Here is a 72,089-nt window from a genome sequence, read left to right on the forward strand (position 1 = left end):
GGCACAGAATATCTCCTTTTCTGGCCAAATTGAAAAGGTGTCTTTGAAACACACCCAGCAAGTACCTACAATTACATTTCACAATGGCAGGGGTAGGTGGGCATTTTCCAAAAAATAATAAAACTCAGTTGGGCCCCTAGGGGACATTAATGGAACAGATACCAACAACAACACAAGAACTTCAAAAGACTGGCTATCTCAATTAAACAGAATGGCCCACAACAATATATGTTAACAGCATGAATCTTATTTTTTAATTATTATTATTATTCCAGTGTATCAGAATAGACTCAGCATCTGCCAGTATATTGTTGTCCGAGGAGCTCTTCTGCCAATTCATAAATTTCCTTCTTTCTTCCTTAAAATATCTTATTCTTTTAATCACATTAAATAGTGAACATACTGTTAAAAAATCCACATGGCAGAAAACAGCACCCCATCTCTATTTGGCTGATATGTTGGTTTTTTATTTTACTTCAAATTATCTATTATCTGTTGGTTGCAATAAATGCAGGTTTAATTACGCCGAGATGCTAATTGAATTATAAATCTTAACAATCTTGTAACAGTAGCAGAAATAATCTCTGATTTATTCTTGGCAAGCAAAATTAATCCACACGCAGAGAAGCAGAGGAAAGCCTGAGGCAACATTTAAATCCTACTGAAAACCCTATTTTGAGAGAGGTAAGGTGGCTAAAGTCACATACAGGCCTTGTGTCAGCCTTCCAAATTATATTCTCCTCTTTTCTCCTTTTTGTAAATCGGGTCCTCCCTTAAAGAAGGCACATGTTGCGGTGAGACCTGGCAACCAAACCCTGTGTTGTGGGTGGGTACATTTGGATAACCACAACACACGATTGGTAGGTCCCTTGATGCAGCGTTTGATCAGGCCAATGGGACGCAGGCTAAACGGAGCAAGGGACCTATATATACTTATGCACGTGACCCACAGCTTCTTCTTTCAGTGTGTGCATCAGAACACCCGCTCACCTCTCCCTATATTTAGGGCTTGTGCGCTTGACCTTGCTATACCGTCGTGTGTCGTCTGTTGTTGGGACAGGGGCACGGCAGGAAATTTCCCCACTTGGCTGATTGGCTGGTGCCAGTTGGGTTTCGCCTGCCGCGTAGCAAATCGTCACAACTTGTAAGGTTGCGGATAGGCTCTGGTTCAGGTGGTAGGGATGGGAGAACATTCTCACCATCCCTATGTGAAGGGTATTCTGTTAAAGGAATTCAAGTACTCGATGGTTTGGTCAACCCCTGTGAGGGGGTTGTGCCTGTGCCTGAGTCCAGGGGGACATTTGGGTGGCGGAGATAGCCTGTTCCCGGCTTTCTGCTTATCCACGTGTTCACCCGAGGCTGACCTATGCTGGTGCCCTGGGTCAGCACTACCTGCAACGGTGCAGGGAGCTAGTTGACCCAGAGCCTAGGCAACAATTCACTTGCTGTAATCAATAAAGTTGTGGCCTAAATTCTGCCAAAAACCAAACCAAAATTTGAGTCTTGTCTGTTTTATTTAAGGGGGAGGTTTAAAGGTTTAAACACACAAATGCTGTAGATGTATCATGTCTTCAGTGGCCTTCGTTCTAAAGACACCCAACCTGCAGTTAGCTGGTGGCATCTCTGAAGTCTTCCCTGTCTGGAGACTGTGGGCCATGTAACAGTACATTTCCAATTCTTGCTAAGTTCCTGTCAATGCTTTTCTTCACCCTTTCCTATCACCAGCTATCTCAGCTGCCTTTATGAATGTTTTGAGTTGAGTCTCTTTTTCTATATCTGGTCATTGTATGAGCCAGCAACAAATTGGTTTCTCAAGGCATCATTTAGCACCTGCCCAAATAGATAGTGCTATAGCACCTTCCAGAGCGCAGCCACAAACTGTAAAATTGATTCTCTCCTTCCCGGGTGGTGCCGATAACATCCTGTGATCAGAGGGAGAAATAGGAGAAACATCATCTTCCATGATTGCTGCGATGTGTGAATGTGTAGCATTGCTAGGCAACACTGGAGCCGGTAAAACAGGAAAGATCTCGTATGCCGTAGATTTCAACACACTCAGCAAGGTTGCAACCTACAAAGTGATGAAAAAGTCCAAGGTATAAGTACCCAGGTTGAATCCTGATGATGATGGCTACCACATTCATGGAGGATGAAGCTGCCCATGGTTACTAACCCTTGATATGCTCTACCTCCAATGTCAGAAATGGTACATCTCTGAACACCAGTTGCTTGCAGTCACAGGTGGGGCAACAGTATGCGAAATGAGAGTTTATGATTTACTTACGAGACCACTGCAAGCAAGTTAAAATGTTGGCAGGACTTTAACCATACTTGTAAAGTATGGATAATTTAAAGGTAAAGGGTAATGGGACCCCTGACCATTAGGTCCAGTTATGGCCGACTCTGGGATTGCGGTGCTCCTCTCACTTTATTGGCCGAGGGAGCTGGCATACAGCTTCTGGGTCATGTGGCCAGCATGACTAAGCCGCTTCTGGCGAACCAGAGCAGCACACGGAAACATCGTTTACCTTCCCGCTGGAGCGGTGCCTATTTATCTACTTGCATTTTGATGAGCTCACCCTGTCATTGCGGGTATTCGAACCGCCAACCTTCTGATCGGCAAGTCCTAGGGTCTGTGCTTTAAAAATTAGGATATGCAGTTGTAAATATTATCATTAGGACCCATGGAAGGGGTGGGGGTGGGGAGTCAGGAGATTCAGAGTCATCTTGATATTCGGACTTTGAATTGCTGTTTGTCATTTGTTTATATTATTTAAAATCAAATAAAAATATTTTAAAAAAACAGGGTTCGAAATTAGGCAGGAGCCAAGCGCATTTTGCACCTGGTTTTCGACCACTTGCGACCAAGTGGAGATGTCTGGGTGCTAGGACGGTGCCTGACATCTCCACCATCTGGGGATCATTGTATCTGGACTGTTTTCATACACTAATAATCCATCCTGTAGAAATCTATCAGTTATAGTTTATCTGCGCAATTGGAATGAATTTCTGGAACCAAAATGCTTTTTCTGTGCAACCTGAGCAGGAGCAGTCACCCTTAAGCAAAAGAGGTCGGAATAGGCCAATCTATATGTGGATTGTCCCTGGATCAAGTAGCTTTTCTTTAAGTTCTCAAAGCTCTTAACCTAGCTCAAGGTTGTCATCTGAACTAGCCAGATGTTTAACTGAGAAGAAGAAGAAGAAGAAGAAGAAGAAGAAGAGGAGGAGGAGGAGGAGGAGGAGGAGGAGGAGGAGTCTGGACTTGATACCCCGCCTTTCACTCCCCTTAAGGAGTCTCAAAGCAGCTAACAATCTCCTTTCCCTTCCTCCCCCACAACAAACACTCTGTGAGGTGAGTGGGGCTGAGAGACTTCAGAGAAGTGTGACTAACCCAAGGTCACCCAGCAGCTGCATGTGGAGGAGCGGGGAAGCGAACCCGGTTCACCAGATTACGAGTCCACCGCTCTTAACCACTACACCACGCTGAATCAATCACAGTTAGCCCATCATCTGAAAAATAAGACCTTAGTGTCATGAAATTCTACTCAATATTGATCCAGAGTAGATTCCAATGTATAGTTAGCAGAACTTAAGCATGTTGCAGGATTCCCCCCCCCCCCAAAAAAAAACCAGACCAGAGGCAATTAATATTTCATCCAGCAGAGTTTTACTGCTCTGCTCCTGAAGGCAAATGAGCATAATGGTCACAAATCCCATACATTCAGGATTGGCACTGCCCATAAGAAATCCAGTTGCCACAGACTTAACTTAAACTTACAATAACTTATAGTAAGTCTGAACACTAAGCATACAGAACACATCACCAGAAGGAAGGGAGATAGAAAGAGAAAGTGAAACCCACGCTCCTTCTGGCCCTATTTTTATAGTCAGCATAACCTTGACAGAAAGAGATAAGATAACCAGTTTAAACCAGATGTAGTCAGCTTCTCTGAAGGAATAACCCAAACATCATGAACCTTCTGCTTATTTCTTTCACACAGAGAAGCTTCCAGTACCCTCTTGAATTAAGTAGACTAGGAAGGATCTATACACATCAGATCAATACTTTCTGCACTAAGAAAGGCAGACTGACAGTTAGCCCATCATCTGAAAAATAAGACTTTAGAGCCATCTTGCCCAGAAATGGCAACTAGACATTTTGTTTTGGCAACTCCAACCTTGGTTTAAGGAGCCATTTGACATCTAGCTCATATATATGAGTTTCTAACACTGTTTAGGGACAAATATTGTTCTCCTCTAGTCCTGATTGTGGGCTGCTCTTTTGTTGATAGTTCTCACGAGTGGAGCTCAGCCTGCACTGGAGGGAAGAGGGAAGCAATTTGGGCAGACTCCTACTTTGCCCATTAGATATTTCACCCCCTCAAAAATTTGCGGAGACGAGGGGCTATATGGAGCAGAATGGAGGCTACAGGGCAGAGGAGAACTGGCCGATAATCTCTTTCCTACCACAGGAGCCACTCCAAGATCCAAGTCCTTTCTGCACACTTCCATGTTTCCCCGAAAAGTTGCCATTTGTGTTTTGTGGGGATGGAGTTGTTTTCTTTATTCAGTTTCTGTAACCATCCTCATTAATTATGACAAAGTGCAGACTGTTCCTTGGCCTAGATTTGCTCAAGTCAAAAATGCTCCTTGTGTTTGCTGGAGTTTGCAGCCAGGAACTGCTTCGGTTATCAGTTTCCACCTGGTTTCCTAACTGCCTGCAGCGGCCTTATAATTGTCCTTCAAGTCTCTCCCATTTTGACTCTTTTGGGTGCCTCTGTAGCCAAATGCTCTCTGAGCATCGGTGGGAGAGAAAAACGCTCATTGCCAGATGGATCGTATGCAATTTCATGAGCTGAGAAGCCAGCCACAGAGAAACTCGCACCAACAGTCAGCCATGCTAATTCCCCCCCCCCCCCCACTTTCCCTTTTTTAAAACAGAGCTCTGGGTGCCAAACTAGAAGCAGGAATAACCCTTGTGATATTTAAAGGGGCAGTGCGTCACAAGAGACATCTTGTGAGGCTTCTATGGGACAAAACATGCCTAGCAGATGTCAGAGGGGAATTTCTAGCATCCAAAGAAGAATTATATGAAGTTTAATTCTTATAGCTTATATTAATGTTTGTGGAAGATAGATCCAGCAGATTCAGAAAGAAAATAAGAAGAAGGCGTCGAGGTGCAAATCTGGCTAATGGAAATTGACATTAAAAACAAGAGCACAGCTTTCTAAAGGAAGAGCTGTCTTTTTGCCGGCTTTTATCTAACCCAGTTTCTGCTCTTCAGAAGGGATGAAGCAGTCAGCATTTCCAGAGCTTACCAAGTAAATTCCTAGCGCCATGCCCAGTAGCACTGTTATAATTATGGGTTAATTCCTAATAAACCACACATTCCAGCAAGCACTTAAAAGCATATTGTATCCTATCACATACATGAAATTACTATTGGCAACAACAAGAGAAATGTGAAATATGTCCCATGGTTCTTAATGTGGGTTGGCCCCTCCTGCTTTTTAAATGAAAAACATAAGCTTTGTACCATCACTTCAGGCTAGTTCTTGTGACATTTTCAAATGCACGTTGAGAGAGGGGAAAATATCAGTAACACTTTACAGCAAGAGAGTATCCTGTTTACTGGCACATGATGGAAGGCTCTCTAATGTCAGAGAGGGATGTTCTTGCGAGCCAGTTGAAATGGCATATCATTAAGGCTGTCTGATCTGGCACAACACGCACAGTGTGCAAAATCTGAAGGAAGGTTGCGTTTTTCAAGGGGCATACCTCCTACGCTTGATTTTGGAAGAGGTACAAAGTCAATAAAGTTGTTTTTGTACTCTTAGGAAAGGAAAATCATGTTAAAATAGCGTTGAGGGTCTGCATGAAATTAGAAACAAATTTCAGCTGTGGTCCACTCTGCTGTATTTATAATCCCGTTTGTCGGAATAGCCAGGAGCACCCAAAACACTGGAGAAATGGATGCTCACGTCCCTCCTTGTTCTGTCAATATTTTTCAGCTTAGTTGTTTCCCTTTCCTTTCTTTGTCTTCAGCTTTGGGAAGGGCAGATACATTAGTTCAACTTGTGTGAATTCTACTCTAGGTCATCCAGTGTATCTGTTGGATAAAAGCACATCCTGCTTTTTCATGTTTAGGCTCCTTTTGCACTGCCAAAATGGGCCACATGTTGATGCAGTATGGAAATAATCTGGAGTCATTTGAGGAGGGCAGAAGTAGCATTTCCCCTCACCCTATGTTTTGGTGGTGTTATTCATATCTCGGCTTCTCCTGGTTTAAAACCAATTAAATGTGCCCTATGTTCTAGGTCAGGGTGAGGAACCTCAAGTCAATGCAGCCATCCAGGTCTCTCTAGGGGGGCCTCAGGTGGCTCCCTAGACCACAGCCATGACTGGTCCTTCACCACACCTCCTCCAGATCTTTTCTGCCTCGCTGAAATGTCTTCTTGGACTGCAATCATGCCTCTCACGTACATGTGTTGTTGTTTAGTCGTTTAGTCATGTCCGACTCTTCGTGACCCCATGGACCAGAGCACGCCAGGCACTCCTGTCTTCCACTACCTCCCACAGTTTGGTCAAACTCATGTTGGTATCTTTGAGAACACTGTCCAACCATCTCGTCCTCTGTCGTCCCCTTCTCCTTGTGCCCTCAATCTTTCCCAGCAGTCTCCCAGGGAGTCTTCTCTTCTCATGAGGTGGCCAAAGTATTGGAGCCTCAGCTTCAGGATCTGTCCTTCCAGTGAGCACTTGGGCTGATTTCCTTAAGAATGGATAGGTTTGATCTTCTTGCAGTCCATGGGACTCTCAAGAGTCTCTTCCAGCACCGTAATTCAAAAGCTTCAATTCTTCAGCGATCAGCCTTCTTTATGGTCCAGCTCTCACTTCCATACATCACTACTAGGAAAACCATAGCTTTAACTATACACACTTTTGTTGTCTCTGCTTTTTAAGGTGCTGTCCAGGTTTGTCATCACTTTTCTCCCAAGAAGCAGGCGTCTTCTAATTTCGTGACTGCTGTCACCATCTGCAGTGATCATGGAGCCCAAGAAAGTAAAATCTCTCACTGCCTCCATTTCTTCCCCTTCTATTTCCCAGGAGGTGATGGGACCAGTGGCCATGATCTTCATTTTTTTTATGTTGAGCTTCAGACCATATTTTGCGCTCTCCTCTTTCACCCTCATTAAAAGGTTCTTTAATTCCTCCTCACTTTCTGCCATCAAGGTTGTGTCATCTGCCTATCTGAGGTTGTTGATATTTCTTCTGGCAATCTTAATTCCGGCTTGGGATTCATCCAATCCAGCCTCTCACATGCCTGGATGCATGTGTTGAAACCTACAAACTTTGGAGTGGCTGGGCTGCATCCTACAACACAGAGATCAGAGCTACATCCATTGTCCCAGTCATCTAAGAAGGCTTCCTATGCAGGAATGTGGCCTTCAGGCTGAAAATGGTTCCCTACCCCTGTTCTGGGAACATCAGAAGAACTTATTGGCTCGCCTAGGCCAGCATCCTGTTCTCTCTTTTTTTAAAAATACTTTTTAGTCATTTTAAAGCATATTAATTATCATACATACCACAAAATTTCACATCTTATACAATCTTTTTGGACTTCCATCAGCACCTCTGATGATCCCCCATTTTTATCATTTCTTCTGCATTTCTTAAATTCACATTGCCTTTAATTGTCTTAACTAACACCTTCCTTTTTATCCAATTATGCAATAATTCAAATTATTCACCTCACAGAACTTCTTCTTGCAAACCTACAAATGTAATCTGATCATCACAATTACTTTTCAAATAGTCCGTAAATTTACACCAATCTTCTGTGAATCTCTGGTCCTGCCGGTTTTGAATTCGTCCTGGTTAAGTTGTCTAATTCTGCATAGTCCATCAATTTCTTCCTCCTATCTTCTTTCGTCGGTAATTATTCTTGCTTCCATTTTTGTGCCAAAAATATTCTTGCTGCCGTCATTGCATATTAAAACAGCTTACAATCTTTTCTATTTATATTATCTAGGCCAGCATCCTGTTCTCACAGTGGCCAACCAGATGCCTGTGGGAAACCTGCAAGCAGGACCTGAGCACAAGAGAAGCGGACACAAAGCAATGGATCCAAACTACAAGAAAGAAGATTTCACCTAAACATTAGGAAGAAATTCCTGACAGTAAGAGCTGTTCGACAGTGGAATTTGCTGCCAAGGAGTGTGGTGGAGTCTCCTTCTTTGGAGGTCTTTAAGCAGAGGCTTGACAACCATATGTCAGGAGTGCTCTGATGGTGTTTCCTGCTTGGCAGGGGTTTGGACTTGATGGCCCTTGTGGTCTCTTCCAACTCTATGATTCTATGATTCTATGATCTCCCCTCCCGTGGTTTCCAGCAACTGGTATTCAGAAGCATTACTGCCTCCAACTGTGGAAGCAGAGTACAACCATCGTGGCCAGAAGCCATTGATAGTCCTCTCCTCCATGACTTTGTCCAATCCTCTTTTAAAGCTATCTTTGTTGGTAGCCATCACTGCCTCCTGTGGGAGCAAGTTCCAAAGTTTGTGCACCATGTGGAAGAAGTATTTTCTTTCATCCATCCTGAATCTTCCAACCTTCAGCTGCCGCGGGAGGATAAAATCCCCCAAGCCTGACAGCACTCTGGCGTTGTCAGAGGGAAAGCATTCTTTTGAGGATTGCCACAGATTTTTTTGGGGGGGGGGCTCTCTTAGAAAATATTGGGGGCCCTGCCTTGCCCCCTCTAGATGGCACCCATGACTTAGGCCCATTTATTTCAATTGGTCTACTCTGAGTAGGGATGCGGGTGGCGCTGTGGGTTAAACTGCAGAGCCTAGGACTTGCCGATCAGAAGGTCGCGGTTCGAATCCCTGTGACAGGGTGAGCTCCCGTTGCTCAGTCCCTGCTCCTGCCAATCTAGCAGTTCGAAAGCATGAGAAAGTGCAAGTAGATAAATAGGTACCACTCTGGCGGGAAGGTAAATGGCATTTCTGTGCGCTGCTCTGGTTCACCAGAAGCGGCTTAGTCATGCTGGCCACATGACCTGGAAGCTGTACGCCGGCTTCCTCAGCCAATAAAGCGAGATGAGTGCCGCAGCCCCAGAGTCGGTCATGACTGGACCTAATGGACAGGGGTCCCTTTACCTTTACTCTGAGTAGGGCTTAGTTGGAGCCAAACCTATGTTTCTATGTTTCTAGCCTCCTCTGCAAGATTGTAAAAAGATGCTGGAAGCACAATTCCTAGGCTGCAAGAAGATCTGACTCAGCCTGGTTTTCTCTGAAAAACTGGTACTTTTTACTTGATACCAGGTAATACACACACCCAAGAGTTCATAGTACGCTGTGGAAGTCTGAGCTCCCTATGGTGACGCAGTGCTGAATTAGTAGCCTGGAAGCTGCCAGCTGGATGTGTCCTAGTTTACTTAATAGGCTTCTTTTAATAGGCTTCTGCACTACAGAGAGCAACACAGGATCACAGAAGCTTAGATGCAGCTGATAAATGCCAAGCATTTTGTGCTTAGGATTACAGAAAGAATAACACCGCACGCAGCCTCTCCCATAAAAGTAACTGATACGAAACTGGCGTTAACTTCCCTTGGGATGTGCCCAAGTAAGGAACGCGGCGAAAGGACATACTCCGCAACTGACTCACTGAAATAGTTAACATTCAAGCTTGCTCCGAAAATTGCTGCAGCTCAGCATTGTATTATATTCTCTATTGTTATTTTCCTGGCTCGCTGCGTGGTTGCTCCAAAATGCCATGGTTCTGAAAGCATGAGCAGAGACTCCCCAAGGAGCTAGCGAGGGACAGGAGGCGATGGGAAGCGAAAGCAGCAAAGAACAGAAATGAAGAGCAGGATGGTGGGACAGGGGTGAGAGAGACCTAGGACAAAAGACACACACACACACACACACACACACAGAGAGAGAGAGAGAGAGAGAGTTTACACGCACACATAGACGGGATGAACCAAACAAAACACATCTAGCTCTGGTTACTTTTTATCTGTTTGAGAAATAGTATGAATTTGACTTGAAGCAGACAGCACTTCGAAATAGCTGTGGTGCTTGATCATCCTTGGAAAGGTGATGGCATAAAGTTATAGCTTCCATAAAGAAACACCACGTCCTCCAGTCTTGACCCATGAAAATCAGCCAAATCACCTCATCACGCCTTAATTGCCCTGGAGTTTCAAGTTCTTGTTGACAGAAATCATCTCAAGAGAACAGCCCTGAGGCCAGAACTTCACATGCAGAAAAGAAAAGAAAAGAAAAGAGAAGAGAAGAGAAGAGAAGAAAAGAAAAGAAAAGAAAAGAAAAGAAAAGAGAAAAGAACTACCCTGGTCTGCCACAGTGGCATAGCATGGGGGGTGCAGGGGGGCTGGCTGCACCGGGCGCAACATCTGGGGGTTAGGGTTAGGGGCGCAAATCCACGGCTTAGGGGGCACAAATTACTTGCCTTGCCCCGGGTGCTGACAACCCACGCTACGCCATTGGTCTGCCAACAGAAAATCTGGAGCCCTGTGTTGTGTTCTCCTCTCTTTGGTAGCATTTAGTTATCTTATGTTCTGACGTGGTTATGATTTTAATTTCTCAAGAGCACCTAATGATAAGGAATTGGGCAAAGGCAACATGCATGGTAATAATGTCAGGAGGACAGAAGGGTAAATTAAAGTGGACTCTACAAAGCAGGAGATAGAGGTCTTCTCTATAAAATGTGGTTCCTTCCTCCTTGTGGTGGCAACTTCTCAGAGTTCATTGGGTAAACCAGCTTTTATGAAAACTCTTCAGGCTGCTTTACCAATATATGTGCACAGGCACACTAATTGGTTAGGTGAACTGCCTCTTGTGAAAAAAGATGCTGAGGCAATGTCAGGTGAGGTATGAAAACGCAGTCTGGCGCTTGGCCTGCAATGGCTGATTTGTGCGTTCAAATCACCAAGTTGACATTGCCACCATCAAGCGATGAACATGCATGCGTGAGCTCTGTAAAGAGAGGAATGTGAGGTGTCATCTCGGAAACATACATAAGCCTCAGATAAGCAGATGTTTGTCTAAACAAGAGTGGCATCTGCATATGGTTGAATGTGTATGACAACCCCTTCAGACTTTCACCAGTGTCCTCAGGTCTGAGAGGAGCCCGTGTCAAGGACTGTTAGTGGCAGGGCTTGCATGCAAACTTTTAACTCTTGCGTGTTCAAGAAAATGCCCAAAGAGAATAAGAGAGTTGAAGGAGAGAGAGCGTAGATTAGATTATTTTTTGTAGAGGTACCCAACATGGCACCTTCCAGCTGCTGAGGGCTACAGCTCCCATAATCTCTAAATATTGGCCAATGGAAGTTGCAATCCACAACATATGGAAGGCATTACCTCAGCTACCTCTGAGTTAAAGGTTTTGTGTTTTCTTTTACTAAGGAGAGTGTTCTTTGTGTTTCCAGGAGTTTCCAGTTGGATGCACCGTGCCCCAAATTAATATACAGTTGTACCTTGGATCTCAAACGCTTGGCTCCCAAACAAATCAGCTCCCGAACATTCGAAACCTGGAAGTGAGTGTTTGGGTTTTTGAATGTTCTTTTTGGAAGCTGAACATCTGACGGGGCTTCTGCGGCTTCCTGTGGAAGCTCCTGCAACCAATCAGAAGCCATGCTTTTGTTTCTGAAAGTTTTGGAAGTCGAACCTACCAGAATGGATTCCGTTTGACTTCCAAGGTACGACTGTAATAGAAAATGGAAGCTATTGGACTATATTGGGCTAGATGACTGTCCAACTCTACTATTCTATGACTCTATGAAGCACTTTGTGTGTGTGTGTGTGTGTGTGTGTGTGTGTGTGTGTGTGTGTGTGTGTGGTGTTCAAAACCCGCCTCCCCTTTCTGCATGTGAACTGGAGTTCCCATATATGCACCAATGGTGCTGGGCTGTGCACAGAAAAACAAAGCATGACATTTCCTTATGTCCCTGAGAATATTTCTGGAGAGTAATTTACTTTAATTTCCCAGTTTATAGTCCTGGGAAACAATTGGTGGGTTAGTGGGAGGAAAGGAGAAAGTGCCTTTTTCACTCGCAGTGTAGTCAAGCTGGAACTTATGATTGGTTGAAGAACAACTTGGCACCACAGTCTTCCTGTTGGCTGAGAAAGCCTGCAATAGACTCCAATTAAATTTTTGCCTTTCCTCCAATGGGACAAAGGTCCCCATATTGTTCTACAGAACAATATGAATGTCCTATAAGCCCAAGAGAGCAGTATTTCCCCTCTGATCTATTGTTTTCTGTGTTAGTCATCACAATTTCGCTGTAAATCAGGAATAGTAAAAGTTTTGGTTTTTTTAAAGGGCTGAAGACTTGGATTTTATGTTCTTTTATGAGTCACAAAAATGGCATTGTGGTTCGTTCATTGTGCTTTCAAAACATATTCTTCTTTTTGGCCCATCTTGTTTTCTTTTAACTTTGGAAAAGATCATTCTCTGTTTAACAAGACTAATCTTGTGGCACATGGACAAATGCCAAGATGCCAAGATGCCAAGAACGGGAAGACCAATCAAACCATCTAAGACCCTAAGAACATGTCCTGTCACATCTGGAAAGAACCACGATGGCCTTGGAGACACCCAAATCCCAAATCAGCCTTGATAAGCCAACAACAGTGTGCAGTTAAAGCAGCCGAGCCTGTCAGACCTCAGCCCAATGACTCTACTGCCATATTACCACTGCGCCTATGGTTGCTACTTAAAACAACAACACCTTCCTGTGTTTGGGGCAAAGGAAAACTGCTTCCAGTGTATGTCTGCTGAACTATGTGGGAAAGGTCTTCATCAGCTGCACCAGACCATTCATTTCGCTTTTAATTTATATACTGCTTTTCTGTATTACTATGCACAGGGAGGTTTACAGCGACAAAATATATGACAAAGAACACAATCTGATCCAGTACAAAAAGTCCTAATAAAACATAACTTTAAAATGGAACGGCTTACTGTATTGGCCTGAATATAAGCCACACCCCAATATAAGTCGCACTTTTAAAAGTCAAGGGGGGGGGGAGGAAAAAAAGACAATATCCAAGCTTCTTCCTGGGGGGAAGCCACGCCGCTTTGTCAGCGTAAGGACACGAATATAAGCTGCACTATAACTTTTCATGGTCGGAATTTGGGGGGAAAGTGTGGTTTATATTTGGGCCAATACGGTACATCAAATGAAGTAATATTCAATAATCCATTAGAGTATAATAGCACACAATAAAATTAACTCTCAAAACACCAGGAAATGATAATTAAACAGAAATTCACTCTTAACGATTGCAATAAATAATTACTAAACTATGATCAATATAAAGAACTGCAAGTTACGATGCATAAAATACCACAATATATACAAAATCAGGTAAAAGAATTAGACTGAGAAACAAAGACACACAATTTATAAAATGATTTTAAAATAATAATCATCTGTAAACTCCTCTTCTCCCTTCCCAGCTGTTTCTGGGGCACATCGCTCACAGGCAGGGGTTTGTTTGCCCCCCCCCCCCCCGATAAAAACAGTGAGTACAGTATTTGCCTGCATGTTACCTGAAGATATGTTGTTTGATGCATGAGCTGGATTGCACAGAATTTTTTAATCAGGAGCATTACAAGAGGAGGGTTTTTGAAGCACCAAGTATCCCAGCACCGAACCAAGTCCATAATTCAAGTCTCTCGACTGCAGACAAATGGATAGACCCCAAGCTGAGCAGAACAAATGATCTGGTCTACACAGCAGAGGGGAAATTTCTCAGGCTGAGCAATAGCTGACAGCCACTGGGTAGATTTGAAAATTCATAACAATTTTTCTGCAATGGCAAACGCTGCGGAAACAAAGGGAAAGTCTCTCTCTATCCCCCTCCCCCCCCCCAGCAAAAGTGCCATAGGTCTTTAAATCTGTCTGTGCTTCAACTTTGTCATGCACAACTGCCATGTATACATGCACCATCCATACTCCTTAACTCTTTTAAACCTCCACGGTCTCAGTGCAGTTGGCATGAGTCACCTGAAATGACAGTAGAAGATGCCAAGGAGATGTCAAGCTGATTGCAAAGGTCAGCAGCGATCCTATGGTTTCACCATAGCAGCAGCGGAACAGCTGTCAAGGCGCAGAGGTTATGCCTCCTTGAGAATTTTGAAATCCACTGACCTTCATGACCGCTTGGAGACACCCAACAATGGGATGGTTTCCCCATGTTTAGCTGCTTTTATGGTTGGGGGTTGCATCCCACAAAGTCATCCTGATGGCGCAAGGAGTCGGACTTCCCTTGGGCCTTACCAATCTGTTCTGGATCCACCCCAACCCTCAGGAGCAGATTTTGGAGGTGCACAGGTGTGTATATGGAGAAGGAGTCCCACTGCATAAACAGAAGTTCTTGCATTGGCAGGAAGACTTGGCGGGCGGAACCCTCTATTTTATTCTTATTGTAAATCACTTTGAGGCTTTTTTTGTGGGAAGTGATACATAAGTTCAACAAACATAACCTGGCCACTAGTTAGCTATCGTAAAAACAGAGCGCTGAATTGGGAGCAGCATCCTGATGGAGGCATAGGTACATTTGTACAAGGGAATCAGGTAGCGCTGTGGTCTAAACCATTGACCCTCTTGGGTTCGAATCTCCATGATGGAGTGAGCTCCTGTGGCTCTGTCCCAGCTCTTGCCAACCTAGCAGCTTGAAAGCACACCAGTGCAAATAGATAAATAGGTACCACTGCGGCGAGGAGGCAAACAGCGTTTCCGTGTGCTCTGGTTTCCATCACGGTGTCCCGTTGCAGCAGAAATGGTTTAGTCATGCTGGCTACATGACCCGGAAAGCTGTCTGTGGAAAAACACTGGCTTCCTTGGCCTGAAAGTGAGATGAGTGTCACAACCCCATAGTCGCCTTTGACTGGGCTTAACCACCCAGGGGTCCTTTACATTTACTTTTTACCTACAATCGCACAAGTGCAGTAGGGCTCCCTCTTTCCTAACTTACCTTTGCATTTCCTTTTTAAATGATGGTGGTCATGATGTTGCAGTATCTTTGCTACCACAGAATTAAGATGCATTTTTTTTTTATGTGGGGAAAATTACCCACGGCCAAACTTAATTGAGAGTATGCAGTCACTTCATCAGGTGTCCACGGGAAGCATGAGAAATTTGGACTTCCTTTATGGCAAGCCATTCTACCCATTTTATTTTATTTCATTTTTTTTTTACAAAGGTATTTCTTTAAATGAACTGTGCCTGATGTTGTGCTGGCTTGCATCAAGCTATGGTATGTCACATCTGCTACGCACAGTAGTTTATGTACTGAAAAACGATGAGGTGAAATGGAGGTCAGGAGGATACTGTAAATGTTATTCCTGCTGTGCATGGGAGTTTATTGCCTCTATGCATGCATTTATGGGGAAATCTTCAATTTATTTTACATTTGTGAATTCGCATAACGGGCTCGATCCTGAGAGGTGCTGAGCAACTCCAGCTGCCATAATCATCTTGCAGGATGGGGGCCCCAAACACGCACCAAGGAGTCAAATGCTAACAGCTTTGCCATTTGAACATTTTGTTCAGCGTCGCTTTTAACGAGACGCAAAACCCACCAAGCCCCTCGACCCAAATGCAGTCTCTTGGACTGTTTGTGGAAATGTTTTGCTGCCTTCCAAGTTCTGTGGCTTGGATCCATCCATGGTTGTAACTTTTAATTGCTTCTCCTGCCCTCACTGGAAGATAATACACGGAGGAAGAGAAATTCACGCATACAGGGAATCAGACCAAACATAAGAATAACCACCTGCACAGGAAAGGAAGCCTGAATGTTTTCTTTATTGACCAAGGTCCCATGGCTAAGGCTGTCTCCCCCAGCCAAGCTCCACTTATAGTTACCCTGGTAGGAATCCAGAGTAACTAAAATGTATAAACGAGAGGATAATTGCCCCATAAACTCCTTATGTCAATCATTTTGTTTTATTCATTTTTACATGAATAAACATCTCTCCCATCTGTCCAACAGTACGCAGTCTAATTATACAAAAAGCAAGATTTGGCAGACAGAGAGAGCGCGACAGACAAGAAAGACACAGAAAAGTAAATAGCTGAATAAATAATAGGATGGGCTAGAAATGAAATGGAAAGATATTTAACAGAGTGTTTGGTTCTGGAAGTTCAGCTTCCCCATACAGTCACGAAGACTTGGGCAACTGAATTTCACTATGAGAACTTGGGGCTCAGCTTTTCCCCACCTGCCTGCCTCCTCAGTTAGACCCAGCTCAGCACAACCCATCAGCTTCCCCTCCTAAGTGTTGTCCTTGTAGAATTCAGCAGGGAGTAGAAATGGGACAAAACTGGAATTAGTGGGATCTGCCTGCAATTGCCTCTGATTCCATCTCAGTTGGTTAAAGTGAAATGGTGGAAGATTCAATCCCTGTATGGAACAAGCTGCATATTTCTGCATTGCAAGGGGTGAGACGAGATGATCCTCAGGGTCTCTTCAAACTCAATGATTCTATGAACCGATGAATGTTGGGTTCCCTGGTTTCCCTCTATCAGCCACCACTGGGGAGATGAGAAGCTTCTTCATGTATTCAGTTTGAACATGCAGGGAAAGACCCACAGAACCCACTGGGCTAGTTCCCCTGATAATATTGATCCGCATTAGTCTGAAGGGGGCTGGCATACTATTTTTGCACATTCCTCTACAGCTGATATGCCTGCAGAGGGCTTATGACAATATATATTGTGTGTGTTGATGTGTTGTCCTGTTAAAGGTTTAAGATATGTCTGACTTGGTACAACTGAAACCACTGAAATTTATCGGTGAGGAGGCACTCCAGGCAGAGCTGGCCCTACTGTTGGACAAAATGAGGCTATTGCCTCAGGTGGCAATTGCCGCAGGGGGGACAGCAGCAGCAGCTCCCAGCTGATCCTCTGAACTCCCTAGCCCTTTCACTCTGTCGCCACATGGCCTCCCCTGGTCCCCCTAAACTGGCTTGCTACCTCAGGTGCACTGTGGGATGTTCTCCTCTACAGAGTGTTGGAATCAGATTCTGGATATGGAATGGGGAAGAGGGCATGGTATCTTCACCATCTTGTCTTGAGCTGACTCAGAGGTGCCAGCTTCTCAAGACGTTTGAGGGCCCTCCCAAGTGCAACATCTTTAAAAAATCATTTGGGGTGTATGTGTGTCAAAGTGTCTTGGCTCCCAGGAGCCGGCATCGATGCCCTGACTCTTGCAGTTATGCTCCAGAAGAGGACGGCCATTTGTAAGCATATCAGAATAAACCACACGGCTCCCATTATTCAAAATAATAATTGTATGTATATCATTGTATGCAATGAATTGGAAAAAAATGTTAAAAATAACATTTGTAATAAATAAATAAATCAGAAGCTTTTCTGTTAGGAATTACAGGTTCTGACATCCCAAAAGACCAGGAAAGACTGTTTATGTACGTGACAACTGCTGCAAGGATGCTACTAGCCCAAAGATGGAAAGAACCAACAGTCCCAACTAGGGAAGAATGGCAAGCCAAACTGCTGGACTATGCTGAAATGGCAAAACTGACCGGGAGACTCAGGAACCAAGACGATAATGACTTTAAAAAAGAATGGGGAAAATTCATAACTTACTTAGACCATTGTAAACAAATAAAAACATTAGCTGGACTTTAAAAATAACTTTTAAAGAAATGAGACAAGGATAATCTAGAGGGATAAAAAACTGTGGAGAATGTAATGATATGTAGCCTTAGAAAAATTATTTTAAGGACCCATGCAGGGGATGAGGGCAAGTAATGAGATTCAGAGAATCTCATATATGGATATGTTAAAGTTTTTTCTTTTACAGTGGAAGCTAAGGTTGTGAACGTGATCCGTGCAGGATGCACGTTTGCAACCCACAGCGTTCGCAACCCATGTCTGTGCGTCTGCGCACGTGCGGATTGTGATCCGGCGCTTCTGAACATGTGCAAAGTGCGATTTAGTGCTTCTGCACATGCGCGACCGCCAAAACCCAGAAGTAACCTGTTCCGGTACCTCCGGGTTTTGGTGATCCGTAACCCGAAAAAACACCTGAAGCATCTGCAACCCAAGGTATGACTGTACAGTACTTTAAATTTGTTATTGTAAAAACTAATAAAAAATATTCCCAACAACAACATAATTGTGTGCAATTATGTGCAAGATAGCAAACCCTTTTTTGGCCATGAAGCTCACTAGGTGAGCCAATCTTTCAACCTTCGCTGCCTCATAGGGTTACCACAGTGTCTCCATTTGTTCATGATGTTTGGACTTAGGTCCAAGGCCTCTGAAGCCCAGGGGCAAAGGGCATGTAACTGCCAAACATGCAGCAATGTGTGGGGCAGTAGCAACAAGCTAGCCACTCCAGAGGCTGCATTGGCTTCCAACCCTCAGAATGGCATTGGATTGGCTGACCTCACTGCCATTCTCCTCACTGGAGAAAGTTCAGCCAATTGAAATGGTGTTAGGCAACTGCTGGTATTGTGTGCTGGCAGGGTCCCTTACCCCATTGGCCAGACGGTCGCCTAGGCAGCTAGACTAAAAAGCAGGGTGGCAGCAGCCAGGTAAGATGGTCGGGCGCAAGGGAGATGAGTATTGGATGGGAAGATAGCAGGTCTGTCACCCAAGAAATCTAAAAAAAGGAAAAGGACTGGGGTAGCCATGGTGGTGTTGGACCACCCTCATCCCAGAGGTCCTCGAGAGCCCCTCAAATCCAACAGTGCTTTGAGAATAAATAAATGGTAGTAATCCTCTGCGTGTTTGCTCAGAACTAAGTCCAACTGACTTTAATCGGACCTACTCCCAAGTGCATAGGATTGCATGCCAAGGAAATGGATCAATCTCCAGCGATTTCAGCAAGGATCTTTGAAAATCTGCAGCTTATTCTGTATGCATTTCATGGGGAGCAGTGAATACTAAAATATTAGAATGTCAGCATCTCAGCTGGAACCTAATGATAATGTTTAAACTGCAAATTCTCGTCCAAATAAATGATTTATAATGGAGAATTGGGAGAGGTTCAGACGACAAGATGAAGCCCACGTGTGTGTGTGTGTATGTGTGTGACAGAGAGACCATTTTTCACCCTTTAGGCCATGAGTCTGAAGAGTTATGCGCCGAGGCAAAATCGTTTGATATCTCCATGCCACAATTCCCCAAACTTTAAAAATAGAATTAATGGGCTTTGGCTCCTAGGGACTGGACGTCTTAATGAATGGGTGGCTGTAAAGGACTTCATGGGGCTAGAAGCACTTTAAAGTGCAAGTGTTTTTATTATGACTGTCTGTCAGATTTCTTTTTCTAACAATGTCTCGAAGGTTTCTACAGCCTTATAGCACACTTGCTTCTTAATTTCACCCTAAGAGACTCTCGGGTTACGTTAATGCCCAGTAGCTTCTAAAGCACATTTATATCCAATGCGCTAATTTTTTCCCTTTAGGTTTTTTTTTTAAAAAAGCATATGTATTAACAGAGCTATACAACATTGGCTGGCTGCTACAAATTGCCTTCCCTGACACATCTCTCTTATATAGGAGATGCCACTCCTGGGCTTCCTGTAGAGAAAGCAATAGCTGGGCGAATGTTTTATTCATACGTAATATCTGGATTCTCCTTGGTTGTATTTTTAAGTGTCCACAGATCACGGAAAGGACATGATTCACAGGCCTCTCTTTCTCTTTTAAAAAAAAGAAAAAGAAAAAAGCAGGTGATTTATTATGGTTGTAAAAAGCCTTTTTGAGATGGCAATGCCTGAGGTAAGTTGTTTAAAAGGAAAGCCTATTTTTACACGAATCCTGGAGCCCTTGTATAAGGTTACTTCTGTTGATTTTCAAAATGATGGTGGTAAAATGGGGTGGGGGTGGAATCTTACTATCATAGACAGTGACTTTGTCAACTGCTATGATTCAGTTTAGTAGCACAGTACTTATTACCATTATTCATTACTATCAGTACTATTTTATTAGAAAAAGAGATGCCACAACCCACCATGAATTCTTCTCTAGTTCTCTTACAGTGGCATATGTGAATGGCCTATGTTCCAACTAAACTGACTGACTTTCATATAATAGAAATGGTGCCCACCTGAGAGTTGTCAGAACTGAGTTCCGGTAAGTTCTGGCTTTAAAAAAAAGCCCTAATTGTTATTATTAAATTTCTCCTGTGATTTATTTGAGGCTCATAGGGCAGTTTACAATATAAATTAATTCTTAAATCCTGTTAGAATGATGGAGGGTATAGGCACTTTGGACCCTGTTCACACAGCATCCAACTTTTTTGTACCTGAAATTGGGACAGGGTGAAATCCCCTAAAAGGATGTTACTTTTTTTTCTGTATGCCACAATAGCTGTGAGAATAATGTTAGTGAAGAATTGGAAGAAACAAGATTTACCAACTATCGAAGAATGGCAGATGAAGATGATGGACTCTATGGAACTTGCTGAACTGACCAGGAGACTCCGAGACCAGAGAGAAGAGATGGTGGAAGAAGACTGGAAGAAGTTTAAGGAATATTTGAAAAAATATGTTACTATTTAAACCTTAGAATAGCTTTGGAAGTGGATATAGGCTGTAGGGTTAGAAGTAGAAGATAGGGTATTTTAAAATAGTATTATTTGTAAGTGATAAAATGTGAAGTTATTTTAAGTGTGATTTAAAAAAAAAAGATGGTTAGAAATTAGGATATATGTAAACTGCTAATGATGAAGTAAAATGAAAATCAGATAGGTGGGACTTGGGGAAGCCCACTTAGCAATGTTTAAGAAAATAAGGATATGACAATAATTTGTTTGTATTGTTTGTGCTTTCTTATTTGTGTTATAAAATGAATAGATAAATAGGTACTGCTCCGGCGGGAAGGTAAATGGCATTTCGGTACGCTGCTCTGGTTCGCCAGAAGCGGCTTAGTCATGCTGGCCACATGACCTGGAGGCTGTACGCTGGCTCCATCAGCCAGTAAAGCGAGATGAGCGCTGCAACCCCAGAGTCATCCGCGACTGGACCCAATGGTCAGGGATCCCTTTACCTTTAATATTGTTCAAGGTGGCTTACAATGGTTTTAAAAAACAGGTCATCTAGATCTTCCCTTGTTGTTGCAATTACGGAGAGTCAAACCAAGCAAGCTGCCTTATTCTAAGTTAGACTATTTGTCCATCTGACCCCATACTGTCTACTGTGGTGGTGGATCTACAGGAAACGGTCATAACTTGACTACTTGAGTTCCAGAGATGGAAACTGGGATATTCTGCATGAAAAGTTATGGTCCTTACCTAAGCTTGCATGTCTGAGCTCGCCTTTAGACTCAATGTCTCTCACCAGCAGAGACTCTCCTGCCCTATTGGACCACTTCTCCATTTGCTGTTGGGGACACCTGGTGAGCTACAATGGGAAATAATAGTATATTTCAGTATAATGGGGAAAATTCTGACTCCAACAGACCATTATGGAAATACATTTCCACATATTTTTTTGGGAGAACTACCAAGATTCTTGGCTTTCCAGAATTTCACCCATCTATATTTTTTTTAATCTTCTGACCTTCAAGCTATATTTATAAGCAGATGAGATGTCCATTAATAAATATATCGTTGCTCATTTGAGGGGAACCAGGTTTTCTGCAGGGCTCAGTCACTTCATCTTCACCACTGTGTCCATTAGCATTCCAATTTGTTCAACTAATATATATCAACTGATGGAAGGAATTCTGAGAGACCACACCTGACATCCTGCACAATGAAATAACACAAATCACCTAAAGGTACCAGGTTTTTCACATCAGTTGGAGCCATAAATGACCAGGAATGGAATAACATGCACATTCTTCAATAGTCTGTTGAAGAGTTTCAGGATTTCGGATACCAGAAGTGCCTCTATTGCCACCTGCTGGGCTTTGTTGATTCATGAATAGTATCATTTGGTTCTTTTCCAAATACAGATTTGGGGTTATTGCTGTCCGGAATGTCTCTTGTACAAACAAACTGGCCAATGAACTCTATCCCCCACCCTTCGAGTGAAGAGGGCTGCTTCAGAAATAGGAACATTAGCTTTCGGTATTAATTTATAGAGCTAATCTATTGCAAGTATTTAAAACACATGCCAGCTCACACAGCTGAGAATTCCTTGTCTCAACTGACATTTTGTGTTGAACAATTCTTCTCTCAACTAATCAATCATCTCTTCCCCCCCCCCCATCCCCCAAGTTTTAAGTGATTTTATATGGGTCACACATGTGTACAGTATTATTAGTATAGTGTGCATGCACACACACACACACACCCTGGCCGAAAAAAATGAACAACAGTTGCGAAGAACGTTGGACAGTCCTGAATGAAACGTGCTATTTTCCTCCTGCTTTTGAAATGTTTTTCATTGACTTAGTGAGTATGCTTAGTATCGCCACCTCAGACATAGCTCTGAACGAGACACAATTTATGGAAGCATGATGAGATATAGATTTCAAGCTTGAAGGGGCGTGTGGAGCCTGGAAGTTTCGGATGAATTCATTCGATTATTTTAAGTGGTAGCAAATGGAAACATCTGCGAGGGGGCCGTTTTAATCCACTTCCAAACTGTGTTTCTGCTTTTAAGGATTCTGTTGTAAAATAAAGAAAAGCAAAAGGCCTTTGAGTAAAGAAGGGCATCATTTCAAATCCGAAACTCAAAAAGAGAGGTTTCGCTTGGTAGATACAGGGAATAGATTAATGAAGTACAATGTACATGGATCCCAACGCTTTTTGAAACACTGTAAGGATCAGCAAATGTAAGATGAAAGCAATATGAGGACATCCATTTAAAAACTGATACACACACATATGAGAAATAATATTTATTTATTATATCCATTGTCTCATAATATGAGCTCTTAAGGCAGCAATTAGCAATATGTCAACATAAACCAATATCCACCAAAAAATAGGGATGGAATGAGAAGAAATTTGGTTTGGATTGGATTTTTATCCAAACCTACCTAATTCACCCTTTCTGAAACAAAACACAAACTAAAACACAGCAAACCTCTGAAATTCACCCTTCTCCTTTTGTTTTTTTGATGCAGTTCTCCAGATGTGTAAACAAAAATGTGCACATTAGAGAAAAGGGTGCACAAAAAACATATACATTAATTAAGATAATATATATGCTGTTTTATATTAGGGGAAACTTGGAAAAATGTGTCTTATCAAGCACAATGACCGCTCTCCGCTTAAAACGGGGGGCGCCCTTTGCGTGGACGCGTGCAGCCCCTAGATCTGGAGCGGCTCCAACAGCATAGGCTTGGCTTTGCCTTCCCTCAGGTGGGATACCTGGAGGTCTCCGCCTACCTCAGTCAGTTGTCCAATCCCACCTGGGGGAAGCGTTGCCAAGGAGACCAGGCCAGGTAGGGGAGGGATTACCTGCCCACACAATAGAGGGAGGATCTTACCTGGGAATCCTCACTTGGCTCCAGCACAATGTGTATGTTAAGAGAAATAAAGCACAATGTGTATGTTAAGAGAAATTTGCACAAAAATGCTGGTGGATTTTTTGAAAAAGATACTGCGAACCAGCACAGAAATGAAGAGAACTGAAGACTGGAAAAATGAGAAACAGAGAATGGACAGATCCTTCCACCTCTGCTATCAAGCTGGAATGAGGATGGCAGTGATAGTGTCCCACAGCAAGGAAGGATCACTGCAGGGCATTCTGGGTAATTGTAATAGTGGTTGCCTGTCATCCCTCAGAGCACTAGGCAAGGAGACTCAGGAAAGCAAGGCCTGAAATAATGTGTGGTCAACAGCTGTTTAAGGATACTATCTGTTGAAGGAGCGTCTCCACCTCCATCGTTCAGCTGAGGTCCAGCTCCGAGGACCTTCTGGCTGTTCCCTCACTGTGAGAAGTGAAGTTACAGGGAACCAGGCAGAAGGTCTTCTCAGTAGTGGCGCCTGCCCTGCAGAACACCCTCCCATCAGATGTCAAAGAAATAAACAACTATCTGACATTTAGAAGTCATCTGAAGGGAATGGTTTTAATGACTGATGTTTTAATGTATTTATAATCTATTGTTGGAAGCCGCCCAGAGTGTCTGGGGAAACCCAGCCAGATGGGAGGGGTATAAATAATAAATTATTATTAGTAGTAGTAGTATTGATGCAGCAGCAAAGAAAGCTAACGCTATTTCAGGCTGCATCCACAGAAGTATAGGGTCCACATCACAGGAAGAAATAGTACCACTCTATTTTGCCTTGGTCGGACCACACCTGGAATACTGTGTCCAGTTCTGGGTGTCGCAATTTAAGAAGGATGTTGAAAAGCTGGAACGCATGCAGAGGAGGGCAACCAAGATGATCAAGGGTCTGGAAACCAAGCCTTATGAGGAACAGTTGAAGGAGCTGGGTACGTTTAGCCTGGAAAAGAGGAGACTGAGATATGATAGCCAACTTCAAACATCTCAAGTGCTGTCACATGAAAGCGGGAACAAGCTTCTGTTCTGGAGGGTTGGACTCAAGTTACAAGAAAGGAGATTCCGACTAAACATCAGGAAGAACTTTCTGACAGTAAGAGCTGTTCGACAGTGGAACGGTCTCCCTTGGGAGGTTGTGGGCTCTCCTTCCATGGAGGTTTTTAAGCAGAGGTTGGCTGGCCATCTGTCATGGATGCTTTAGCTGAGATTCCTGCATTGCAAGGGGTTGGACTAGATGATCCTTGGGGTCCCTTCCAACATTACAATTCAATGATACCAATCCTGCACATCTCATCTCCTTAAAACTCACCTTTACTGTGCAGCCTTAGGCTTAATCTCTCAGTCTTTGCCACCAGATGAAGCCTGGGTATGTGAAATGCATTTGCTCGAATGCTCACCCCCCCATAAATGCTCACCCCCCCATTCCCTTCCCTTCCTTGCTCTGTTGTCCCCCACTGCTGAAATTTAGACTGTAAAATCTCGAGGTAGGAAACCAGTGCGTTTTTGTGTTTCTTGCCCTTTGAAGTGCCATAAACATTTATGGCGTTCAGTAAGGCTTCAATCATATACACCGATATCAAAAGAATTAAAACGCATTAAACCCAGTGGGATTACTTTGAAGCAGGCATCTTCTAGGGTTGAACTGTCCATTTAGCCCTGGAAAGATCTGATTGTTGCTGTTAATCAATAAGGCTTCAAAGTCAGCTTCATAAAGGTGCTTCTCCATTGCTTCAGGTAATTCTTTTTTTTATAATAATATTTTATTAAGTTTAAGGAATAGTAACAAGCAGAAAAAGGAAAAAACACATACGCAAAAATATAAAGCTACAAAATACAAAGAATACAGACATTTAACTTATAGGGGAAAAAAGAAAAGCAGGGGGAAAAACACTAAAAAGAAAAAACAAAAATTCCTCTTTTTAATTTCTCATTTTTGATTCACTTATTTTCCTGACTTCCTCACGTCTCCCTTTTTTGTATCCCTTTTGAAAATTAATTCAGCAAATTCATATCCAATTAATTTATCTGTTATCAATCCAATCTTATTTTTAACCTTGTTGCTAGAACCCCTTCAGTTCATTTCAATGTCATCAACATTCAAAAATTTTGCAATGTTTCTGTAAATAAATTTTAAATTTCCTCCAATCTTCTTCCACCAACTCTTCTCCCTGGTCTTGGATTCTGCCAGTCATTTCCGCCTGCTTTAGGTAATTCTTTCCAGAAGGCCTCCCTCAAGCATGGTGGACTCTGGAATTTCACTCCCAATCACCCCAGATTCCAGCCACTTTTGAAATAGCTGTCAACTTTTTCCTTTTCTTGCGAGGAATCCTATTCAGAATAAGGGAATTTCCCTTTAAAAAGGGGAAACGTTGACAGCTATGATATTGTGATAATTCAAGTTGGCACAAATCCATGCGATAAAGAGACGACATTGTAAACCTCTGCATTATCTGGGTTTTTAAAAAAACAAATTATGAAAAACAAATAAAATCTCCCAGAAGATAAAATGAGTGCAAGGCAGAAAGATTACAAAGGCCAATCCATGACACATGGTGTGTTTACACATGTACATTAATGTCATTTTCCACTTCAGTGAGTAAAAGCAATTATACGGTGTTCACATTTTCTAGCTTGATGCGTTTTTCGCCATATGCTGCCCAATTTTGTCTTTCTGTTAAGAAATCAAGCAGGGAGTAAAGATGAAATCACATCTAAGTCAGATATGATCGATTCTGAAATATGTATGCCTTTTAAAAATTGCCAGAGGTTTACGTATTCTACTGTTTGTGTGACTCCATTCCTTACCTTGCTGCATTAGGATTTATGCTTGATTTTTTTTTTTTTATAAAAAAAAATATCTTTGGAGCTGGATCATGAATTTCTCATGCAATTTCCCTCAGCGGACAGGAATTTTGAGTAGCAACAGAGTAACAATCTGATTTATTACCCCATGAATTATATGGCTCCTAGTTTAAAAAGCTTTGATTAACATCAGTTGCTATTTGATCATGCTTATCAGCCATATTTAAATTTAAATTATTTTCTTAAAGAGCAATATACTGCTTTTCCCCATTATAGCAGGAATAGGGAACCAATGCCCTTCCAGATGTTGAGATTGCAGCTTCCATCATGGCCAATGATGAGGAATTGTGGGAGTTGTATTCTAATAACATCTGGAGGTCACCAGGCTCCCCATTCCTGCCTGTAACTAAGTTCTGACCTGTATACTAAAAATATGAGGAGATTAAAGCGACAATGTTATGCCCAAGTATCTGTGAGTAACCTCTGTTCAACTTAATGGGACTTACTTTTGAGCATACAGTCACAGGGCTGCATTATACACTGTGTTTTGGCATCTACAGCCATTTTACTAATTTCTGGCCAGAATCCAGAGATCCCTGTAGATGCCCATGAGATTCTGAACAACACCAAGCCTTACACCATTTCCTTTTCCAAAATGAAGCTCATTGGGCTGCTCCAGAGAGTTCTCTGAATGCGATGGACAACTTTTTAAATGCAAATTGATCGCAACAATGAATATACAGTGATTGCAGAAGAAGAAATGACATGGGTGGACTCAAATTATCACTGATTGTTTTCCTTTCCAACAAATAACAAAATTGCTGTGTGATTTTCAGTCTTTCACCTCTTAACTGAACATTATTGGTTAATTTGAACCTGTGCACAGTTCCTATAATGTCAGTCTGGGAAGCAAGAGATTCAGAGAGGCCTTTCTCTTCTGTATTTCTGCTCTGCGTTTTCATTTAGATTAGCTTTTTAGCCTTGATGAAAAGGTGTTTGGCATTAATCTTTGTATTCCCCCACCCCCAAATCAATAATTTGCTTTTCAAATAACAGCACTGATAAGGATAACAGCCCAGAGCAGAGAATATCTCCTAAGCACTATGTTGGATTCCTCTCTTTGTATCTTATGGTTTTAATACAGTACTTAGAAGCAAGTTGCCCAGATAATGTTTGCTATTGTTTGGCATATCAGTAATGAAGATTAACAACCTACTTTACACAGTTGTTATAAGAATAGAAATGTGCATGTGTGGGTGCCCCACATTTTTACATGTGGCTCGTTAAAAGATAAGTATAAAGATATTTAAAATTTTTACTGCTGAATGTCAACAACTGCAGTATTATTTCTAATGCACGGTTATCTTGGCAAATAGGAGGCACTCCCTGTGGAAGGAAATGGAAGGAGCCACCCTCCAACTACTAGGTTTGCACAGATGACAAAAAAAAAGACTGTTAGAAGATCAAGGACAAACCTTTCAGCTAGTGGAGGGAGTTGTATAATAGAGGTTCCACAAAGTCTTTGCGATTTCAACCTGCCTATGGAATTGCTAACAGTTCTGTCATAGATAAAAAGAGAGTCTAGCAAGCTCGACGGCTTTTTAAACAAAATGTTTTGCAAGATGCCAAATGGTTTTCAATACTTTTTTTTTTTTTTTGCATTCTCTGGCAAAAAAATGGAATTTAAATCAGTTGCATGGGTCTGGCACATGGAAAGTGTGATGATGAAGGGGGGAAAAGTGTTGATGCGTCACAATACAGCCAACATCTCTGAAAGCAAGGAAAATGAATTCCTGCTTTCTTTTACTCCTTTAGAATGGATATTTTTTTTAAAAAAAGATAGAGGAGAAAGATAAATGAAAATGGCCAATCGGATCTGAGCTTATGCCGCTGAAAAGCGAATTAACTGTGGGAAAAAACGTTGGTGTCAATGTGTTCCCTAATGACATCATAAAAATTACCACTTGTCATCATACAAACTACTACAAAAACTGGCACAATTTGTGCTCAGTGTTCATTTTGCGTGTTGAGGTCCCCAAGCCACCCCCCAAATAACTCACAATGCACACTTAATTTTTGTTTAAGGTTTTTGGCATAATTTTGGCCACAACTTTATTTAAATACAAAACCGTGAGTGGTTGTTTAGGCATTGGTTAAGACTATCTGTCCCCCCGCCTGGGGACAGAACTGACTTCCAGGCACCACCGAAAGACAGTGCGGGGGAAAGCAAGTCGGGGAGAAATGGAGCTGAGTCACAGACCCTCAATTCTCACCCGCCTGCTCCCCGAAGGCTTGCCGGCCCTAGTCCCATTCCAGGGATTGGACGAAAAGATGGCAAGCCCCAGGATTCCTTTAACGGAATTCCCTTTCCGCAGCAACCATGGAGGGGCAGGCCCAGCCGATCCTAACCCCTCCTCCACCAATTTATAACCAATGCCTAACCGCAACCTTACAAGTTGTGACGATTTGCTACGCAGTAGGCAAAAACCAAATGGCCCAGCCAATCAGCCAGATGGACAAAATTCCTACCAAGCCCCTGCCCCAACGGCAGACGACCCCATGACAGGCATAGCAAGGTCAATGCAACAACCCCTTACTCAAGGGCGGGTGGGCGGGTGATCCGTTGCACGCAGCAAAGAGAAAGCTCCAGGCTGCATGCAGAGTATTTAAACATTTTACCCCTCCCACCAAAATTGCAACATAACTTTTACCCCAGCAACCCAGTCAACCAATCACTGCCCCAGGCCATCTTTAGAGACCCTGCCTGGTAACAGAGGGGTGGCTCAGCAGACCCCACCGCAACACGTGCTCTCCATGAAGGAGAACACGCCTTGCAGTAATGTTTTGAATTTTGGCACACTGTTGCTGGTGTGCTTAGAATCAGGGTCTTGACAACAGCGCTCTGAAGGCTGACCATGAATTTAACTCATTGAATTCAGTTTTAACCTCCCAAGTGCAGAAGATATAAAATTTCTCTTCTGGGTGGGTTTATGTTTCACAGAGAAAGGAAGCACAAGACTTCAGATCTTGGGCATAGCCAAAGGTACTTTCAGTGCTGGAAAAGCTCCTTTACTGGCTGAGGTTTCTTCTGTGAAGTCATGATGATCAAAGTGTTATTTTGGGTTTATGCAGTGCAGAACTTCAGTACAGGAACTGACCTTTTGATTTAATAAATTGAACATGTTTCCTCTTCTGTGAATTTGAGGTGCCATTGATTGATCTGAAAATCTTTTCCCTCAAAGGATATGGATTTCAAACACTATTTGAATAAACTTAGGGATTTTGAAAGAGGTTTTTCCCGCTTAATAACCTGTGATACTATTTCTTGTTTTCATTACAAAGTAAATTGTGAAACATGATAGCTTGGCAACGAGAAGCAATTGAATCTCATTTAATTTTAAATTGTACAGGGACCTCCAGCACAATTCATCTGCAGGCACAGATGCTGGCGACAATTCTCTCGGAACAGTCAAATTTGTCATAAAATACCCACAACCAGCTTTGTGACCTTAGGTGAAAACTCAGACAAGATTCAGTTCTTTCCTGCAGTTCAGGTGGTTCATGGTATTGTTTAACAATGTAGGTTAGATTTCGCCCCATATTTCCGAATAACTTCACTGGCCACTTAATAAAACACTTTCTTTCAGCAGAAAAAAGTATATATTCCCTGCTTTTTGCGAATCTGTTAAACCATATTTGGTTCCTTCATACTTTTAACCCTCTCACATCAACATTCACTGGAGAAGAGCTGTTCCAAATACAGTGGTACCTCGGGTTACGTATGCTTCAGGTTACATACACTTCAGGTTACAGACTCCGCTAACCCAGAAATAGTACCTTGGTTTAAGAACTTTGCTTCAGGATGAGAACAGAAATTGTGCTCTGGCAGCACGGCAGCAGCAGGAGGCCCCATTAGCTAAAGTGGTGCTTCAGGTTAAGAACAGTTTCAGGTTAAGTATGGACCACCGGAATGAATTAAGTACTTAACCCGAGGTACCACTGTACAGTAACAGCCATTATAATGCTAAATGTAAACAGCTGTCCAGGGCTTCCTTGACACTCCTGTAGCCAAGGCTGTGTGTCCTCAGCAGGGCTTGCCCTACCATTAGACAGGGTGAGGCAATTGCCTCAGGTGGCAGATGCTGGCGGGAGGGGGGGAAATGGCAGCTGCCCCTCCAGCTTTTATTTCTGAGCTTCCTAGCCCTTGCCCTTTGCTGAAGATCAGGGTGATGTGTGACACGGGTGATCTGAAGGATGCTGACCTATTGCCAATGTTGACATAAGATTCAACTCCATCTCCAGTCAGCTTTTGTATTGTATAGTGGTACCTCTGGATATGCACACGGCTGGTTGCATATCCTTCCGGTTATGCACGTGGCAAACCTGAAAGTATTTTTCCAGGTTTCGCCCTGCATGCATGCGCAGAAGCCCTCTACGCACCACATGCATGCGCAGAAGCGCTTTACCGTGCCGTGCTCATGCGCAGAACTCCAGGACGGATCCTGTGCACAACCGGAAGTACCACTGTACTTTGAATTGGGGGTGTTGGTGGTGCAGGGAGGTGCCATCTTGTCCTTTGACTCAGGCAGCAAAATGTATTGGTCCTCAGAATACAAATATGCCTGTTCTGAACCCGATCCATCAGGGTAAGCATTTTGGCTTGCCAAATGGAATTATCCCAGAGCTCCTCCCCCTGTACACTGTTCTGGGGATTCTCCTGACCCCGTAAGAAGCCATTTTTGGGGAAAGGCATGTAGTGCAAAGCTTTCACTGACAAGACTCATCCCACCTTCTATAAGCAAAATGTTCAAATCCAGATATTTTCCTTTTTTGCACAACACAGCTAGAGATGACCTCTGAAGGCCTGGATTTGGTAAGACTATTCCAGCAAATTTGGATCTAGAAGATAAAGGGGGGAACACATGGAGCTTGATCGGAGTCATTCCAAAGAGGAGGGGAGACTTGGAAAAGTGACCAGAATATGAGAGAGTTGAAAACACCGAGTCGTCTATGATGCTTAGACTTGTCATATACAGGTTAAGAACTTAATTTGTTCCAGAGGTCCGTTCTTAATCTGAAATGGTTCTTAACCTGAGGAGCGCTTTCGCTAACGGGGCCTCCTGCCGCTGCTGTGCCGCTGGCACACAATTTCCATTCTTAACCTGGAGCAACCACTTCCTGGTTAGCGGAGTTTGTAACCCGAAGCGTCGGTAACCCGAAGCGTCTGTAACCCGAGGTACCACTGTACAGACTGCAAATTAACACTGCCAATCTGTTAGCTGTTAAGTATCAACTGGAAATGTGCTTTCTTCAAAACGAATCCTTAGGTTTGCGCCCCAGGGAAACAAGATTCCACGTATATTGAATGCATTACTAGGAGTTGTAGTTCCTCTGTATTGTGATGTGGTTGGTGTAAAGCCCAGTGTGAATTGGTGGTAACAGCATTCCGCTCCCCCCCCCCCCCCAGAATATGAGAAAATGTATTCTCAATTCAAATGGGCAAACTGGCAAAGTGCCCTTTAAACAAGATTACCTTCTTGCATGCCATGAAAACAATATCTCCATATCCAAAGTGAACAGATGCCCTCAGTTTGGTCTACTGCATCAAGTCTGCCGCAAAGACTCAAGGCTTCCATCGTGGGCCTTATTCTCGGCTTATTTTCCCCTGATAAACCTATATAGATGATGCAATCGGGTGTTAAAAAGCATGAGCTACATCCTCATTATCACAAACAGCAAATGAAGTGATAAACCTGGGGAAATTTTATGATGTAATGTTGCTCCATACACACATGAAATTATGCATATAGAAAACTAAGTTCCAGGACAAAGGTTATCCTTCTGCTTGACAAGTTAGTTTTTTACGTGTAAAAATATTTTTTCATGAGGGAGCTTTCTGTCATGTGAGCTGTCAGCTGCAGCCTGAGATGGTTTCTTCCAGAAACGGTTTAATCACTCATCTACTGTTTATGAAAACTAGGCCCATAAGTCAGCTCTCTTAAGTTCAAATGTCACCATGGTTAGAATTCATTGCATATTAGTCATAGCCAAGCCAATCTCTTCCAACCTCAGATTTTTCATTTGTAATGATGACTGATACCTTATACTGGTCTAGGACTGTAATAAAGATTTGGATTGGATTGACTGATATCACATATGAAAACTGTTTTGCATACTTAGGAAGAGCACTAATATAAATATTATTTATTATCAGGAGTATTTGTTTGGCTCCAAGAGAGAATATGTTGTGGAGGTTTTAAGGACATAGGGAAACATTTTGGATTGTAGGAAGCTGGAATAGGGAAGAGGTCATGAATGGTTAATGATTTCAACCTCTGTAGGACAGGTTAGTTTCTGCTCACACTCTTCTCTAACCTCCATTCAGGCAAGCAAGAGCCATTAACAGAGTTCAAAGACACATGCCAGCCAGGCAAAAACTCCTGGGGTGCAAAGGACGGCCAGGGAGTTCTGGGGAGAGTTTTGAGGACCAGATAGAGAGTCTTATTTGACATCTGGAGTGAGGTCCTCCATCCCTAGTCCCATGGATTGTGGGAGACAGTGATGGAATGAACATTGAGATGTTGAAGAGAGATGGAGCAAATTGTAAAGTGAGTTGTGAACAACCTGGGAAGTAGAGAAACGGGTAGGACCTGCAGTCAGGACTGGCCCAAGACATTTTGGCTCCTGAGGTGAGCCACAACACTGCACACAAACTCGCTCAGGAAGAAGGAGTGAGTGGAGCTCTACATTGGGAACAACGGGAATAAAGATCGAGAATGGGGGCAGGGATTCAAATCAACCTTACCGGGACCTTAAGTGGGAACCAAAGGCCACCGTAAGGGGGGCTGCTCTGAATCATGTGTGGTGGATGCAGACCCCAGAGGGTAGCCCCTCTCCCTTTCTTCTCTAGGGGTGGGAAGAGACCAGCAGTGCCTCCTATATGCTGAGAGACCATTGTGGAGAAAGCACAGCAGGGGCTACTGAGGAGGAGGCAGATCTGGCATCCAATGAGCACGATGCAGCTGTAGGTGCCACCAGAGTAGTAAGCAATGCATTCCTTGGAGGCCACATGTCCTGCCCCTGTGGAACCTGCCACCCAAGGCAGTCACCTCACCTTGCCTCATGGGTTGGGCCAACCCTGCCTGAAGTTCTTTGGGGGAAGGGAACACACTTCCGAGATTCTCCATATCCTGCAAATAAGATGGGTGCCAGGACTGAACTTGAGTACTAGAGCCTCAAAGCTGACATTCAAATCTTGTCACAGGGATTGGAGGAAAGTGTGACCATTACCTAAGCTCCTTCATATTATGGAGACAAGACTGGATGGATGCCTGTAAACTCTAACATTAGAGTCAATACCTGAGAAACAAGATTGGAGATTTAGTCTTCAAAACACATGGAATGCCCACTTTTGAAGAAGCCTACCAAAGCTTTTATTGTCCTCATTTTGCTGCAGATAGGGCCTTTGAACGGAAACCTCCTTAGTAAAAAGAAGTATTCTTAAACATGATTTACTAACTCTTGGGTCTGAAAAGGCATAGCTACTTCATAACAGAGTGTGTCCGAGAAACAATGGTATTCACTGTGAAGTCTTAAGGCCATGGTCTGCTCTGAAGAACGCCGGAGATGTTGAACTCCCATCATCCTTATGGACCGCGTGGTCAATACCACTGCTGCAAAACACTGTTAGAAATGGCATGTCCATATTTCACCTACATAATCAATATTCAGTTAATTGTACACAGGTCATTTTTGGAACTTGATTCGACATAGTGCTATGATTCTTCATTGCTGAGACCTCTGACCTCTAGGTCAGAGAAGAGTCTTGTTCTTTAAAAACTTTGGCTTGAAAGGAGGAACATTTTATTTCGGTGTCTTCGGCTTACATGAGCGCTGGTGAACGATCAGCCTGTCTGGCAGGAAGGTGCGACCACAAATATTGCATGGAACTAACTGAGCCTGGGCACTTTGCCAGGCAGACTCGTTTAAAGCATCCAGATCATAGTAACCTTTGGCTGGAAAATTAAGAAGAGAAAATATCAGTTTTCATTCTGGAGAGCCATACTCCACTTGCATGGAAAATATTTTCAGGAAATACCTGTTGACTGAGCCTTTCAGTTTTAACTAAATCACAGTCCTTATGAGAGCGAAAACCCACCAAAACTCTGCTTATTGTCTCAGGGGTCAAATAAAGTTAACTACAAACTGAATCATCTTGCATGTACGGAGAAAGCATTTCAGCATGTGCTGTGTTACACATTCTTAACTAATTATTAACACATTTTCCTACACTTAAATATCAGTGAGTTTCACCACTTGGCCTTCTTACAAATGCTGCCTAATGAGCCAATGGGAACTGACCGAAGAGATGGAAGAGAAAAGCACAGAGTGTTCTATATACTTCATTATGCCCTCCCAGTGCTGTTCTTAGGGTCAGCAATCCAATTTTGCTTCATTTTTCAAAGCTGCTTTCACTGTAACTTCGAGGGGAGCTCACACAAAGACCCAGACAGGCAAAAATCTCAATTTAAGTCCATTTTCACCCCACCCCCTGTCGTCCAACTATTGCAGCTGGAGCAGTATCTGCAATTAAGGCAAGAGATTCGGGGCATTTCAAATGGGCTAATTTGCATCCAAACCCCTGCTTTCTCTTTTTGCCTTAAAATGGGTTTCAAGCCTCTTTTCACCAAGCTACAGTGGTGCCTCGCAAGACGAAATTAATCCGTTCCACGAGTCTCTTTGTCTTGCGGGTTTTTCGTCTTGCGAAGCATCCCTATTAGCGGCTTAGCAGCTATTAACGGCTTAGCGGCTTAGCGGCTTTAAGAAAAAGGAAACAAACTCGCAAGAACTCGCATGACGTTTTGTCTTGCGAAGCAAGCCCATAGGGAAATTCGTCTTGCGAAGCACCTCAAAAAACGGAAAACTCTTTCGTCTAGCGAGTTTTTCATCTTGCGAGGCATTCGTCTTGCGGGGCACCACTGTACCTCGAACTGAGGTTGTACAGCAACTGTATAAGTTCACACCAACAGCTTCCACACCTTACGGTATAATCCTCCTTGGCAGTGCATAGTGAAAAAATTATAGAGTTTTATTTGAAACAGAATAGTTTTCCTTTGCCAAAAGGTATGGTACTTTAGGGAGCAACCTGTGCTATTTTTCTAGAAAAAGAGGTGCCAGAACTCACTAAGAACACCTCCCTTGTTTTATTATAATGGCAACAGCGCCCACCTGAGAGGTGCCGGAACTGAGCTCCGGCTGGGGGGGAAAAAAGCCCTGGAAAGTTTTATCTATATTTTGCATGCAAGTGGCTGAGCCCAAATCTGTTTAAAACTAGTACTTTTAAAACACACACACACACATACACACACAAACGCGACTCCATTGTTTATATGACAAGTAAAAATACAGATTTTTCCATAAGAACCCCGAGAGCTGTAATGTGATTCACATTCAATGCTTCATATGAGAGTAAGCCTTAGATCTCTTAATGCGTCTGTTCCTAATATTCCTTTTCACCAACTGGAGTTCCTTTTTTGGCTGAAGCAAGTATTCTTCTCATTTGCAGGAAATGAATGTGTTCTCTATATACTCTGGAACATTCAGGGCCAAACTGCACATTACATTGCAGCCACATTAGCCTGACGGCTACTTCTCCATTGTAAATATATATATATACTTTGGGGGGGGGGAGTGCTTTATGATGGAGACGGGGAGGCTTAACCCTTTCTTTGCTGGTCACTTTCCTCCACTTTAAAAACTCTGTCCTCTGACGGGGGTTGATGGTAGTTGTAGCTGATACAGAGAACGGGCTCCCTGTGATCGTTGCAAAGCATTTTTAAAATAGCAACCAGTTTATATAAGGCAGTTCATAGAGTTTCAGGGTGATCCCAGCTAAGATGGAATCCTTGGAGAATCCCATAGTTGGCTTTTGATATGTAAGAGTGGATGGAATCTGCCACAGATTTTCACTTGTATTCAGAGGCCTTGCACATGATACAGTTGTAAAACCTGTCTAAGATTTTGTTACTTAGTTCTTCAAAGTTTCAGATACCTCTGAGGTTTTCATTGTTTTGGTGTTAATCACCGTAATCATGGAAAACTGGCTTACATTTTTAAGTATCATTTTGGTTTGTTCTGCTTTTCATTTAAAAAGGTATACCTGCTGTGGGAGAAGCACCCAATGAATGTACTGGTAGCGAAGGATGTTACAAATGTGCAGCCAGATGATTGACGGAGTGGCTTTCGAATAGTGTGGGGCAATGCAAATATTACAAAAACAGCTTGTGGCTTGGCAACGTTGTTCTGGCATCCCTGATCTATACGAAGGCTTGAAAGGCTGGAGCTGGATTCACATCAAAGAAGTGTTTCAGTTAAACGCGTTGCAAACTTTGTATGAGAAATTGGGTTGGCAAAAGCGGAACTCCCCAGCGCCATCTGGTGTCACAGAGTTAGAATGCATAAACAACGTGTATAAAGCGATTTCTTTTTGCCAATGTTGTTGTTGTTTAGTCGTTTAGTTGTGTCCGCTCTTCGTGACCCCATGGATCAGAACACGCCAGGCACTCCTGTCTTCCACTGCCTCCCGTGGTTTGGTCAAACTCATGCTGGTAGCTTCGAGAACACTGTCCAACCATCCTGTCCTCTGTCATCCCCTTTTCCTTGTGCCCTCAATCTTTCCCAACATCAGGGTCTTTTCCAGGGAGTCTTCTCTTCTCATGAGGTGCCCAAAGTATTGGAGTCTCAGCTTCACGATCTGTCCTTCCAGTGAGCACTCAGGGCTGCTTTCCTTAAGAATGGATAGGTTTGATCTTCTTGCAGTCCAATGTAGCTGAGTCCAACATCTAGTTATCTAGATATTCTTCTTTCACTTTTGGTAATAATAACTTTTATTAACTTTTCTGCTTTACAATTTCAAATAAACATTTTACAAACTTTAAAATATCCAATGACTTCCCTTCTTCTCTTTCTATGCTTCGTTTTACATATCTTGCATCCCTGCATATTTTACTATAACCATTAAAATCAATTGTCCACTATTACATCCATCAATAATTATATGCTCTGTTGAATTTATATTCTAGGTGTTCCTCTTCCAAATGCTAGAATAAGGAAAGTTGAAAACCATCCAGTTCTAAGCAGTGCTTTTTTCTGAAGGGTACACAATGGTACACAGCACTGTCACCATTTTGGGAGAGGGAGGAAGGAGGTGGAAGGGCTCTTGGACCCTTTCAGAGCATCACGCCTCCTTTCCTAAGATGGCCAAATGCTTTCTGAGTTTGAAGAAGGAGGCACAATGCTCTGACAGGGTCCCAGAGCCCTGCTGCCTCCTTCCCAAAGAGCTGGGCGGGCTTTGGGAAGGTAGCAGGAGGGCTCTCCAACCCCATTAGTGCATGGCATCTCATTCCCCAAGCCCGGGAAACATTTGCCCAGCTCAGTGAAGGAGGCATGATGCTCTGACAGTGTCATGTAGCCCTGCCACCTGCTTCCCAAACCTGGGCAGCAGAGGCCTCTTCACCTGGGCGGCAACGCTCAGCTCACTAGGAGTGTCTCCACCCCCATCGTTCAGCCCAGACACTGAGGTCCAGCTCCAAGGACCTTCTGGCGGTTCCCTCACTGCGAGAAGTGAAGCTACTGGGAACCAGGCAGAGGGCCTTCTCGGTAGTGGTGCCCGCCCTGTGGAACGCCTTCCCATTGGATGTCAAGGAGATAAAACAATTATCTGACTTTTAGAAGACACCTGAAGGCAACCTTGTTTAGGGAAGTTTTTAATGTTTGATGTTTTTATTGTGTTTTTAATATTCTGTATTTAATATTCTGTCGGGAGCCGCCCAGAGTGGCTGGAGAAACCCAGCCAGATGAGTGGGGTATAAATAATAAATTATTATTATTATTATTATTATTATTATTATTATTAGAGGTGGGTGGGTGAGGGAACATCAAGCAGCTAACCCATCCTCACTGCCCAGCCTTGATGTCAGGCCATGTCCCTCCCCCATGTTCTGGCCCATTTCCCTGCTTGCTGGTGAGTATCAGCACCTCCCCCCCCCCGAAAAAAGCAGTGCTTCTAAGAAGAGAAGAATAAGAGTTTGGATTTGATATCCCGCTTTATCACTACCCGAAGGAGTCTCAAAGCGGCTAACATTCTCCTTTCCCTTCCTCCCCCACAACAAACACTCTGTGAGGTGAGTGAGGCTAAAAGACTTCAGAGAAGTGTGACTGGCCCAAGGTCGCCCAGCAGCTGCATGTGGAGGAGCAGAGATGTGAACCCAGTTCACCAGATTACGAGACTACCACTCTTAACCACTACACCACACTGACTCTTTAAGCCTCTGGAAAGGCATTATTACCAGAAGGAGCAATTCCTACAACACACTGACATGTTTTTGAAGCTTACACCAATTCAATGTAAACCCTCTCCAGAGGTGATGTTATCAGCTACCTTTTCAAGGTCTGTGCTGGGCAGAGGTGTACTTAGGTAATTTTAGTTTCTAGACATAACTGTCTGGTGGCAGGGGGTGAGTGCTCTTTCGATGGCGATGTGGTTAAGCTCCCTTTAATCCGTTGCCTTAGCCAGTCCAGTTGTGTTTGGGGCCCCTTCTGAACAGATCCCAAACTTCTGCTCTCAAGTGCTTCCTGATGGCACCTCTATTGATGGAAGACCACGTGCCACAGAATTTGGTGGCTCCAAGCGTTATGCTAACATGTGAATGAGTATAATTAACAGGCCTTCGGCAATATAGGCCGGGATCCACCTCACAACCCCTGCCAGCAGAAGCACTGTGCAAGCTCATCCAGTTGCAGCATGGGGCTTCCCCACACATCCCCCCAAATTGGCTGCGGGCGGTGTTTTTGGGCAGCACCCCCAGAACAGCATGCAGTGGGAGGGGGAATCATTCCAGCCATAGGAGCCATCTCCAAGGGGCCAAGGTCTCTTTAGCTCCCCCTCAATAAAATATTGGGGGGGCTGGGCCTCCCCAAGGTTGATGGACATTGCTATTCAAATGGTGTGCACCCCTCCAAAAAATATTGACACCCCCTGATTCCAGATGGCAAGCTGATATGCAAACGCAGACAGAAACTTGTAATAGCGAGGCGCTGACTTCCACGCTATAAATCCCATTGATTTTGTTAAATGAGAGAAGACTTGAAACCAGGTAAATGGCATAGCTTTGATCGGTTAAAGTAAAAATTAATGTGCAAGGTTTTCACGGATGTTTATGCTGCCCTTTCTCCTGCTGTCTCTGTGTTTATCTTTCGAGATGGTAACTTACCTCCTATGGATACGACCTCTGGCTTCTTGGGTTCGGGTCGTCTTAAGTGTTTTGGCAGCTGATCATTCTCAATGTGCCATTTTTTCAGACATTGCGGTTCATGGATGCTTATGGATTGAGTTCCATACTCTCGGCCGCAAATGTAGCAAATAACGGTTGGGGGCCGCCGTATAAATGCAGGCTGTGGACAACAAGCTCAGTTAAAAGAAAGGCAATTGAGTTTAGAAAATCATTTAAAACCCAAGCAGTCTGTGCTGTTGGAAAGAATCCCGCTGACAAAGTGGAGGATGGAGATGCAGGGTGTTTATGCTTTATAACACATTTTAATAATGTGCCTGAAAAATATGGATTCGGTTGCGAATTCCTGGCAGAAAATTCACACCTGTTACTATATTTAGTTTTGAAGTGATTAATATTAAGAGCTTTCAAATGGGCTCTTTAGGAACAAATAGTCCTTTGAAATTTACTTTGGAGATGGCAGGCAAGCTTCAAGATAATGTTGGTAAGAAAGGGACTTAAGATCATAGCTTCTTCGGTTGTTGCAAAAAAACAAACAGAAAGGTGTAGCTTTTTTCTGAATAATGGTTTGCAGAGGGTGCTTGTTTAAGCAGTATGATAAATGACATACCATCCAACTTTCTCAAATAAAAAATGAGGATGTGTGTCTTCCGAGAGACTCATGTGACCTGTGCTGTGATCTCACGCCAGAAAAAAGTACTTTTTGTGGTGAGAGACCGCGGTGAATAAGCGTGGCACCCAAAATGGCCGCCATGATCTCACATGAAAAAACGGGGTGTCCCGTTTTCACCAGGGCACTTGGTGGGTATGATGAATGACTTCTACTAAGCTGGACCACGGTCTACCTAGACAAGTACCCACAATGGTGACTGGAAACAATTCTTGAGGGGCTTACGTATGTGATATTTCCTAGTGTAAGTATGAAAGAGCCTTTAGCTGAGATTTTGAGAGCCAATTTGGAATCTTATAAATGCAAGGCACGAGTTCTTCTTCTGCAGGAATCCCCAACCTTTAGGGGCCAGGGCAGAATGGAAAAACTGGAGAAAACTGAAGAAAATGTGATTGGCAGAAAATTTCCCTTACAGCAGAAGGAGAATAGGAGAGTTTATTCGTTACTCAGTCTCCATTCCGATAATTTGTATATGCTACTACAACAATAGAGGGACGCAAGTGGCGCTGTGGGTTAAACCACAGAGCCTAGGACTTGCCAATCAGAAGGTCGGTAGTTTGAATCCCCGCGACGGGGTGAGCTACTGTTGCTCAGTCCCTGCTCCTGCCAACCTAGCAGTTCAAAAGCACGTCAAAGTGCAAGTAGATAAATAGGTACCGCTACAGCGGGAAGGTAACCGGCGTTTCCGTGTGCTGCTCTGGTTCACCAGAAGCAGCTTAGTCATGCTGGCCACATGACCCGGAAGCTGTACACCGGCTCCCTCGGCCAATAAAGTGAGATGAGCACCGCAACCCCAGAGTCGGTCACGACTGGAGCTAATGGTCAGGGGTCCCTTTACCTTTACTACCCCAATAAGGCATGGCTCCATTGGCAGCACCTGGAGTTGGCATTGCTGTCAGACATTGGCATCCTCCAAGGTGCCCCACTGCCAAGCCCCAGAACTTCCAGGCCCCAGTCTTCCTCTTGCTATTGCTGTCCGCACCCCCTGATTCCTGTCACTTCCGGCAGAGACAAAGAGGAAAGAGATGGAACAATACGATACATGACCTGAAATAAAGATTTGCCGTTGACGGCTGAATCTCTCCCCCCCCCCCCTCTGGCTTTGCATGTTATACCACAATTTCCTCGCCTTTCTTTGACACACAGAAGCAAACATAATTCAACTTGCCTCCCACTGTAACCAGGCCAAGCATGCCCTTAAAACTGTTGGACATATTGGATGGAATGACCACAAAAGCTATTGTTATGAGATTTTTTTTGGGGGGGTTGTTAGGCTGTATGCCTGGGTGCCTTCTAATTCCTGCATCCAGCATGGATTCAGTTCCTGGAATAGATGGACTATTGGCATAAGTATGGGTCGTTGAGGTAACAAAGGAAGTGGCTCTGTGCCAGAGGACACAGGGGTATGACCCCCCTCCCTCAACTGTCTGTTCGTTAGAAAGACAAAGAGTTGGGAGCTGAGTGATGTGAGCTAGAAGCTGGAAGGAAGGAGCAGGCTGCAAAGCCAAGGAGCAAGAGCCATGCCTGATTTCTGTTGGAATCCAAGGCCCTCTTGATGTGTTAATGCTGTGAATCCCTCCATCATAGGCTCAGGTAGTATATATGAGTAAATAAACCATATATCATAGAGACACCACAGTCTCCATTGTCCCTCATTCCAAAGGACCGGGGTGGTGTGCAACACTGTTTTTCTCCTGCTGAAAAGTTTTTACAATGAAATAATGCTGGAAATTGGGATGCGGGTGGCTCTGTGGATTAAACCACAGCGAATGCACATCAAAATACAAGTAGATAAATAGGTACTGCTCTGGCGAGAAGGTAAACGGTGTTTCCGTGCGCTGCTCTGGTTTGCCAGAAGCGGCTTAGTCATGCTGGGCACATGACCCGGAAACTGTACGCCGGCTCCCTCGGCCGATAAAGCGAGATGAGCGCCGCAACCCCAGAGTCGGTCACATGTGGACCTAATGGTCAGGGTCCCTTTAACTTTACCTAATGCTGGAAATTAAGTGCAGAGATAAGGATAGGAAGCACAGAGGGTTCAAAACTCTGTCCCACCCCCACTCCTCATATTTCAGGAAAACATGGATCCAGTGGCTCAGCTTCTAATGACAGCATAGGACAGACTTTGTCATCCTTTGCCCTCCAGATGTTTTGGCCAACAAGTGGCCATTGGGAGTTGTAGTCCAAAACATCTGGAAGGCACCAAGTTGGCAAAGACTGAAGTAGAAAAAGATTTGGACCTTTGGTTCTGTGCAGTGACAGAGAAAAGACGGCAGGCCAAAATATGCTTTTATTTTGGAAACAGACATAGAACAGGGAAAAGACAGCAGATGGCAGCACCAGATAGTCAAGATACAACCAATGAAATTTCAGAATGAATTTTTTACCATATATTGACAAAGAGAGCAATGAAAAGACATCAAAAGCATGCAATTGTGATTTACGCAGGAAATGGAGACATATGCCCTACAAAATAACTGTGCCCCCTTTCTTTGCAGCGGGGAACTAGATTTTGAGACTATCTGTGGAAGGGTTGTTTACATTTCCATTGCAGCAGTAAGCCGGATTTGAGAACAGGGCTATCAAAACTGACCAGCACAGCCAAAGTCTATGAGGCTTAGGCTGTTTACTGAAGATATAATCAGGCTTAGTTAATCCAAATGAGCCCATTCATTCCATTACCAAATGGATTACAAAATAACAACTTTGGCCTAACAAACCCATTACAGGCAAACTGGCTTGACTCTACAATTCAAGAAACACTTGGTGAGGGAATCAGAAGAAAATGAGGTCTAGCATAACAATGCAATGGGACAAATTTATTGTCCTGCTATGGGCACTGTGCCCTGCTTAATTGAGGGGAACAGCAATGATTATTCTTATGACCAGACCTTTTAGAGAGTCCTTCAGAACAAGCGTTCCAAATACATTGTGGAAGTTATGGTCTGCCATCTCTTCAGTCCTGCTCTTTATGGGATGGAAATGTGTATGTGCGAAGACATACCCAATGTTTTCTGTTCAACTCAAACCAGGATCTTCACTAGCCCCAATTCCCTTCCATCTTTATGCTATCACTATCTTTCCCTTCTAATTTTTTGTCCCCTTCAGTCCAACTTTGTAGAGGAAGGCCAACGGCAGTTTCCACTGACCTGTTTTCACGCCTATCAATCTTATACCTCCATAGATGAATAGAGCGTGTTCTTCAACAACTTGGCTAAGTATGGCTCAAGAGAGCTTGGTTGTAAGTGTCTTTCCCTTTCTCCAGCATTCTATACTACAAATGCAAACTTGATTGACACACAAAGGAAGCTATTGGTTTTTGAGGGCATACCAAGTTCCTTCGCAGCACAACAATTCCCTGAATCCTCTAATGGGAAGCCGTAACATTTAAACTGGTTTGAAGTTGGTTCGGATTTATAATATAGCTGTGCCACCTTCCCAAATGTTTTGTCTGGCTGAATTCAATGAAGATGCTAATCCCATGAGAAGTTTCAGAGAAAAGAAACAAAGGAAATGCAAGTATTGCAAGAAAATGCCAAGGGAGACAAATTCTTATTGTCATACGCCATAATTCAATAGTATGCCTACAGTGAAATACTTCAGTAAGTCTTTTGTTTAGGATCCCAAAAGCCCTCAAACTCCTTTTTAAACCTGCCACACTTTAAAAAGCTAACATTAAAAAATAGTTATTATAAACAAATAAATTAAACAACTATATGCTAGGATGTTGCTACTACATGAACTTTATATGAACGCATGCACCAAGATGGGTGGGTGGGTGGAAGAAACGGACTCTGAATGTAGTTCTGTGCCCTCATCTGGTTGACGATTGCCCCCTAATTACATAAAGAATTGCCAGTAATTAATAGATAGCTGTGAATTCTCTGTAGATTCTTGGGCCATTTTTGGGGGGAAGGTTACAGCAATTAAAAATGGGGGAGTTGGTTAATTTCTGAATCCAGTTTTCTTCTTCGTCACTTTCAGATTTAAAATTATAGGATATCGTATTACTCAGATTACTTTTTTTGCTTTTTCTTTGTCTTCCATATTCCTTCCCATTTCTCCTTTCATATAGAATTGACCTTTTTTGTTATAAAAGTGGCTAATAACCACAAAGAGAAGACCAGGAATATATGAAACATAACAATACATCATGAATTGTTGCTACGGAGAACATGGCCAGAGTTTAGTCCTCTCTGCCTTGGCTCACGACAAGAAGAATTACAACTTCTTTCTGACTAGAAAGCCAAGCAACAAATGATGTTGAGGTACCTTCTTGAATTCACTCAGCAGTGTCCTTCATGTAATGTCCATTTGTACACTATTTGTGTACAAATGAGTAACTCCCACAAAAGTATCTAATGCTGTTCGACTTTGCACATGTTAATTCAACCTCAGAGAGATGCAAAGTAAAAACCTGTACTCCAAGGGGATGGATTCTTTGAATTTATAGCACTTAGCAGATGCTCACAGCCTTTTTATTCATATCGGCTGCTTGACAAATATATTTTATCCCCCGAATTCCCATAAATAAATCACAATTAGAGGGCAAGCTGAGGTGAAGGATTCCTTGCAAACTCCGTAGGACAAGAACTGCAAGCATCTGCCCACATCCATTAAACCAACATTCAGAATATATGAAAAGGATTTCATGGGTCCTTTCACAAGCAGAATTATATGTTGGTATGGCTCTAAGTGCTTTTTTGTTTTAATTATGGTTTCTACATGAGTTTCAGTGGAAAATCTGTGCCATCTGCTTGCCTATATTTGTGCTGTGTCGCAAACTTGAGTTAAGCCACCAACCTTAAACTTGAACATCGTTCCGTCGTTATCTATAGCATTTTAGAAACCAAAAATGTCTAATATGGTTTATATAAACACTGAACTTCATGTTAATTAAATCACTGCTACCATCACTACAAAAACCATGGTTGTGATGTTTTTCTTATACAAGCAATGTGCTTACTATGAAATCTGCATTTCTGCTAACTTATTCAGAACATGGAAAGTGACCCTGGCATCACCTTAGGCTTGTTTAAGGCTACTCACTCATTTATAGTCCCTGAAATGATCTCCTAGCTTGATTGAAGTCAATAGTGAAGGTTTTACCATTAACTTCAACGGCACTGGAATGCCAAGGTGGAATTTGCACAGGAAACAATTTTGCTTTTTTCGTAGGTGTGATGCCTTCTAATTTACCTTGTCTGAGGTGGAAGATGCAGGCCCAGTGGATCTATGTGATTTAGAGGAGCTGTAGTTTGAAGGACCTGAACTGGCTTTGGGTTTACAACTCTTTTGGTGTACAGCAAGACGATCTGGAAGAAAAGTACGGCCACAGTGTTCACAGGGTAGGAGCTTGTAATTTTGAGCAGCTGCTGTGTTTTCAGCCATCGTACCGAGAGATTCTCCAGGAAGAGCCTGAGGTTTAACGGGCTGTGGTCTTCTGAGATGTTTGGGCAGCTTATCGTTTTCTATCTGCCACTTCTCCAGGCATTTTGGCTCGTGGATAGGAAGAGATTGTGACCCAAACTCTTTGCCACAGATATGGCAGATCCTGAAGCCAGGTCTTCTCGGGGGAATGACGGGCCGATCCCACTGATCCTGAGACATGCCCCCAGTACTTGATCGTTTTGATACCACCACAGTCCCCGGCCTCTTCTTCCCAGCACTTGTTTTAAGGGTAGAATTTAAACCCACTCCTGACAAGAGCATGGAAGGATCTGAAACAGTGGATTTTGAAGCCTGTCTTAAAGACGAGCTGGTGGAGATATTAGCAAGGACTTTTCCAGCATTGGGCAGTGTTTTATTGTGTTTGCTCAGAGTCTTTTTCATTAAAGCCGTTTCCATGAAGTCAACAATGTTCCATTAACAGGATGTCTGGATTTATGTAGTGTTTCTTGTTTGGACTTTGTGGTTGTCTTTTGGTTGACCTGTTGTTCCTTTAAAAACAATGAAGCTCTCTGGGATAAAGAGGTACAAGATCCTAAAACAGAGGGCAGCTGTGATAGATCTGAGCACATTTACAATGTTCTAACACTCCCAGCAATGTTGCCTTTTTGTGGTGTTTTTTCTGTTTTACTATTTTTTTAGTGTCTATTTTTTTAAATCCTGGAAAAAAATAGGAGGAATATGTATGTAAAAACACGGTAAGTTGTAAGCAGATGTTTAATTGTTTTAAAACATTTTTTTTTAAGAGAGAGAGAGAGAGAGTAAAATAACTAGTGTAGCCAAATGCAATATTTTTATGTTGAGCATTTCTGCATATATAACATTTCAGCTGCAATCTGTACACACTTACCTGGGAGTAAGCCCCACTCACCACTGTGGGGCTTACTTCTGAGTAAGCATGTATAGGTTTGTGCTTTTGCGTGGTTTTTGTCGGTCACCTCACTGTCATTCTTCCAAACATTTTTTTTTATTCTGCATTCATAGCAATAACTATTGGTGTTGCCACATTGTACAGCCTCGTGTGTTACATTAAGTTGATTCTGTACAAGACAAAAGAAATAAAACACCTGTAATAATAAGACCAAGTAAATCCTGTCCATAACACTGAGAAGGCACAGTAGCTACTAAAACATTTGTCTGTTGCATTTGCCTGAATTCATAAGTCAGACCCTCCAAGTGACAGTCCTGGATTTACAGAAGCCATCCTGGTTTCTTATTTGATCTCGGAAAGTCCTGCTTCCCTTGTCATCTTATAATAGCAATGGCACCCACTTGAGAGGTGCCAGAACTGAGTTCTGGCGAGTTCCAGCTGCAAAAAAGGCCCTGGATGTCCTGTTTTCATCAGAGAAATGTTGGAGGCTATGGAGTTATGTGACTCCCAAGCCGAGGAGATAAGTAACTATACAACTTTTAGAAGACATCTGAAGGCCACCCTGTACAGGGAAGTTTTTTTAAATGTTTAATGTTTTATTACGCATTTATATATGTTTGAAGCCACCCAGAGTGGCAACCCAGTCAGATGGGTGGGGTATAAATAAATAACAAATATTATTATTGTTGTTGTTATGGAACAGGACATCCCTATTCTCATTGGAGAAATGTTGGAGGATACGTAAACCATATAACCGGGAAGTTGTTTCAACTAACAGTCAAAACATTACACACACACACACATATATATACGTATAATATTTCCTTCTCATATGTACAGTGGTACCTCGGGTTCATACGCTTCAGGTTACATACACTTCAGGTTATAGACTACACTAACCCAGAAATAATGCTTCAGGTTAAGAACTTTGCTTCAGGATGAGAATAAAAATCGTGCTCCGACAGCGCGGCGGCAGTGGGAGGCCCCATTAGCTAAAGTGGTGCTTCAGGTTAAGAACAGTTTTAGGTTAAGAACAGACCTCCAGAAAGAATTCAGTTCTTAACCCGAGGTACCACTGTATATGTCTTTTTGAAGAGTTGATCTCCTGGAATTGTTGTTACAAATTGATACATCGGTGTTCCTTAATTGCAATGTTTTCCTGTCATGGAAGACATTGCTAGTTCCTATGATGTTCCCCACAGCAATTCCATTGATGGAACGCTGCTAGCTAGAATGTGTGGCTTAAGTATTTTCCAGTGGGTTGCCATTTGCAGTATCGTTAGGAAGCGAATGATATGTTTAAAGCATTTGCATATCGTGGCGAACTATCCTTCTTGCCCTCGACGGCTGCTGTAGTAGTTGTAATAACGGTAAAATAATAAAAGTGGTTCAGTAAGTAGTAATGCAACTTGAATGTGCCCCAAACTTTTTTTAGGAGGCCCCAGATAATTGTGAGCAAGTGAAACCTTTTTCAAGTCACGGAGAAAGAAAAGGCAAAGCTTACTAGAGGGTCATGGGAAAGGAGTATCTCGGAACATTACCTGTGTATCACCCAGCTAAGGCTTTATTCACCAGTCCATTTTCCATGGATAGATGTGTATCATGGATGATCAAGCTGTTCCCCTTTACAATAATTTCAAGCAGTAATGCAGGCTCTGGGGTAAAGAATGTTGAATGAGTCAAGCAATGAATCAGTCAAGAAGAGAAACCATAAACAACCTGTTAACAATATAGCCTCTTGTTGGACTTCCAGGATCTCTGCTGGATACGTTTCATAATAGATTTATGCTTTATTTGGGGGATTACACCATTTGGTCTCTTTTCCTTTCTGCCAAGTTGGAAATGTCCTGTAAGTTCACATCCGTAAATCTGAAACCCTCCATCATGTTTCCCGTCGACTAGAAAGAGTATAAGGTTTTTAAAAGTAAATTAACTTTTCTCTATAAAAGGCATGACAAAGTGTAGCTTTCTTTCTGAACGCGAAGACAAAAGCGAGCGGTAGCCAAATATGGGTCATCATTCTTCTTTTGGACAATGCTTAAGCCATCAGCAGTCCTCCACAATGGCCTTAATTCATAAACCATGTGCTTTTAATGAAAATAAATTTCAATGTAATGGACTATCTGGATCCAAATAAGACAATGCATAGAAATACAGAAGCTCATCTAGATGCTGCCAGAAGGCGCTACTTCATATGTAATATCTCACAACCGAAGAGCAACTAATCCAAATTTAGTTCATCTACATTTCAAAAAAAATATTCTATGAGGAAGAGCTCTCCTGTGGTTTAAATTTCCATTAATCTTTTCAAAGTCTCTCACAATATGGTTCTCACTAATCTCCAAGAGTAGCCTTTTCTCTAAGCAGTAATCCTAATGGTTCGGTCAAGTGCTTAGGGGCGAGAGGAAATATGACAGTCGGCTAAAATGTATAGATTTCATGTGAGGGAAAACACCACAGGAAAAGGATTCTTTTGTTTGCTTCATGGATGTCTTTGGATATAAAACTCATGTACATACACATGAGGGCTCTTTAGTTTTTTTTCTCCATTGATCTGTAAAAAAATTATCTGTAAAGAAGAGGTTCTCTCTTCCCCCATCTCTCAGGATCCCACCAGGTATAACCAGGTATAAATGCTTCACAGAAATCCATCTGTCAGTCCTGAGTCCTTTTAACACTGATTTGGGTTGAAAGAAACGTCGTCGTGCCCGCTAGGTAATTAGATCAGCCACAGTGCCGCAATCCATTTTGATTTCTATTCAATAGGAATTTTGTTAGGGAAAGCCCCTTGAAAAGAATACAGGCAACCCCCTACTTGTGCGCGACTGTGTAAATGCATGGCGCTGGGAAATAATTACCGTATTTTTTGCTCTATAAGACTCACTTTTTCCCTCCTAAAAAGCAAGGGAAAACGTGTGTGCATCTTATGGAGCGAATGCAGGCTGCGCAGCTATCCCAGAAGCCAGAACAGCAAGAGGGATTGCTGTTTTCACTGCGCAGCGATCCCTCTTGTTCTGGCTTCTGAGATTCAGAATATTTTTTTTCTTGTTTTCCTCCTCCAAAAACTAGGTGCGTCTTATGGTCTGGTGCGTCTAATAGAGCGAAAAATACAGTACATTCATATCAGGAAATGGTGAGAGAGAGCTGGAGGGTCCTCATGCATAGCTGTCAACGTTTCCCTTTTTTAAAGGGAAAGTCCCTTATTCTGAATAGGATTTCCCTTAAAAAAGGGGGAAAGTTGACAGCTATGTCCTCATGACGTGTGGGGAGACCCTCCACAGAGCCGAAAGAGGGCTTCAATGAGAGCAGAGAAGAGACTGGTGATACAGCGGGGCTTTGTTTAGGCTGCTCAGCCTCCATGTCTAACAGCACTGTAAAAGTAAAAAAGTAAAGGACCCCTGGATGGTTAAGTCCAGTCAAAAGCGACTATGGGGTTGCAGCACTCATCTCGCTTTCAGGCCGAGGGAGCTGGCATTTGTCCACAGACAGCTTTCCAGGTCATGTGGCCAGCATGATTAAACTGATTCTGGTGCAACAGGACACCGTGACGGAAACCAGAGTGCACAGAAACGCTGTTTACCTTCCTGCTGCAGGTGTACCTATTTATTTACTTGCACTGGTGTGCTTTCAAACTGCTAGGTTGGCAGGAGGTGGGACAGAGCAATGGGAGCTCAGCATGTTGCGGGGATTCGAACCGCCGACCTTCCAATTGGCAAGCCCAAGATGCTCAGTGGTTTAGACCACAGCACCATTGTAGTACAGCAGTAACAGCATTCCTGCACTTCCTCCAGCCTCCTGCCAGCCCCAGAGCTTCAATTCCAGTTGTGGATATTTTAGTTGCAGTATTTTTTATCTGGAGTGGAGTGAGAGGAGCAGAGAGATCATTTAACGGCTCTTTAGAGGGTGCTCCCTACTTTTGCAAATTTCACTTATGTGCGTGTGGCACCAGAACGTAATCCCTGTCTAAGTGGGGATTCACTTTATCTGCCTTCAGACTGAAGAATGGAAGAACAACCAAGTTCTTAAAGTATTTTAGGAGTATCATGATATATCAGATATATATGATATAAAAAAGCAGAGACATCACCTTGCCAACAAAGGTCTGTATAGTTAAAGCCATGGTTTTCCCAGTAGTGATGTATGGAAGTGAGAGCTGGACCATCAAGAAGGCTGATCGCCGAAGAATTGATGCTTTTGAATTATGGTGCTGGAGGAGACTCTTGAGAGTCCCATGGACTGCAAGAAGATCAAACCTCTCCATTCTGAAGGAAATCAACCCTGAGTGCTCACTGGAAGGACAGATCGTGAAGCTGAGGCTCCAATGCTTTGGCCACCTCATGAGAAGAGAAGACTCCCTGGAAAAGACCCTGATTTTGGGAAAGATGGAGGGCACAAGGAGAAGGGGACGACAGAGGACGAGATGGTTGGACAGTGTTCTCGAAGCTACAAACATGAGTCTGACCAAACTGCGGGAGGCAGTGGAAGACAGGAGTGCCTGGCGTGCTCTGGTCCATGGGGTCACGAAGAGTCAGACACAACTAAACGACTAAACAACAACAACAACATGATATATCATTGCACAGAAGCACCTACAAACAAACAAACAAACAAACAAACAAACAAAACTCCTTCAGCTTTAACTGTGAAAAATTTGTATTGCTGCCATTAGATTCCTTCCTTTTGTTTTTGGAAATTTATTGGTTTCTTGCTGCTTATCGGCAGATACATCAATATGATTTCACAAGCTTCAGAGGTCCAGATTTTCCACACTGGCAAACAATCAAACAAACATTGGCCAGTACCTCTCCTCTCTGGAAAAATATGCAGTATAACTTCATTTTTGCTGCTTTGATTTTTCAGATCATGAGAAGTAGCTAAAGATACAAAAAGGCCTTGCTGAAAGGGCTCTGATTATTTTAATCATTTCCTGCGGGTTGCTGAGGAAGACTTAAATCTCTGTTTAGACCCATCAAAATAACTACAGTCCTACCTTGGTTTTTGAACAGCTTAGTTTTCAAAGGTTTTGGCTCCTGAACGCCGCAACCCTGGAAGTGAGTGCTCTGGTTTTTTAACGTTCTCTTGGAAGCCAAACGTCCGATGGGGCTTCCGCAGCTTCAGATTGGCTGCAGGAGCTTCCTGCAGCCAATCAGAAGCCACACTTTGGTTTTCAAACGTTTTGGAAGTCGAATGGACTTCCAGAACAGATTCCATTTGACTTTCAAAGTTCAACTGTATATTGTTCTTTTATACATGCTGTTAAATTTTGTTTTTAAGCAGTGTTTAGAAAAAGAAAAAAGGACAAGTGTGACACTATTGGCCATTGTCAGAATTCACTTGGAAGTTCCATAAAGGAAGGAATGCTAGGGTGAGGGGATGGCTCAAAGGGATATTGTGTTTCTTCTACGGCAGAGTAGGGATTCGTGGATCACATGAATTGCCGGTGTTCTCTATATTTTGGTCTTTTTAATGTTTGATGCCTTCTGGTGGTTTCCTCACTGTGAGAAGTGAGGTTACAGGGAACCAGGCAGAGGGCCTTCTTGGTGGTGGTGCTCGCCCTGTGGAACGCCCTCCCATCAGATGTCAAGGAAATAAACAACTATCTGAATTTTAGAAGACATCTGGAGGCAGCCCCGTTTAGGGAAGTTTTTATTGTTTGATGTTTTATCGTGTTTTTAATATTTGGTTGGGAGCGCCCAGAGTGGCTGGGGAATCCCAGCCAGATGGGCGGGGTATAAATAAATCATTATCATTATCATTATCATTATCATTATCATGCTTTTGTATTTCTTGGAAGCCACCCAGAGTGGCTGGGGCAACTGAATCAGATGTGCAGGGCACAACAACAACAATGATGATAACAACAACAACCACAACAACAACAACAACCACCTCTGTGAATACATCTAAAGGTCTAACCATCCATGTTACATGCCTTTTACTTCATGGAGGTCGAGTCTCCTGAAATGTTTCTTGTTTTTATGGGGTTTCTGAATTTGATCATGTGTGGTGCAGAGATATCTTCAGTCATCCCCACTAAGCCTTGACAGTTTCACTGCGGGCAACTTCTACTTTGCTCCTAATTTTCATCACTGCAAAAGGGCCCTTGTTTCCTGTCTTGCAGTTCCTCACATAGCAGCACCTCATTAAAATCTGAGGTTTTAGAGAGAAGTATATCATAGTTCCATCTGCTGCGACTTTCATTAAGGGATGCAACCAAGATTGTGCATGGTATATTAAATGAAAATCCGTATTTGCCAAAAATAAACAACTTCATCTGGTTGGAAGCCAAACTGTTCTTCTTCAGACTACAAACACAAAGACTTAATTGCTAAATATCTAATGAAGAAATGGTGCGTGTGTGTTGGATCTGCTTGCTGTGTACACTGTAAATAATCATTTAAGAAGTCCTCTTAATAATTTCCAAATATTCACAGCAATATGAAAGGAAACAAATATACACACTGTAAATAATCATTTAACTAGTCTTCTTAGTAATCTCAGAATATGTTATGCATGGCAGTATAAAATGAAACAAATAATAGGGAAAAATTACCATGATGTTCAAATACATGGTGTCTGACTTTTCTAAGAAAATGTGTCCCTGGAAATCGTTACAGTTACATCCAGTGGCCAGAATTGTCAGAGTTCGCTTTCAAAAAGCTTAGTTCTAATTCTGATTATTATGAACACTGTGAACATGGTGAAACATTTGTTTATCAGCTTATATTTTCATGTCATTCGAATGTGATCGTATTATAACTTTTCTCCATTGAAAAGGCAATGGTATGTTTCAGGTTACATAGTGCTCAAAAATGAAGTGCTGTATTTTGCACTAGCTTAATATGATTAGGATTACACTTAAAAATAATTAGTAGAACTCTTTATTTTTTCTGTTTGTTACATCTGGCACTGAAAGTTACTAGGAGCCAGTGCTGCTTCCTCTGGCGTGGCAAAGTGAATTATTATTATTATTATTATTATTATTATTATTATTATTATTATTCCCTTTTGATCATTAATAAAACATGAAAGCCCTCTATTTTCCTATATTACTTCATGAGATAGATACCAGTGATCCTATTAAAATACCAGGAATCTCAAATTTGCAATTTAATTTATTGCAATGGAGTAAACCTTTCACTAGTTGCAAGCTGCTTAGAGATTATTATTTTTATAATCAAGCATTATATACATATTGGTCAAATAAAATAAATCCTATGCTATGAACATGCTATACCTATTAAAAGAGGTTCATTGGGATCAATAGCTCAACCTCATCCAAAACAGGGATATGTTTTATTGAGCTGACCTCCCGGTAGTTACATTTCTTCTCTTTGTTCCTTGTTCTTACCTTAAAATCTCAGTACTTAAACTCCCACATAATGATTCCTTTGTGCACACCGAGGAATAAGCAGAAACAAAGCATTAGGTCTTAGCATATCCTTTCTTATTTAAGAAATTAGTACGTTAGCATCTTGCGTTGCTACAGAAATGGCAAGTTCTCTTTTGTCACTGACCCGTTGCCTAGCTACATATCAACAAAAGTGAATTCACAGTGCTCCTGCGAAGCTGATTGGTCAACTGCATTGTTTGGGAGATGTGGGAGACAGGTGTATGCGGGAACAATATTTAGAAGTGAACGTAGAAATTTTCCTAAAGTTCATCATGGGGAAACGTGATGGTTTGAATGAAAATTCCCTTTCTCCTGCTCCAACTGCTGCGGAATTATTGAAATGGACTGTGTTGCAGAGAGAAGGAGCAGAGGAACTTCATTCAGAACTTCAGGCTTGCTATTAACACACACCTAACATGTAGAATTCATTTAGAAAATATGTGGATATATTACAGCACAATGAGAAGGATGGGAAGGATTGTGTCGATGAACACTTTTATTGTGTAAATAATGTTGTCTTGTCTTTTCTTTTCCTCTTTTGATTTTTTTCTTTGTATCTTTGTTATTTCTTTATTTTTTTCTTTTCCTCTTTTTTGTTCCTGTAGAAATTTTCTACTCTCTACATAATTTTCTTTTTCTTCATATGTAAAAAGATAGCATATAATGTTTGTATAGATATGTAATTTTTTAATCAATAAAGAATTAGAAAGAAAGAAAGAAAATATGTGGAAGAGGCTACTACCTTAAGTCAGTGAAGTTATATGACGTTGTGCAAAGCAATTTAATTCCATCACTTTTCTTACTGCAAAAAAGTCCATTTTTTTAAGAAGCGATTTTTCTTTTTGCTTTGCGGCACAAAAGCAGCAATTCTACTTGAATTGTGCAACCTGGAATTTACCAGTATGAGATCCCAGCTGCAAAATAGCTACAAACTAGAATAATGCAATTTAAGGCAAGTGTTACCTGCTCTCTGCTCAATTCCGCTACCCTCTGTTTCAGGGCACAGTCTTTTATGGTATCTAGAAATGTTGCCTCTTTGTTGTGACTGGTCCTGGAACATGCATTTAGCCAGTCTACGTGAGGGTAATTGAAATCACCAATTACTACAACATTTCCTCCTGTAGATGCCTCCTCGGTTTCAAGGAGATGACCGTGGGCACTTTGTTCAGGGAAGGTAAAGGTAAAGCTAAAGGACCCCTGAAAACTCTGGCAGCACTAAGATAAATTCAACAGAGTAAATATTTTTTGATGGATGTAAAAGTGGAAAACTGATTTGAATGCTTATAGTAAAATATGCAGGGATGTATGATATGTAAAATGAACCATGGAAAGAGAATAAGAGAAGTAATTGGATATTTTGAAGTTTGTAAAATGTTTATTGGGAAATGTAAAATTGAAAACTTAATAAAAAATATTTTTAAAGAAAAAAGAACATATTGGTTGACAGTGACTGTACACTTTTTGGATTTTTGAAAAGACAAGACCACCTCTATGGGTTTAATTCCACCCCCAACCCCCTTCAGTTTAAATTATGTCCGGTTTGCCAATAGTGTTGGCAAGAACAATGTTTTGTTTTCTGCTGCTGAGCAACACGAGTCTATTTTAAACATAGTCGTGTACTAGAGCTGATGCAACGAGGCAAGAACATAATGCAAATACTGACAAGAGTGTACAAACAATAGCTGACTCTCCTCCTACACATAAAGTCACGAAACTCTTTCCTAGCCGTGTAGGAATCATTCTTTGGGGAAACACTTTGGATGCCCCTGCCAATCTATAATTTGCAACCACATTGGTGGTTTGATGTCTGATAACCTGTTGCTATCACTTCTCAATCCTGCTGAAGCCCAGGGTACAAGAGAATTGTTGTTATTGTTATTGTTGTCAAAAAGTTTCATTCGTTTCGTGACTCATTTGTTAGATCTAATTAAAATTGTTTTGCTACTCCTCTCCTGCCCCAGCTGGGAATTGCATTTGTTATATTTCCCCATAATATCTGCATTTAGGACTGCTGCAGTTTCCCCGCTGTGGATCTGTTAGCACAGGGGTCCTCACACTACGGTCCGTGGGTTCAATCCAGCCCGCCAGGCTCGTAAATCTGGCCCCTGGCTGAAACTGCAGCCAATCGGAAGCCTCGCCACCCACTCAGTCAGTCCCCGCGTGGTGATTTAAACCCGGTGAGGCGAGGTGTTTCCATGGACTGGACATGCTCCAAGTGACCCTTACCTCGGAAGTAAGTGGCCAGAAGAAAACCCATGGGGCTTGTTTCCGAGTAGACCCAATCCGACGGCAGGACAGGAGCGTAAGGCCTGACATCCATCGACCCCCAACCCACCAACTCCTGTGTGCTTTTCTCAGCAGAGACCTCCCAGCTGGGCTTACTTGCAGTGGCGTAGCGTGGTGGGTGCAGGCGCGGCCGGCCGCACTGGGCGCAACATCTGGGGGTTAGGGGGTGCAAATCCACGGGTTAGGGGTCGCAAATTACTTGCCTTGCCCCGGGTGCTGACAACCCATGCTACGCCACTGCTTACTTGCGAGTAGTAGCGGCCCAGGGAGCAGAAGCGGCTGTGCCAGCAGGGGCAGAGTGCAGTGGAGAGAAGCCGGGTGCCGGCGGCCAGGGGAGGCGAGCGCGTTGGATCCGGGCACGCGTTGCGGCTGCTGAGCTTTGAGCGCGAGCCGGTGCTGGAGACACTGAACGGAGACCTGCAGCAGCTTAACCAGATGCAGCTGCTGGCAGAGCAGGGGGCTTGGGAGTGGGGGAGACTTATTTCCCGAACATTGGGGCACTGGTTGCCGGACATCCCCCCCCAAAAAAAATTTAAAAGCAGCGTGGGAAGGAGGAGAATAGTAGTAAGGAGACTTCTGCTGCCCAAACATGAATTGCATGGGTTATTTTGGAGGTATAAAAGTTCATGGGGTTTTTTCAAACTATAGTCCAGCCCCCAACAGTGTCTGAGGGACAGTAAATTGGCCCCCTGTTATAATAATAATAATAATAATAATAATAATAATAATAATAATAATAATAATAATAATTTATTTATATCCCGCCCTCCCCAGCCAAAGCCGGGCTCAGAGCGGCTAACAACAGTAAAAATAACACAGTTTACATAAAATCATAATCATTTAATGGAAATACATTCTAAAATCAATTCAGAGTCAAATTAATGGCAGTCATTGGGCTAGAGTTCTATGAGGATTACAAAAGGAGGGGGTCAGACTGTGGAACAGCTGTGTCTTGCAGGCCCTGCGGAAAGATGTCAAGTCCCACAGGGCCTAGTCTCTTGTGACAGAGCGTTCCACCAGATCGGGGCCACAGCCAAAAAAGCCCTGGCTCTGGTTGAGGCCAGCCTAACCTCCCTGTGGCCCGGGATCTCCAAGATGCTTTTATTTGAAAACCGTAAGGTCCTCTGTGGGACAGGTGGTCCCGTAGTTTGAGGACCCCTGTTAGCAACTACCAGGTCTTATTGTCTGTTGTTGTGAACTGATTATTTTTTTCCTAGATCATATGCTACGTCCTTGTGTTGGCCAATTCTCTTCATAAAGAACCTCTGGCTATGTTGTCTGCCATTATGAGCTACACTCTCAAGGGCTTTGCTTTCTCATCCCATCCGTCATCTCCTCTTTTTTACCTCCATCAATCAGATTCAACGTTCTGTCAATCCATCTTTTTCAAATACTTTTAAAAAAAATTATTAAAGTTTTGCAACATATAATACAATAATAATGAAATGAATCTAATACATAATAATAAAGAAAATACCAGAAAGAGGGAGAGAAACAGAAGAGCAAGAAAAAGGGGGAGAAAGCGAAGGAAAAAATAAAAAGTAATATCCATATAGCTTCCATCACCGTTCTATCTTGATCTTCAATTCACATACAAAGAAATGAGTCTTAGCAGCTCTCACCTAGTAAAGCCTTCCCCTTTTCTCAGCCTCCCACCATGAGAAAAAACACTGGCCTGCCTCCCCCACAGGTGTCTTCTTTTTCCTGACCCTCTTCTCTCTGTATACATCTTCTTTTATCCCAAATATATTAAGCAAAAATTATTTTAACCATCTGCATTTACTAGTTTGCTGTTCAAGCAAACTAGGGCAGTGGTTCCCCATCAGGGGTCCACGGAACTCACCCAGGGGTTCCACAACCCCATACCTTGCCTCCCCCATATCACTAATTTTTTTTGTCATTTTTGCATGGTAGCTACAAATTTTACGGTCTGTTTTAGCGCTGTGAATTTTTTCAATATATCGCCAAAATTGGTTTTGAAATCACACCGTGATGATGATTTTGACCCAGCAATAAGCAGTGATATATAGCTCCTTGCGTGACAGAGAGCAGGGCAGCCAATTTCAAGGCACTGCCAATATCGCACGATGATCTCAACTGATAACGCTGATGATCTGAGCTGCCTTCCCTCACACTAAAGGAGACCAGGGCAGGCCATAACGCTGCAGCCTTCCCTCAAGCTGAGGGAAAACATGTGAGAATGTTCAGGGTGGCAGGAGAGGATATATTGTTTATGAATATCCTTCCTAACTTGTGTTAGCCACTTCCTTTACTTAGTAGAGTGTGTTGCCCTTTACACAGCACAGTAGATAGCTGGTTGCAGGCTTGTGTAAGCCTCTCACTATTATACAATTCAATATGTTCCTGGTAAGTTCCCTTGAATCCCTCTTAAAAAGAATGAATACGCCACAATCTTATTCAAAGTCAATAAAAGAAGTTTACTTACATCTTACATCAGTTCACAGTTGGATCTCTGAAGGCAGCCTTTGTTACAAATATGTACATGTGGATCTACCCCTTATGGGGGAATGATCCAGTGCTTCTGCTAGCTGAAAAGCTAGCAGAGCTGTCCTAGTTAGTATCTCGTCAAACGATGAAGGAAGTCAAAAAGAGAGAGGTGTGCTGTATGATTCATACTTTTGTCACCTGGCTGGACACCAGCCTTGTTTTCTTAAGGGGTTACCAATTGTCTACTACCGCATTTTTCGCTCTATAAGACACACTTTCCCCCTCCTAAAAAGTAAGGGGAAATGTGTGCGCATCTTATGCAGGCTCCATGGCTTCAGCGAAAGCAACGCGAAGCCTCTGGCGCACCAACCCCTCTTGCTCTCCTGGCCTCAGGGATAGCTGCCCAAAGCCTCTAGAGCGCAGCGGGAGCTCCCACTGCGCTCTGGAGGCTTCGCATTGCTTTCGCTGAAGCCAGGAGAGCAAGAGGGGTCAGTGTGCACCGACTCCTCTTGCTATCCTGGCTTCGCTTTGCTGGAGAGGCACTGCACAGCTTTCCCTCTCTGCGCAGCACCCCTTTAGTGAAGCAGGAGGAGAAATGGAAGGGGCTCCATTTCTCCTGCCACTTCGCTGAAGGGGCGCTGCGCAGAGAGGGAGAGAATATATTTTTTTCTTGTTCTCCCCCTCTAAAACTAGGTGCGTCTTATGGTCAGGTGCGTCTTATAGAGCAAAAAATTCGATATATATCCCAGTATGCTCGATTAAAACAGAATTGTAACTAGTGCTTAATAATGCTGTCTGCAGCACTCACGACTGCTCAAACATATAAAGTTATTCTCAGTTGCTGCCTGTCTGCTTTAGAACTTTCTCCTTGAATCTGCGATGTTTCATCTGCTGCTGCCGATTTTCTCTTGTAGACACTGTCTCTTGTGTGCATTTATTTCCCATTGCTTACACAGATGTGTAGATATTGCAACCAGGGTTACAATAAGGAGGACTGTCACTTCTAGACATCACAGATTTGGAATGGAAGGTGGACAGGATATTAAATAAAGCTACCCAGCAGATAGGGATGATCACATTGCAACCAAAACACATTTGAAATGCTCATAAGCCACATTTCCCTTTGAAGTTTGAAGGATTTCTGTCCATCTGAGCACTGCTGCAGCTGAACCAACAAGATTTTTTTGGCTTATGTCAAAATTCTGCTTTGTGTGCCAAATTCTGGACATTATCACCCTTTCAAACTACAAATTATCCCCCCATCACCCCCCCCAAAGGTGTTAATTTTATCATTGTTTTAACAAAAAAATCTTTTGATTTCAGGCTAACAGAAAGTAGAGCAAGGAGAGTATGCAGCCCTGTACAAGAAAATATACACTAGTTTGTTAGGACATGGAGAAGAGGCAATGGCTCAAAAGTTGGTTTGTTGTGTTTTAAGTCAGAAAGATTGATACAGAAGAAAGAGAATGGAGTAAGAACAATGTCTACAAATGGATAAAAGGTAAAGGTACCCCTGCCAGTCAGGGCCAGTCGTGACCGACTCTAGGGTTGTGCGCTCATCTCGCTCAGGAGGCCGGGAGCCGGCGCTGTCTGAAGACACTTCCGGGTCATGTGGCCAGCATGACTAAGCCGCTTCTGGCAAACCAGGGCAGCGCATGGAAACACCGTTTACCTTTCTGCCAGAGCAGTACCTATTTATCTACTTGCACTTTGATGTGCTTTCGAACTGCTAGGTTGGCAGGAGCAGGGACCGAGCAACGGGAGCTCACCCCGTCGCGGGGATTCGAACTGCCGTCCTTTTCGATCGACAAGTCCTAGGCTCTGTGGTTTAACCCACAGCGCCACCCGCGTCCCTCACTGCAAATGGATAGGCTACCATAAAAGGTAAGAGGGGTGCAATGAGGCATTCCTTTCTGTTATGCTGCAGTTTCTCTTCTGTCAAAAATTTGTCACACTGTCTGCAGTGGCAAAATCAGGGCTTTTTCCAGCAGTAAATCACAAGAACTCAGTTCTGGCACCTCTCAGGTGGGTGCCATTGCCATTCTAACAGAATGAGGGAGCTGCTCATGCTGGGTTCTGATACAGTGTACTTCGGGTTAAGAACGTAATTCGTTCCAGAGGTCCATTCTTAACCTGAAACTGTTCTTAACCTGAAGCACCACTTTAGCTAATGGGGCTTCCCACTGCTGCCACGCCACCATTGCCGCACGATTTCTGTTCTCATCCTGAAGCAAAGTTCTTAACCCGAGGTACTATTTCTGGGTTAGTGGAGTCTGTGACCTGAAGCATCTGTAACCCGAGGTATCACTGTACTTCCTTTTCTAGAGAAATAGCACAACTGCTGCTGACAAGGAATAAGACTGTGAAACTTAGGCTGGCAAGGCCAGTTCTGAACAGGAAACTGAATTTGCTCCAGTCTACACAATCGCCAGAAACTACACAATTTCTGCTATACTGTACTCACAGTGATACATGCCAATCTGGTTTTCTTTGGGGCCCCAAGTTAAACAGAAAGGGGTTGGGCCAAATTAAGTTTTACACTACGAATATGATGCCTCCAGTCAACGGATGAGGAATCTGTGGCCAACTGTCAGGAATTATGGGAGTTGTAATTCAGCAACCTCTGGAGGGCCACAGATCAACTTTCCATGCTCTAATCCAGGCTTCCTCAACCTTGGCTCTCCAGGTGTTTTGAGACTACAGTTCCCATCATCCCTGACCACTGGTCCTGCTAGCTAGGGATCATGGGAGTTGTAGGCCAAAAACATCTGGAGGGCTGAGGTTGAGGAAGCCTGCTCTAATCTATCATACAACCTTCAGCTTTTATTGAAAACCCTGTATTTCTCTCACATCTATCCTAAAAGTGCCCTTGTCCAAACAAGTAAGGGGGGACAGGTAGAGAATGTCCTGGGATCAATTCTTACATCCTCTGCCAGCCAGACACTTAAGAAACGCACACGCACAAAATCAAAATGTGCCTTTTGCATATAGCACAGTCCTCATGTTATCCTCTCTTTGGTTTCAGGAAGGCAATGTAGGCCAGCAAGACAGCATGTCTTGTTTAAAAAATATTTTTCATGAAGAGATTGCCAAGACCTGTAGGAGAGAAGGGTACAAATGGCAATAATAACAAGGAATAACAAGCCTCCAAAACGATCTTTTATTTGACTTTGCTGGGGGCTTTCTTATTGCTCTTGGCTTCTGGCAACATTTCCCTGCAGGCGGATCAACATCTGGTATCTGCAGCATTGTCTCTGGGCAGGAGTTGTTATTTTTTCATTTTTTGACTCTCTCTAGACTTCCGTTGTATGTCTGTTTGTCCCTTGCTGGATGTGTCTCTTTTCTACCAGTGTCAGTCAAAGTGAGTAATGCTAATAGGAAAAAAACACAGACCTACTTTCCTCCTAGCTGTTTTTGAATAATAATTTCTGGCTGTGTCAGGTAATCTATTCTGTCTGCATAATAATAACCATTTTGAGAAGGGATACATGGGAAAGTAGATATTACCATTCATTAAGATGACAGTCATTAAAGCATTAGGGGTGTGCGAAGGTCCCAAGATTTGCCTTTTATTGCTCTCCCTGTTTGTTTGTTTTAAAATCAGTCTGTTTCTGAGTTGTTCTGTGTTCTTTCTACTTCAGTGTGTTTTGGGTTTTGAGTCACTCTGTATAGAACTACTGGTAAGTTCTGTGTTTCCCATTTGCCATAACAAGGAATCTAAAAACATGTTTTTCCTTTTTGGCCAAAGTGGATGAAATTTACAGACACACGAGCCCTGCCAGAGTGGATTAAGCCTGCCAAATTGCAAACAAATAAGTCCAGGGGCCTTTTGTGCAGGAAGTAAAAGGGGTTCACTTTCCTCCACAATCCCTTACAGAACAGGAGCGGAGTTTGTCTCTTTCTTGCCTTAAAATAATTAAGAGGTATACTAGGACAGTGAATGCCAAGGTTCAAATTCCCATTCAGCAAGGAAGCTCACCAGGTAACCTTGAACTAGGCACTATGGAGGGGGTAAAATTTGAATATTGAACTTGGAGAGAAATGTTTCATTGATGAGAAAACCCTGCTGACACAGTGCCTCTTCCAATAGGGGCCCTATGTGCATGTATACTGCACTCAGACCTGCGGGTATAGGGTGGTATATAAATTTTATTATTATTAATAATATAATAGTAAGTGTATGTGTGTCTTTGTGTAATGTATGTTTGGGCTTGCTTTAAGCATGTACTAGCTAATGAGATTCTGATAAGCTGTTTGGTTTGTATGAAGGAAGGCAAGTCCTGTTTAGACACAACCAAGATGTTAGGTTTCTGTTTTGTGCCAGTGTGCAGTGCTTGGAGTCACAAGACTCTGTTTTGCATTCCAGACATTCCAGACTGTTGGAAGTCTCATGGAAGACGGAAGACGGGTGTGATGTTACTGGTTTCCAGTTCCTTTGTTTTTCAGTTGCCTCTCTGCTCTCACAGAGAGAGGACGTTTCTCTTCTGTCTGCGTAGTTAGAAATAAAACTCTTTGCAATGTAGCTCATATTTCTCATCCTTCCCTGCTGCTGGATACTCTGCGTAATGAGGGAACATTTCTGGAGCCTTATCAGAGGCTCAGGTCATTAATCATCATCGGAGGCGATTCTGGAGGACTCGACCAGGGAATGAGCTTTTCAGCTCGGTCGTAGCAGAGGCTCCGACACAATATGTGTAAGATTGCACATACAGGCACAGCACTGATTCCCAAAATGACCTGGAAATGTAATAAAAGACGCCACTAAAATGGTGGGGAGTGGCGGAATGGGGCGGAGCAGGGGTGCAATGGCATGTTTCAATTGCACATGATTTCACGCAAGCGCACCATGACCCGGAATGTAACTCCCACACAAATCGGGGCTTGCCTGTATGCATCAGAGACACACCAAAGGGATTCTGCAACATATAAACTCCTATCAAGGTATACTTAAACCATCATAAGAATAGGTGTTTCATTCGCTAGGTAGTTGGTCAAGACAGCTGGCTGACTCTACAACTCCTGGATCATGCAGACTGCTAAACCAGGGCTAAGCCCTCACAGCATGTAAACGAAAGCAGCCGCAAAACGTATTTCGGGAGGATTTCAATTCATACTTGCACTGTCTGGAACTGTCATATTGGAATCAATCTGTCACTGAAGTGAAAGTGATCAACGAACGAGGACTGGGCATTACTCCCTCATTTAATCAAAACCATGTTTCTCTGAGGGAGGTGGCTGGCTTTACAATATGGTGAAGCAAAAGAGATCTAAATTTCATATGTGAAAAATTAGGTACCTAGTTATCCGTACAAACAGTTCTTTCAACCCAATGAAAGAGAGCGCTTATCTTAGAAGATTTTCTGTCATTAGTGGATAAGACGAATACTAAAACTCAGGAAATTGCAGTGCATTCTAATTGTCTACAAATAATGCTTCAAAGAGAGAACATTACAGATACAACATGACCATCATAATTTAAATGGGAGTAGAATCAAAATGTTTCCATGTAGATTGCGTGAAGGTTGCCACTTAAAAGAAACTGAAATGAACAATCAAACGAGCCTGTTTTAAAAACTGGATCCATTCAAAGATGGCACAATATACTGCAAATTATTATTCTTTTGAAAAGTCAAGCTGCAAGATGTTTCTCATCATATATCATTAAGTTCCATATGCTGGGCATTTTATTTCCCTACTGAGATATAATGACATTTCTATTGGATATTTTTATTGGGATGAGCTGCAGTAAGGGCTAAAACAGAAACAGTTTTGTTATTATTTTAAAAGGGCATTTCATGTTGAAGCACTTAAACTTAGGTTCTGTTTTGCCTGAAAATTCCTCTTAGGAAGTTTGACAATCAAATAAGGATTGTACTTTTTATTTGTCTTTGTGTCTTTGTGTCTCCAAATACATTTGTGCTGTAAAACACAGAAATCCTATTTCCATGGAATGCAGTAGCAGAATTCTTACTGATTTTAATAGTTCCTTACAGTCCTTTCGAAAACAGTTGAAAGGCTAGTTTGACAGTATTCCATTATTATTATTATTATTATTATTATTATTATTATTATTATTGGAGGAATAAAAGAACCTTTTAATGAGGGTGAAAGAGGAGAGCGCAAAATATGGTCTGAAGCTCAACATCAAAAAAACGAAGATCATGGCCACTGATCCCATCACCTCCTGGCAAATAGAAGGGGAAGAAATGGAGGTAATGAGAGATTTCACTTTCTTGGGCTCAATGATCACTGCAGATGGTGACAGCAGCCACAAAATTAAAAGACGCCTGCTCCTTGGGAGAAAGGCGATGGCAAACCTAGACAGCATCTTGAGAAGTAGAGACATCACCTTGCCAACAAAGGTTCGTATAGTTAAAGCTATGGTTTTCCCAGTAGTGATGTATGGAAGTGAGAGCTGGACCATAAAGAAGGCTGATCGCCGAAGAATTGATGCTTTTGAATTATGGTGCTGGAGGAGACTCCTGAGAGTCCCACGGACTGCAAGAAGCTCAAACCTCTCCATACCGAAGGAAATCAACCCTGAGTGCTCACTGGAAGAACAGATTGTGAAGCTGAGGCTCCAGTACTTTGGCCAGCTCATGAGAAGAGAAGACTCCCTGGAAAAGACCCTGATGTTGGGAAAGATGGAGGGCACAAGGAGAAGGGGGCAACAGAGGACGAGATGGTTGGATAGTGTTCTCGAAGCTACAAACATGAGTTTGACCAAACTGCGGGAGGCAGTGGAGGACAGAGGTGCCTGGCGTTCTCTGGTCCATGGGGTCACGAAGAGTCGGACACGACTAAACAACTAAACAACAACATTATTATTATTAATTTGTTACCTGCCTTCACCATATGGTTCCAGGGCAGGTTTACAATAATTTAAAATACAGTATTAAAAACAGTTTAAAACAAAATGCAGTCATAAAAATAGGATGATTCCTGAAAACATTGATTTCTGGTGTCAAAGGTTATGGTAAAGAGACACATCTTCAGCATATGATGCTAACTGCATGATGAAAATGCCAGACATACCACAACTTAGGGGCTTCCACAGAGAATACCCTCTTTCAGGCTGCCACCTCCAAAAGCATCCGAGGGCAACAGAAACACCAAGAGGGCCCTTCTCTGCTGATCATCACATCTGAGAGTAGGGTTGCCACATGTCTGGGAATTCCCATACATGTCCTCTTTTGGGGATCCTACATGCCCAGATGGCATTTAAAAGCAAATGTCCCGGGTTCTGGTTTTTAAAAATGTGTGTGGGCAGCTGGGGCTCTGGATCAGGTTCTGGTTCTGGTGTGGGTGGTGGCGGCACCTTCTGATTGGCAAGCCCAAGTGGCTCAGTGGTTTAGAGCACAGTGCCACCTGCGTCCTCTACGATCTACAATCAGACAGTGCCACCTGCGTCCTCTACGATCTACAATCAGACTGGTCTGGAGCATCCTCCCCCTGCATGTGACCTGGGAGATGGGCACGGCTCTGGCTGACTCTATAAAAGAGCCAGTCTTGCAGGCATTTTCTCAGTCCAGTTTCTCTTGTCGTCTTGTTCTTTTGCTGCCATGCTGCTCTCATGCAGCCATTTTGTCTTAATGTAATTTTGCTGTCTGCTGGCTCTCAGCCAGCAGCACGAGAGTTCAGTCTCCTTATGAGATGAACTCACCGTCTCTGTCTATTATGTAACCACTAAGTAAAGCCTACCTTTAGGGATCAAATTGTGAACTGAAATGTGAGTAAGCTTTTTGTTACTTTACTCAGAAAGACTCTTGTGCCTTTATTCTTTTAAGAGGGGTCAAAGGGGATACCAGGAAACAATCGTAACTAAGAGATTCAAACAAATCTGCAAGCAAGCTTCCATGAGTAGGCAAACTAAGGCCCAGGGGCCAGATCTGGCCCAATCGCTTTCTAAATCCGGCCCGCTGACAGCCCGGGAATCAGCGTGTTTTTACATGAGTAGAATGTGTCCTTTTATTTAAAATGCATCTCTGGGTTATTTGTGGGGCATAGGAACTCATTCATTCCCCCCCAAAAAAAATAGTCTGGCCCCCCACAAGGTCTGAGGGACAGTAGATCAGTTCCCTGCTGAAAAAGGTTGCTGACCTCTGCACTAGCGCGAGAGAAAGAAAGATAATACTTATTCAATATATCCTTTCCTACTATCCTTAATATTCCCACAAGAACAAAGAACATATCTCCTAGAAATGGAGGTGCTCCCAATTAAGGATCACACCCCCTCCTGTCCCTATTAATCTACGTCACTCCCATGTCTTGTAATCTGACTTTGTACCTTCTCTGCTTTCTGTTCTAACACTTTCTGAGCTCTCTGTGACTTTGGGGGAGCTGGGTGAATGCTGTCCAGAGACTGTGAATCTGTCAACCCTCTCACTCCCAGTGTTTCTTCTTCTGCTAGCTGTTCCCCATCCAGTATTTCCCAGCTTCTGCCTTCTAAACTATGCCCCTCTACAAACCACAGTTCCAAATCTTTACTGTCCTCCTGCTCCTAGGAAGATGTAGGATCCGAATCAGGAGCAAGAGAAGGGGAGGGGAGGGGAGGCTCCCACCATTCCTCCTCAGTGTAGCCCTCCTCAGCACAGTCCCTGACACTAACCACACAAAGCCCACCCTATGGATGTGGGTGGGTGGCGGGTCGCAGGCACACTGCATGACATCCTCACCCATTTAATACCTGTCTACGTTCACGATACCCAATCTCTCTACGGAATAATGCCAAATAATGAATGCAGGACCTATGGACAATTAACGTCATAATTTCTTCCTTCCTGCTATTGACTAAGAATAAAAGGCAACTTACCCTGATTAATTCATTCGCTAAAATTACATCAGCCTTGGTGTTCACTTCTCATGAATAATTTGAATGCTTTCCTCCAGCTGAATCAACAAGACTTTTGGGGGCTGTATCATTCATTATGTTTGCTTTCTTTTATACTAAGGGTTAGATGGGACGCAGGTGGCGCTGTGGGTTAAAGCCTCAGCGCCTAGGACTTGCCAATCGAAAGGTCGGCGGTTCGAATCCCTGCGGCGAGGTGCGCTCCCGCTGCTCGGTCCCAGCGCCTGCCAACCTAGCAGTTCGAAAGCACCTCCGGGTGCAAGTAGATAAATAGGGACCGCTTACCAGCGGGAAGGTAAATGGCGTTTCCGTGTGCGGCTCTGGCTCGCCAGAGCAGCGATGTCACGCTGGCCACGTGACCCGGAAGTGTCTCCGGACAGCGCTGGCCCCTGGCCTCTTAAGTGAGATGGGCGCACAACCCCAGAGTCTGTCAAGACTGGCCCGTACGGGCAGGGGTACCTTTACCTTTACCTTTACCTTTTTATACTAAGGGTTATGGCAGTATATTTAATATAAGTCTTTTATCACTCAAACAAAGTATTGATTTATGTACAGTGTCATTTGTGTGTTCTGCCTCATCTACTGTATCTGAAATATTGAAACACTCCTTCATCGCATCTGCAACCTTTCTGAAGACAATGGATAGGAAAATTAGTACCATCAAAGTTTTACTGTGTTGTTTACATGCCATTAATGCAGACATTGCTTTTAAATGGCTCCTTTTAAAAATTCATTCATTGAAGCAATAAACTGATAAACACTGCAGCCCCTTGTTATTTTAACATCTCTGATTTCCTCTCGGAAGAAGCATTTGGTAGGATGCAGAAAAAGGATGTTTGAGTAGAGAGGAGACTAAAGGATTTAGATGGCTAAGTAGAGGAAACCATTCGTTAGTATGGAGGGTTTACTACTTTATCATTATTTTCATCCTTATGTAGGTAGAAAAATAATAATTTGTTTTGAAGCATCTTTCTACAAACAGTGATCAAGACAGTTTACATTGCAGTATTTGTGCAAGAATGATTAAGTCACAATTTGAAATCAAGAAAATAATATTGTTACGGGTTTTTATCCCATGATGATGATAGCCATTTTGGTTGCCATGATCTCATGCAATTTTGCAGTGCAATTCCCCCCCCCCCAAAAAAAAAAGCACTTGGGAGGGGCCTGCGATTTTGCACTTTGTTGCTGTTGTTGTTTAGTCATTTAGTTGTGTCCGACTCTTCGTGACCCCACGGACCAGAGCACGCCAGGCATTCCTGTCTTCCACTGCCTCCCTCAGTTTGGTCAAACTCATGCTGGTAGCTTCGAGAACACTGTCCAACTATCTCGTGCTCTGTTGTCCCCTTCTCCTTGTGCCCTCCATCTTTCCCAAAATCAGGGTCTTTTCCAGGGAGTCTTCTCTTCTCATGAGGTGTCCAAAGTACTGGAGTCTCAGCTTCACGATCTGTCCTTCCAGTGAGCACTCAGGGCTGATTTCCTTAAGAATGGATAGGTTTGATCTTCTTGCAGTCCATGGGACTCTCAGGAGTCTCCTCCAGCACCATAATTCAAAAGCATCAATTCTTCGGCAATCAGCCTTCTTTAGGGTCCAGCTCTCACTTCCATACATCACTACTGGGAAAACCATGGCTTTAACTATACAGACCTTTGTTGGCCAGGTGATGTCAATGCTTTTTAAGATGCTGACTAGGTTTGTCATTGGTTTTCTCCCAAGAAGCAGGCGTCTTGGGCCCCCAAATGCACATTTGTGGGTGAAGTGCACGATAAAGCCCTTGGGGGGCGGGGGAAGCATGGTGCGAAATTGCTGCCATGCTGTCCTGACCCATAATGGCAAAATGGCATCTGGCAAGATGGTGTCCCAGATTTTAGTTTCAAAGTGTTGGAGGGTGTGGTGAAGACAGAGAGACTCAGAGTATTGGCAGAATGGAAATACAGGGCAAACTGTGTCCTGTACTGAATCAATACAGGACATGGTATGTTACGTCGAAATACAGGACAATCCTGCATTATACAGAACAGCTGGCAACCCTAGTATGGCATTCAGGATGCCTCGGGAACCCAGCGCTGCACCGCTGGGGCAACAGGTCCCTCTTGAGAGGAATAAGCTGCAAAGTCTGCACTCCCTCCATTGAAAGCTTTTGGTGTAGAGATGCGCAAAATAAATCATTTTTCTTAAAGACACAACAGCTTCCACCATGACTTGATTCCCAATGGAAACATCACCCTGAGTGAGCACATAGAACCCGCTGGATTCTTGCTACCGCTCAGTAGAAATTGGGGGTAGTGTGCAACCTTTGTATGAATATCAATAGTTGGAAAGGTTATTATTAGACACTCAAAAAAACCACAGCCCTATTATTGGCAGATATATTCTGGACTATGAGAGCCACAGCCATCATATGCTGATGGGAGTTGTCTGAAACATCTGGGAGGGGCACCAGGTTGGGGAACGCAGGCCGATGGCTTTCCCACAGCCCAGAAAAGCCTCCATGTGGTTAAGGTTACATTTTATAAAAATATTTATTGGAAGGAATTTTGAAGGCAAGTGCTTACTTAAAAGCTAAGTCCAAACTCTTGGGGCTTGTAACTCTTAATTGCCCCTTAATGATTAATAGGATTGGCTTTACAAGAAGATGAAGGGGAAATTGCACTCTCTTGTGATGGTGAGGAGGAAAGCTCAGATTCTGCTTTTAGGAAGCCACCAGTATCTAAGCAGAATATGTATAAATGGAAACATGCGCAGAGCACAGTTACAGTGAACAGCAACATTCTTTAGGTGCAACCAGCTGAAAAATCAGGGTATCACATTTAACTATGCACTTCTTGAAGCACACTGTGGTTTCGATAAAATGTTAAAAACAAGAGCATTGATGTTTTGGGTTGTATTAAAGAGGTTCGATTTCAAAACAGAGATTGGGCATTATAAGATGAAGTTTCTATTGGGGGAGAGAACCGTGGTTTTGAGTGGAAGGAGAGGAAGCCAAGTGAGTAACAGAATATGGATACTTTCAAGGTGCACGAATTGTGTTTTCTAGAGCCTTTATGGTTGACAATCCAAAATTACGGTTATGTAACATCTGTTCAGGGACACAGGTGGCGCTGTGAGTTAAACCACAGAGCCTAGGGCTTGCCGATCAGAAGGTCGGCGATTCGAATCCCTGCGACGGGGTGAGCTCCCGTTGTTTGGTCCCTGCTCCTGCCAACCTAGCAGTTCGAAAGCACTCCTGCCAACCTAGCAGTTTGATAATAATAATAATAATAATAATAATAATAATAATAATAATAATAATTTATTTATACCCCGCCCATCTGGCTGAGTTTGCCCAGCCACTCTGGGCGGCTCCCAATCAGTGTTAAAAACAGTACAGCATTACATATTAAAAACTTCCCTGAACAGGGCTGCCTTAAGATGTCTTCTGAATGTCAGGTAATTCTTTATCTCTTTGACATCTGATGGGAGGGCATTCCACAGGGCGGGCGCCACTACCGAGAAGGCCCTCTGTCTGGTTCCCTGTAGTGCTAATCTTCTGTGATAAACTCATATATAATTTTCAAGGCTTCTTGTATTACTGTTTGCCCTCAGAATTCTAAGATCTACTAATATGCTTTTAAAATTGTTCATCAGAGTCCAGTTTTCAGCATCTTCTCAGTTTAATTAAACAAAGCAGTTGTTAGGATTTCTATTATTATTATTATTATTATTATTATTATTATTATTATTATTAACTTATACTCTGCCCATCTGACTGGATTGCCACAGCCACTCTTTATGGCTTCAAACAAAATAAAAAAACACTGAAACATTAAAAAGTTCCCTATACAGGGCTGCCTTCAGATGTCTTTAGAAAGTCATAGAATTGTTTATCTCTTTGACATCTGATGGGTGAGCGTTCCACAGGTCGGGTGCCACTACCGAGAAGGCCCTCTGCCTGGTTCCCTGTAACCTCACTTCTCAGTGAGGGAACCACCAGAAGGCCCTCGGAGTTGGACCTCAGTGTCCAGGCTGAATGATGGGAGTGAAGATAATATACTGGTATACTGGGCCGAGGCCATTTAGGGCTTTAAAGGTCAGCACCAGCACTTTGAATTGTGCTCGGAAATGTACTGGAAGTAGATCTTTTAGGACTTGTGCTATATGGATCCAGAGCCCGCATTCTGGATTAGTTGTAGTTTCTGAGTCACCTTCAAAGGTGACTCCACATAGAGCACATTGCAGTAGTCTGAGCGGGAGATAAACAGAGCATCTACCATTCTGGCAAAACAGTCCGCAGGCAGGTAGGGTCTCAGCCTGTGTACCAGATGGAGCTGGTAGACAGCTGCCTTGGACACAGAATTAACCTGCACCTCCATGGGCAGCTGTGAGTCCCAAATGACTCCCAGGCTGCACACCTGATCCTTTAGGCGCACAGTTACCCCATTCAGGACCAGGGAGTTCTGTACACCTGCCTGCCCCATGTGCTGGAAACTAAAAATACCAGGATACAGTTAGCGCTTACATAGCAGCATTTAAAATCCTCACTTATTTGGAAGCCTATAGGGTTAGCTCTCTACCATTGGCTCTCTGCAATTGTGAA

At 43.0% G+C, this 72,089-nt stretch overlaps 1 protein-coding gene and 1 long non-coding RNA gene across 5 annotated transcripts; one reads left to right on the top strand and one right to left on the bottom strand.

Annotated features, from left to right (window-relative positions):
- The first annotated feature begins 18,583 nt into the window (after nucleotides 1–18,583).
- Nucleotides 18,584–29,274, top strand: LOC310826998. The gene is made up of 4 exons (XR_014556116.1): nucleotides 18,584–18,713; nucleotides 20,092–20,130; nucleotides 27,636–28,284; nucleotides 29,097–29,274. It is a non-coding gene; the product is annotated as an uncharacterized lncRNA (long non-coding RNA).
- Nucleotides 29,275–33,668: 4,394 nt separating this feature from the next.
- ZNF475 (zinc finger protein 475) lies at nucleotides 33,669–54,053 on the bottom strand. Of its 4 annotated transcripts, XM_083702430.1 has the most exons (6): nucleotides 53,889–54,053; nucleotides 48,079–48,192; nucleotides 46,517–46,706; nucleotides 45,418–46,326; nucleotides 39,531–39,711; nucleotides 33,669–34,274 (listed from the first exon to the last, which is right to left on the bottom strand). In XM_083702430.1, exons 4-6 carry the CDS (start codon nucleotides 46,063–46,065, stop codon nucleotides 34,123–34,125), a joined length of 981 nt encoding a protein of 326 aa, XP_083558556.1. In that variant the 5' UTR covers nucleotides 46,066–46,326; nucleotides 46,517–46,706; nucleotides 48,079–48,192; nucleotides 53,889–54,053; the 3' UTR covers nucleotides 33,669–34,122. The 4 variants fall into 4 exon arrangements, with proteins under 4 accessions (XP_083558556.1, XP_083558557.1, XP_083558555.1 ...); XM_083702431.1 differs by lacking the exon at nucleotides 48,079–48,192; XM_083702429.1 differs by lacking the exon at nucleotides 46,517–46,706.
- Nucleotides 54,054–72,089: the final 18,036 nt, after the last annotated feature.

The sequence above is a fragment of the Podarcis gaigeae genome, assembly GCF_964106915.1.
Source record: "Podarcis gaigeae genome assembly, chromosome: 11".
Lineage (NCBI taxonomy): Eukaryota > Metazoa > Chordata > Lepidosauria > Squamata > Lacertidae > Podarcis > Podarcis gaigeae.

Excerpts from the sequence above, each read along its gene's own strand:
- ZNF475 (XM_083702432.1), bottom strand. The coding sequence starts at position 46,065 with ATGGAAACGGCTTTAATGAAAAAGACTCTGAGCAAACACAATAAAACA. Across the intron at positions 39,712-45,417 it reads CATCTTCCACCTCAGACAAG|CCTGCATTTATACGGCGGCC; the intron begins GTAAATTAGAAG and ends TGTTGTCCACAG. Across the intron at positions 34,275-39,530 it reads AGAGGTCGTATCCATAGGAG|CCAAAGGTTACTATGATCTG; the intron begins GTAAGTTACCAT and ends TTAATTTTCCAG.